Source organism: Cryptomeria japonica, chromosome 6 (assembly GCF_030272615.1).
Source record: "Cryptomeria japonica chromosome 6, Sugi_1.0, whole genome shotgun sequence".
In the NCBI taxonomy this organism is placed as follows: domain Eukaryota; kingdom Viridiplantae; phylum Streptophyta; class Pinopsida; order Cupressales; family Cupressaceae; genus Cryptomeria; species Cryptomeria japonica.
In genome coordinates this window covers 428,921,715-428,993,803 of record NC_081410.1, presented here as the reverse complement: position 1 = coordinate 428,993,803, position 72,089 = coordinate 428,921,715, and positions in this window count along the sequence as shown.

Here is a 72,089-nt window from a genome sequence, read left to right as displayed (position 1 = left end):
CTTGCATCTGAGCTTCTAAATGAGTGCAAGTCACTTGATCATGTAACTGTGCAATGATCTACATAGCTTGCAACATCAGATTCATGTATCAACCAAAAATATTAGAAATAGTAGAATTACCTTGATTACCTAGTCCCATTGTCGAGTTACACCATTGCACAATGGTTGTTGCATCTATTAAATTAGCACCACCTTCATACTTTAGTTCTTCTCTAGTAAGATCTCTTTTTACACATGCATCGGCACCATCCTGCTCTCCCTTTCTATGTCCAACCTCAGTAAAATTCTAAAACAATTGTACACCAGTCCTCATGGATCCTACTCAGCCAATAGAACATTCTTGCATTTGTGAATTGTGATGTGCAGTTATGTGACCATATGATATGTTGGTTGTATCTAATATTCCTTTCCCTTAAGTTCTTATAGTATAGTTGAAAGCATCATTGCACAAACTCTGTCAAATGACTATGATCATTTCTTATGTAGAAGTGATATTCTCTTACTATATTTATGTCCAACTCCGTGCTATCATGTGCATGCATGAATGCTATGTGTACAAAAATAGTTACCTATTGAGAGTGGTAATATTGGGTTTCACTTCATTCTGAGGTTGTAGTGTTTAATTCTTTGCAAAATCTACAATATAGACGATGGTACCCAGAGGAAATGTATCCTTACATATCTTGAATTTCTCATCCAACCACTGCGCTCCATGTGTATGCATTACGTAGTCATAAACTAGTTTCTCCTAGAAAATACTCATAAACTGTGCTACAGGTATATCTTGACTCACAAACTCACATCTCTTCAACTCTTTTCCATCTATAACCCCATATGTGATTGATCTGTATTTTCTATAAGAAACTAACTTGTCTTTCCAATTTCACGTGCACTCTCTAAATGTATACATTTTTGTAACTTTTGCAAAACACCACATGTAGAACATGAGCCTTTCAAACACATAATCTTATAAAAGGTGCAGCCATCATATCTTTGACATAATACATGAAATAAATTTGCTTGATGACTTTAGAGGTGCTTGTATACTACATTCCTGCAAAACATCGTTAGTGTGTAAAGTACAACATATATGATGATATATATCATAATGCATGGAGAATTCAATATACATTCTACAACAACACGTAGTGCGTGCATGATTTATCTTAACATAAAATGGTTTTTCCATTTGAAAAAACCTTTGGCTAATTCTTATTTGAGGATATGTTTGAATGAATTTCTTGAAAAAATGTGTTTTCATATCCAAAAAGTGCTTCAGATGTGGCTCATGTTTTCTTGACTTGATTCTCCTTCCAACAACATATTTTTGATTGGGTGAAACTCTTGTGTGGGCATGCCAAAAAGTTTCAATAAATTGTCTTAATGCATCAAAAACAACTTTCTCTTTTCATGAAAGTCTACCCAAAAATGCCCAAAGAGAATTATTGTATGGATCCTCAAATTTGTCACGCCTCCCTAAGGCATGGTGTAGTGTTGTTCTACTTATCTTTAATGACTTACTTGTTTTCCTTATTAAATGAGACTTTTTAGTTTGGTTTCTCATTATGGTTGACGTAAGAACACGTCGAGTAACATTTGCATCTTTAGAACATGATGTTGAACCAATTGCTCAATATGCATCAATATATTTCTTACTTTAGTTTTTTCACCATCATTTTTAGATGATCTTAAGCCAATCATTTTCATTGTCTCTCTAAAATTCATATTTATTATCATTTCAACAATTAATTGGCATCTTGAGGTTTGATTTAAGCTCTCAAAATATTTTTTTCATATTTTTTTAGCCATTCTTTGACAAGTGTGTTGGGAAATTTTATCAAGCATTGGCTTCAAAATATTTTCATCAATGTCAATTATAAACTTTGGTTTTCTATGAATAATTATAGGAGGTGTTAATATTATTGCATGTTCTTGGCTTGCATTAAGAACATTTATTTGATCATTGATTAGAACTTCTTGGTTTGCATTCAATTCATTTAATCCATGTAATTGAGTTGGTGTAGATGGTGTACCTTCTCCTCCCAATTTTCTCATTTCACAGTCTTTTCATGCTCCCCCTCCACGTTTCCTTTACTTCCTCTTGTTATTCGATGGTTCCTCACTTGTTACTACCCATTGTGATTATGGATTGTTCTAGATAACATCATATATGTTAATAAATATAATCCAAATTAAACAAACAAAAAATTTCATTAAACTATGGAAATCAATGAATTTGGCAATCAAAAGCATAAATGAAATTTATAAAATTTAAAAATATAAAACTAATAATTCATTTCAATCATTTAAGATCACATGAAATAAAATAAATCATACACTATCCGAGAATGTCGCAGGTGAAGGCAGTTTTAGTGGATCCTTCCTAGAAATTATTTTTTTGGCCATTATGAAACCACCTATAGTGTCAAAAACATGTTCGCATTCTTATTATAAAAAAACCTATATAGGTTATTGAAAATATAAATAAAAGGAGGGGGAGCATTGCAACAACTATAGTGCCAATAACCTGTACATGGTTTTTTCACTAGAGAATAGAGTGTATTGTGAAAGAAGCTCGTATGAGATATTGTCACTATAGATGAAGGGAGGGGGAATGTTGCAACACCTATAATGGAAATAACCTATATGTGGTTTAGACACTATAGACATAATTCTATAGTGAAAGAAACCTATATGGGGTATTGACACTATAGAAGAAGAGAGAGTAGTGCAACATCTTTAGTCACAAAAACCCATATGGGTTATTGACCCTATACATAGAGAGAAAAGAGAGAAAGAGGGGGAAGGGAGGTTGGAGAGAGAGAAGATCATAGAGAGAGAGCGGGGGGGATGAGGGTGAGAGATAGAGAAAGAGGTGGAAGGGAGGTTGAAAGAGAGATGGAGAAAAAGAGAGAGAGAGGGAGGTAGATAGAGAAAGAGGGAGAGAGGGAGAGTGAGGAAGAGAGATAGATAAAGAGGGGGAGGAGGAGATACAAAAAGAGAGAGGGAGAATGAGTAAAAGAGAGAGAGAGAGAGAGAGAGAGAGAGAGAGAGAGAGAGAGAGAGAGAGAGAGGGGGGGGGGGGAAGAAGGTTGAAAGAGGGGGAAGGAAGGGTGGAAAAAGAGTGGGAAGGGAGGGTGTGAGAGAGAAGTGGGGGAGAGAGATAAATAAATAGGGAGAAAGGGAGACTGAGGGATAGAGATAGAGAAAGAGCAGGAAGGGAGGTTGAGAAAAGACCGATAGAGAAAGAGGGAGAGAGGGAGAGGGAGAGGCAGAGGGAGAGTGAGGAAGAGAGATAGAGAAAGAGGGAGAGAAGGATATAGAGAAAGAGGGGGAGAAGGATCATAGATAATGAGGGAGAGAGGGAGAGAGAGATAGAGATAGAGGGAGAGATGGAGAAAGATGGAGAGAGAGGAAGTAAGAGAAAGATGGAGAGAGAGAGAGACAGAGGGAGAGAGATAGAGAAATAGGGAGAGAGGGAGACTGGGTGAGACTGATAGAGAAAGAGGGGGAAGGGAGAGTGAGAGAGAGAGAGAGGAAGGGAGGTTGAGAGAGAGGGGGAGAGAGAAAGAGAGAGAGGGAGAGAGAAAGAGGGGGAAGGGAGGTTGAGAGAGATAGAGAAAGAGGGAGAGTGAGGAAGAGAGAAAGAGGGAGAGAAGGAGATAGAGAATGAGGGAGAAAGGGAGAGAGATAGAGAATGAGGGAGAAAGGGAGAGAGATAGAGAAAGAGGGAGAGAGGGAGAGAGAGGATGAGAGAGAGAGAGAGAGAGAGAGGATGAGAGAGGGAGAGAGAGAGAGAGAGAGAGAGAGAGGGGGAAGGGAGGTTGAGAGAGCTGTTGGCAACAATAATGAAGGAAAACTAAGAGGGGGGGTGAATCAGTTTTCACCAGATTAAACAATTAACCACAATCACCACTCTCTGATAATGCACACACAACCATCGACACCTAAAATACATGAATATAACACCTATTTATACAAATCATCAACCTTGACTACAAGGTTGACCAAACCCTCAACCCTTAATTACAAAATTACATCACATGATACATAAATAAACCACAAGACTAATACAATGATATAAGAAATATAACATAGACCTAAATAAACTCCTTGAACATGCAACACCATTAGAAATCTCACAAAGATCAACCACAACATGCTACACCACCAAAAACACTGCATAACATGAAGAATATCACCAGACCCATAAGATCTTGAAGAATGCACACAATGATCAATGTGGACCACCAAAACAAATAGGAAACAATCAAGAAACACCAAAAATTCATGTTAGGACCATCTGCAATAGTTGCACCAACACCACTTAATCAAATCTTCATCGATCAACACGCTAACACTCAAGAACACTTAACAACGTCAATTCAGACTAGAAAGATAGCTTGCAGAGCACCAAATCACGAACCATTTGAAATGAAGATACACATGAACATCCCAAACACTCTCCCAAATCTATAACCAAAGATATAGTCATACTGGAGCACAATGGATCAAATACCTAACTCTGCCAACCACAGAATAGAGGAACAGTATTCATACCGAAATCCACAACTCGATCAAATCACCGAATAGCATCATGGAATCAATAAATAATGAAGTAGAGATACTAGAGATAATTCATTACTGAACCACAAAATATCATCAGCAAACCAAACCAAATCAATTCTTTGCAATCATTAGAACACCACAACAAGTCTCTACAACACCAAGACACATGAATATGTTGACATCAATGACAACAACATATCCTACCAGCAGGAATATCCAACAAGAGAGAGATAGAGAAAGAGGGAGAGAGGGAGAGAGGGAGAGGGGAATGTTGGTATTTTGGTATGGTTTTGTCATTGATGTCAACACCTACTAAAACTCTAGCACTTCGGAGATCCAGCAACATTCACCGGCAAGCAAATGGCTTTTGCACAGTCACCAGTATATGGTACACTGGCAGGATATAATGATCACCGACACTTGGAATGGCATGGAAAACACTTTGTAATGTCAAATACATTGTTTGGACATCTTATCTTGGAGAATTGTTTATTGGTATATTCATATTTGCATATTTGTTGTCACTGGCAAATAGGTTCAGTGTATACACCGATAGGTTTATCTTTTTCAGATCAGCATGGAACGCTATGGAGATGACTTATTATTGTTGTAAATGCATGAAACTGACATGTTGAATCAGTTATTGCATCAGACATCAATTTATTTGTAAATTGATTTTATTGTAATATCTTGTAGAGCTGACCTACTAAAATTGTTCTTAGGTTATGATATAAATGTAAGATCTTATTTGTAAGATTGGGTGTGGAATGTGAAAAGGAATTGTAAGAAGGTATATGCGATATGAAGAAGAGCTATACATGCAAACATCATTTGAAGGTGAAGCTAGGTTTTTGTGAAAGCATATCAGAACTACACCAGTACTGAATCTAGCATATGAAGATGCTATTTTGAGTAGTACATTCTTATTGGATTTAACCATCCAATTGTTGTCAGTGTGACTCCCATTTGTGATTGAGCAGTGAGCTCTAGGTGCTTGGCCTTTCTACATGTGCAGACCCCATTTATGTACACTTACTATCTATAGTAGTATCATTTGATTGTGGGTAAGGTTTCCCATCATGGTTTTTCTCCTTACAGGGTTTCCAAGTACAAATATTGGTGTTATGTGTTGTGGATGACTATGTCTTTTTGTTTCATGCATTAATCTTTACCGGTATTGCAATTATCTATTAAAACTATCTACCGGTATAACAGATTGGTTCACCAATATTAAGCAGTAAATTGGTTAAGTAGTTTTGGTTTAAATTTATTAGACAACTGGTTCACCCCACCCCCTCTCAGTTGTCTCCGGGACCTAACAATTGGTATCAGAGCATAGTCCTCTTTTGCAGAAGTTTAACAGCTTGAGGAAATCCAATGTCTACTAACTATTTCAGGAATGACAGTGCTAAACTTGGTGGAACCAACTATGGCATATGGAAGATCAGAATGGAGACACATCTAAATTGCATTGGAAAGGACATCTGGGAAGTGACAAAGAATGGCTATACTGCTCCTACTTCCAGTCAGCCTAATCCACCTAATTTGACTAAAGATGAAGAAAATGAGCAATTTTGAGCGCATTATTAGATCAAAAAATCATGGGACTATCAGATAGGTCTACTACTAAAGCTATTTGGGATCATTTGGAAACATTGAATGAAGGGGATTCCATAGTCAAAATTGCAAAACTTGAAAGCTTCCGGGTCAGGTATGAACATCTAAAAATGGAAGAAGATGAAAGGATTTCTTCCTTTATGGAAAGAGTAAATGAAATTGTTTTGAGTATTAAATGTTGTGGAGGAACCTTAAGTGAGGATGAAATTGTTTCAAAAGTTTTAAGAGGATTGCCACTGGCATATAAAATGAAAGTCACTAATATAAATGAGTTAAGAACAATGCCTAATACATCAGTAACTAGCGATACATTGATTGGAAAACTTTCAGCTTTTGAAATTGAAGAATTTGGTCCTATTGCTACTATAAAGATAGATTTAGCTTTCAAAGCATCTACATCATCTACACCATCATTTGACAAGTCTGATTGGAAAGCCTTTTATGCAAGAGAACTTGAAGAAAGAAGGAAAGAAAATGAAGAACTTGAAGAACTTGAAGCATTGTTTGCAAGAAAAATGCCTAAAGGTCCAGTTGGAAATAAGTATGAAGGTAAAGCACCCTTTAAATGTTTTAACTGCAATAAGATTGGTCATATGGCTTCAAGATGCCCTGATAGACATGCTAGACTAAGAGAAGAAGCTAGAAGGACATACAAGCCTAACCCTGAATATCAAAGATATAGATTTAAGAAGAATAAAGACAAATCTTGTTATGTTGCTGATGAAGGAGTGACTGATGATTCTGATGAGGATCCGATAGATAATGGATAGGTTTTTGTTGCTATAATAGAAGATCAACCAGCACCTACAGTCCAACCGGTAGAGCAGGCCTTGGTAGCTAAAATTGAAGTAAAGCATGAATGGATCATTGATTCTGGATGCTCACATCATATGATAGGAGATAAAGGTAAATTCTTGAACTTTCAAAAATATAATGGAGGCTTAGTGAGATTTGGAGATGATAAAGCTTGCCTAATCAAAGGTAAGGGTTCAATATCTCTTGATGGTAAGCATAATACTGACAATGTTTACTATGTTGAGGGGTTAAAGCATAATCTTTTGAGTGTTAGTCAATTAGTTGAGAAAGGATTTCAGTTACAATTCAAAAATGGAAAAGGAAAAATCATGAGTAGAACTGGTTTAGAAATTGCAATCGGTAATCAGACTAGAGGTAATATCTTGCATTTGAATAACAGTAAAAATACATGTTTGATTGCACACATTGATGAAAGTTGGCTATGGCATAAAAGACTCTATCATGTAAACTTTGATTGCATGGTAAAAATCAGTACTACTAAGGTAGTTAGAGATTTACCTAAAATTGTCAAACCTCACAGTATATTATGTAAGGAATGTGTTAGTTGTGTTTAGAGTCGCCATATTATTTCAAAGGTCCCCCCTTTAAAAACCCCACCTATCTTATTCGAGGTCTCCTCTTTATCATTTAAGTATCTATCGTCTTTTGAATAAAGTTGGTCAAGGTCGCAAGTTTCCACGGTCATTGCTCCCCTCCCTTTGAATCACTTCGAATCATTTCGAACCTCGGTTCGAAGTAGTTCAAAGTAATTCGACCAAATTTTTCATACTAACACTCTTTCTTTGGCAGGAAGTATCTTTATCACGGCGGTCCTTTTTGAAATACTTTGAACCGTTTTGAATCTTGGTTCAAACCTATTCAAAGTAGTTTTTGGCAAGTACCGACGTCAGGAGTTTATTTTTGGAGTACGTTGCGCCACCTTTCTCTCAGAGCAATCAATGGTCCTGTCGGCATGTCAAATCAAAAGATTTTATTTCTTTTTCAAGGAAAAGGGCATCATTGTTATGAGTGTGAGTAGACCTTCGTTTCATGCAAGACTGGATATCGCACGAAATAAATTATTATTAACTCATGCGGAAGGGTAAATCATTAATCGAGGCATTTATGCATCAACGCCTCGAGCATGTCAATCCTGATGTGAGCCGATAAACTATCATTATCTAATCTTCTCATGTATAACATTCCCCTGTGATAAATTTTCATTCAGTTGCCTGGTAAGTTATCCGAAAACAAAGAAAAAGGATAAAGGAGAGGGGGTCTGATTTCGGAGAGAAGGAGCTGTTAGGGAAGCTAGAGGAGATTATTTGCTTTTCAATGGAAAACAGGTGAGAGTTTGGTAACCTTTGTTCTGTTCTGCAAAACTGTTATTTTCAAAGGTTTGTCTGAAAGAAGTCTTGCTTGTTTAAGTTAAGAATGAAGTCGGTTATGCATTTTCTCGGTAATGTTTCTAGCCTTGAATGTAAAAGACCAGTGATTTGTGATATCAATTTAGAAGGGGTAAATGTGGAAAATCTTCAAGCAAGTTTTCTTGCGAATACGGAAGAGGTTAAGGGATGTATGGAAATATTAACGAGTGGGTTAATTGAAGCCGCTGCGTTTCCCCCTGCCTTCGTACACCCTGAACTCTTACAACTCTGCATTGACCATTATGATGTAAGAAGCAAGAGCATAGTAAGCAAAAATGGTAATGTCATACTTTCTGTCTCCAGAGAAACCATTTCTTCTGTTTTGAAATTAACAACAAGTACCTTTGCCGCTTTCTCACCCATTCAAGCTGAAGCTGAGTATCGGGAAAACCCTAGTGTGTACCGAAACACTCTTGCCAGGAAATGGACCAAGGTTAACTATGGAGGTGGGTCTAGACTTCCCAAGGTCATTACTAGAAGCCACATAAAACCCCACATACACGACCTGGTGGTATTATTACACAGGGTGAAAGGTTCAGCTGATGTATGTTTGTTCGAAGAATGGATGTATAGGTACATTGAAATTATCTTAAAAGGTGAAGAATGGATAGATTGGGCGGAGATTATTGCCACTTCCCTGAGAAGCCAGCTCAAACACGCCAAAGAATCTAGAGAATATTTCCGTATGGCCTCATATTTGACTTATTGTATTGCCTGCACCTGTGATCTCGCCGCTCTTCCACATGAGGTATGGAATGAGGAAATGACCATTTTCCAATATTGCCCGTTGTTGCAAAAGGACAGAGTCCTGGAGGATTTCCGTAAAGTGCATGATATATTGTTTGAAAACATTTATTTGGCTCTAGAAGGTTTTCAGATGCCACGACTCTCTTCTGAATCCCTGAAGCTGGTTCAACATTATGGGAGTTCTTTTATTCAGTTCCCTAGGTTCACATATTTGAGAATCGGAGGGTTTGAGGAAGAACCTGTGAGGTTGCCTCGATATGCCCTTGATTGTTTCATTTTAGCTGAATTGTGCAGGCAACTTTCTGCTATTATTAAGGATAACCTCCCTCAGGATAAATGGGAAACGGTCTTCCCTATTAAGCTACACTCTCTGGTGTGTAATAACATGAATGACGCTTCCATCATCAGAAGCAATTTGCTGGGATTTAATCTTGGTTTCTACCGTAGCAGGAGAAATTTCGATAGTAAAGGATATGCAGCTCTAACCCTCGGCCTTGAAATCAACTCAACAGTTGCTCCGCAGCTAGAAGATTTATGGGAAGATTGTGAAAATGAAGAAGAAGTCTTGAAAAAGGACCATTCTAGACTCACCCTGCAGCAAATTAATTCTTTCAATTTGAAGTTCAAAACACAAGGGATCGTTGAGGATGGTTCATGTCTAGTTGAACCCGAATGGGAAGAATCAAATGAAACAAAATTCTTGACAGTTGATTGGAGCAAGGAGGAAGACGATGATATTAATTGGAGAGCCAGATCCATATTAACTTATACGGATGATTGGCTGCAGAGGAAAAAGACTGGAAACGTCACTGAGTCTTCTACTAAGGTGATTTCTCTCTCGGAACCGCTTCAATCTGACATTCCACTTTCTCATGTTGCAGGTGATACATTGGCCTCAGATAAGAAAATAAAGTTCCCTTCCCAAGTCACGGCTCCTAGAATGAGATCCCATTCCAGGAACAAAGCTTTGAAGCAGCCTAGTTCCCAGAAGCAGAAAATGACATCACCAGAGCGGGATTCAAGTGACAAGTCTCCTTTTCGAGATGAAGCAGACGATGAAGTCCAATTCATTGAAACACCAAAAGCAGATCAACCCAAGTTCTTGACTCCAACTAAAGATACTCAGATGGTATCAACCACTCCCACTGTTCCTTTGTGGTTGTCAAATTCAATCAATAAGAAACGGAGTTTACAACCAGTGGCCTCGCCAGTAAAGAACATTGTCACTAGGTATGCGGCTAGAGGGTCTAAAGCAAAGAAAATGAAAACGGATGCTTGTCTCACTAAGGATCCGGTGACGGGAAAAATCATAGCGGAAGTGGCTACTTATAAGCAGAAAAGGGAGTCAGGGGAAATTGATGAGGAAGGATTCAAAGTCACTTCTATTGAACTAGGTACCCTTAACAGGAATACTGGCAATAATTTCTTTAAGTTTTCTGTTGACCACATGCTCACTCAATTAGAAAAAGATTCTAAGGAGAAGAAAGAATTGAAAACAATGGTGGTGACGATGGCCACATACATCAATTCGCTAACTAATTTAGGGCCTAACTCAATAATCCAGCTGCCTCAGCCATTCGACCCAAATTCTGCCGAAAGCCAGAAATTGATGAAACAGACGCAGAGGGGAAAATTGTTGTCTGACGCTGTGGTTAGTTGGGTAAATAACATATTAGAGAAAGGGAGTAAGTTTATTTCAGAAATTACTAGTATCTATTCCGAGGGTGAAGCATTGCTTGAAGAGATTCAAACTTTGATACCAGTATGGGAGACAGAATTGTCACGGTGTCAAACCATAGTTTCCCGGGTAATTGAGGTTGAAAAGTTTGGAGTTCTCAAATTCTTAGGTGAAAACTCCATGAAGGCCGTGGACCCGTGCACCTTATTTATCCTGAAAAGTAATATGAGCTGAAAGGAGTCCATCTACCAAGAAGCCATCAAAGAAGTCCAGGGCATCAAGAATCAAATCACAGACATACATAAGGAACTGGTTAAGGACATGAAGACTGTCAACCCCACAGGCATCCTACAATTGGATGAAGGCAGCATGGACATTGAAGTGTTAACTAAAAGTTTCACCGAAGCAGTCGAGCGGATTAGGGACAAAGAAACGCCCAAGGTCGATGATTTCACTTCATTGGCAGGTATAGAATCCATGCTGCGCCTCAATGAGAAGCTGATGCCATTTCAGAGCCTAAAGATGAAGGAATACAGGTGGTAGAAGGATGCATGTAGAGCTCGGCTGATGAGTTTAAAGAACCCGCACTCACAGGCCACGCAAGAATTCATGTCTTCTTTCCAGAGCTGGAAGCTGGTACGTCAGACCGTCGGAAATGAAGAAGAAGCCGGCGAATATAGCGGAAATTGAATCGTCACCTGCTGGCGTTCTATCTTTTTGATAACTGCTTTTTAGTTTTATAACGGTTTCTTGTATTAACCCGATAGGGCTGAGTTTTACGGGAGGCCCTTCGGGATTTCAAAAATAACTATAAATGCTGGGGCATTAAACTGTTTTGGGATTATATTTTTTTTTTTTTAGCAGATAGGATAGGAAAGAAGAGGGAGTTAAATATAGTTTTTTATATATAGATTTTTTCGAAGAACAGGGATGAAGGATAGTATATGCATGTTTTAGCTTCCAAAGACTTTGTGCATTGAAGTTGGATATACATATATGAAAGATTTCGAGTTATGCTTTGAAACTTTGTGTTCTGAGTGTTGAATTATTATCACTTTGTGGAGATAATTCAGCGATTCAAAATTTCCTTATTGCTGTTGGTTAGTTGTAAGTTCATCTATTTCCTGTCTTGATATATGTGGAAAATCTAGCAGAAAATCCATTCTTTGAAATAGATTTTGTTGATTATATGTATGTGAATTTTTCTATCTGCGATCTGTATTTTGTAATTACCTCACTACCTAGGAGTAGTTGAGAGAACCTTACGCACTTTCAGGAAAAAGTGTGATCGTATAAAAAAACTGAATTCATTGTAAATCAGATAAGGGAGCTGTACCTTTAGAAAAATTCAGAGAGGAAGTTAAAATGAAACTAATACTTTCTCAACTGTAGTGAAAGATTCTATTCTCTTCATAACATTGGGCATAGAGTAAATTAGGAGAAATTAAGTAAGAGGACAATTTGTTCACTAACAGATTTTTGGCGACTCTGCTGGGATAATCGAGTCCTTTGAAGGAAACTTAATCTTTAATGTAATGTATAACTATGGTCCTTCAACATAACGAGATCTTTCCTGTATTACAACCCAATCTTCGATTTGAAGATACTCAAGAAGACATAATTTCAGACCTAGCGGCAACTGCTTGGCGAGAACGTAGAAGTGGTCAACACTATCAGCAAATATTAGTGGTCCTGGAAATAGAGGAAGAAAGAGCCGAGTTCTTGAGAGGAGTGCCGGAAGTTCAGGAGGCGGGTGTTGTGAATAGACTAGCCCAGGTACCTGCAAGACCTTGAACACATCAGTAGTTTAGAAACTGGCTACTCGTAGATACACAAGAGGGGAAAGAAAAAAGGGGATTCTTGATGAAAACTTTGAGTTGTTAAAAAACCTAAAACTTTTGCCAGATTTTAGCAACCCTAAAAAGAAGCACATCAAATCCCAAAGCAGGCCAAACTCACCACCAAAGCCTTCTCCCTTCTCACCTCTGGTTCAATCCTTGCTTCCATTGAGCGCCCTTGTCCCAGCCTGTATATCAGTTCCACCCTTGCAAGTTGTACCAGCCAACATGGCTGTTAATCAACCTTGGGGACATAACATAGGTCCACTGAATTTAGGCGTGAATCTTGCACCACTTCCTAAAGGAGCTACTGAAGTTTTACCCAAGTTTAGTGGAGATGGCAAAGTCTCAACAGATGACCACTTAAGCGCTTTTCATTCTGCCTGTGCTGTTATAAGCGTCCCTACACAGGAAGTTGCTGTGAGATTGTTTGTGCGAACCTTGACTAATGCTGCTGCTGATTGGTTCAATCATTTGCCCCATCTTTCTATTACTAGTTGGGATGATATGAAAAATACCTTTGAAAATAGATTTAAAACCCCTGAAAATGAATGTTCTCTATTTGCCCAACTCAGTCAAATGAAGAAAGATATGTATGAACCTATGAGAGAGTTTGTGGCCAAGTTCAATAGACTGGTTCAAAGAATTCCCACAACGTCAAGACCTAGTGAAGAAAATCAGAAATCATTTTTTATTAATGTCATTCCAGCAGATATAAGTTTTCATCTTATTAAAGATGCTTGTGCTGATTTAGGCGCTGCTCAGAGGTTGGCCATTCAACTAGAGGATGCATTCATTAATGCCGGTAAATGGAAAAGAGAGGTACATACTCCCGGGACCGTTTCATCTGCTACACCCACAGACCCAGTCTTACAAAAATTGATGAATGACATAGCAATGATGAAGAGGCAGCAGAATAAAACACATAATCAGTATCCTCCCCCTTATCAAGACATTCAAAGATGGCAGCAGTCTCAAAATTTTGGGAGAACTCCCCTATTAACTGCTCCTCAGCCGAGACTACAAATCGAAGAAGCGCCTAAAGAAACAATGTGTTCTTTCCACATGACTTCAGATCATGATGAATGAGAATGTCCTGACTGGCTAAATTGTGTTCAGCTAGCAAAGAACGCTCTTATGGCAGAAGCGATAATTGAAAAAAAGGATATAGAAAAAGATGAGTCCAGTAGTTACTTCCTAGAATATGAATCTGATTCAGAGAGAGGAGGTGATGTTTTTACAACACTTCAAGAACCTGCCTGCACAGTCATGACTAGAGGCCAAAGGAATCAAAAATTCTATCCTGGAAACACCCCAAACATATCAAATTCTAAAGGTAAGGAGCATGTTCAGGCTGATACCATGGAACCTAAGATTTTGTTCAGGGCTGAAACGAAAGCTAGTGCCTCAGCTTTTGATATTGTAGAATTCTGTAAAACTTCTTCCATATCCATTTCACCAGCTGAATATTTAAAGCTTAATCCTAAGGAGTTAGATAAGTTGGTTCAATACGTGAAGGGAAGTTCAGTCACTAGCGCACATGTTACAGATAATGTTTTTGAGGATGTAGGAGCTGCTGATGAACTCACTTTCGTATCCGAGAGATGCTCAAAGAACATTGAAGCCACTGCTAATTCAGTTCAGAAAGAAACAGAGGAGAAAAAGCCCAATCCGTTTTATATATCTTTGTTGTTAAACGGTCAAAGGCTTAGTAATTGTATTATTGATTCCGGGGCATCAGACAATATTATGCCACAGCTAGTTGCAAAAGCCCTTGGTTTGGAGCTCACAAAAACTTTTGGGTGTTGCTATGCTATGGATGGGAAGCAGTTACCCTTGGTTGGCCAAGTGAAAGATGTACAAGCTGTCCTTTACACTTGTCCTGAAAAGAGAGTGAAGCTTACTATTCTGGTAGCTGATATTCCAGCTAGCTATGGGATGCTACTTAGCAGAACTTTTTGCAAGGATATAGGTGGAGAAATTAAAATGGACTGGTCTGAAGTATATATTCCTGTGGGAAAGAAGAAAATAAAGTTAGAACCTGAGCTGAAAAACAAATATACTGTGGTACCTTCTAACAATCCCAAAGCACAGATATTATATGAGGAGTGTCAATTCAGGAATTATATCATCTTACCCGAGAAGTCATGTGAAGAGAACACGGTAAGTGCTGAAGAAACCTTGTGGACTTTAGAATTTGATGGAAGCTGCTCGAACTCAGGCTCAGGTGCTGGTGTAGTACTCATATCACCTTCTGGAGAAATTTTCCCTTTCTCTTTCAAGCTGGATTTCCATAATACAAATAATACAGCAGAATACGAAGCGTTACTTCTAGGTTTACAAGAAGCAAAGGAAAAGGGGATAAGGCAGCTAAAAGCAAAGGGGGATGCTGAACTCATTGTTAAGCAGGTAAGAAAACAATTCTCTGTAAAAAATGATCGACTGAGGCATTATAGAAATCTGGTTTGGGATGAAATTGAGTCATTTGAAGCCTTTTCTATTGAATTCATCCCTCGCGCTCAAAATACCAAGGCTGATTCTTTAGCTGTCTCTGCATCTTTATTATTGCCCCATCCCGAATTCAAAAATAATGCTTACAGAATTGAGGTGTTATACAGACCGAGAGTCCCAGATAATATTAATCATTGGCAGGTCTTTAATGATGATGAACAATTAAAAGAATTCATGGCTTGCGCGGGAGATTTCGCTGAAATCCTTTTTGAAGGATCTGAACATGGGGGAAAACCAATCGATGAAGAATCAACGGAAACAGGGGAAGTGATCCAACTTCAAGGAAACAGGATTCCCAAAGGCTTGGTTTCTTTGGAACATCTTTTTGGTAGAAAAGATGACAGTACTTTAAGGAAAGATGATGGTTCTAATGAAAATAAAGGGGAACACGAGAAGATCAACATTGGAGCGAAGAGGATCCTAAGCTGATCTCTATAGGCAAAACTTGTTCTGCAAGGGAAAAGAAAAACTTATCCGAGCTTTTAATCCAATATCGAGATGTTTTTGCATGGGGTTATGGCGACTTAAAAAATTTCAGAAATGGTGAATTCGTGCATCACATACCATTGAAACCAGGGGCCACCACCTTCAGACAAAAGCTTAGAAATTATAACCCTAAAGTCTCAGAAGCCATTTTTAGAGAGGTGGAAAAGATGTTGAAGGCTCGTATAATTTACCCAATACATCATTCAACATGGGTGGCAAATATTGTTCCGGTGAGGAAAAAGAACGGCGAAATAAGGATTTGTGTAGACTTTAGGAATCTGAATCAAGCAAGCCTTAAAGATAACTACGCACTTCCTACTATGGATCATGTCTTACAGTCAGTAGCTGGATCTGAAGTAATGTCGATGCTGGATGGTTACTCAGGATATAATCAGATTAGTGTCGCCCCAGAAGATCAGCATAAAACAGCCTTCATCACTCCCTGGGGTACTTTTGCTTACAACCGGATGCCTTTCGGTCTAATTAATGCTGGAGCTACTTTTCAGCGAGCAATGAATTCCTCTTTCAAAGACCCGCGAGATAAGATAATTGTTATATATCTTGATGATTTAACTGTCTATTCTAAAAGAAGGAAACATCATTTGAAGGACTTAGAGAGAGTGCTGGAAAGATGTAGACAGCATGGTATATCTTTGAACCTGAAGAAGTCTATTTTCTTCGTTGAAGAAGGTAAATTGCTCGGGCATATTGTTTCTAAAGAAGGTGTAAAAATCGATCCAGAGAGGGTAAAAGCAATACAGAAGCTGGTTCTGCCTATAAATAGAAGTGATTTGAAATCTTTCTTTGGTCAAATCAATTTCCTGAGAAGTTTTGTACCTGAATTTTCTGAAAAAGTGAGATACATGCTAGACATGATGAGCGAGAAACGTCCTTTCAGATGGCAAGAGGAGGGTAAGAAAGCTTTTGAAGACATCAAAATAGCTATTGCAAGTGCTCCAATGCTAGTAAGCCCTAATTTTGAGAGAGACTTCATTATTTATTGTTACGCTTCTGAGCATTCTCTATCTAGTATTCTAACCCAACCCAATGATGAAGGAAAAGAAGCTCCAATCGCCTTCATGAGTGTTCCATTGAAGAAGCATGAATTAAATTATAGTCCAACAGAAAAACATGCCTTTGCTGTAGTAAGGGCATTGAAACAATTCAGGTATTACATACTGCACTCTCATTCTGTTGTATATGTGCCCGAGACCGCAGTCAAAAGTATCTTGACTCAACAAGAAGTAGGAATGAATAAACGAGCGACTTGGGTAGCTAAAGTGCAAGAATATGATTTAACAATCAAACCTACTTCTCTGATAAGGGGGCGTGGTTTGTGCAAAATGATAGCTGAGAATAGGGATGTATCTCCTGGTAAATCCGATGGAGCTCATACGGTTTTGCTGGTAGTCTAACAGATCCTTGGTTCTCTGACATTGCATATTTTCTTTCATACGGTGAATGCCCATCAAATATGAATTATAAAGAAAGACGGAATCTCAGACTGAAAGCCGCCAAATATGTAATTTCAGATGGTGTTCTATATAAGAGGGGAATTGATGGAACATTCTTAAGGTGCGTGGACACAGAGCAACAAGGAAAATTGTTAAAGGCGTACCATTCTGAGGCTTGTGGAGGACACTTTTCATCCACTGTTACTGCCTTTAAAATTCTCAGGAGTTGTTTTTACTGGCTAGGTATGTTCAAAGATGCTTATAAGTTTGTGAAAAACTGTGAGAAATGTCAACTTTTTACTGGATGTCCTCAATTAGCAGCATTACCTCTCAAACCTGTAGTAATTGATGAACCTTTTCAACAATGGGGCATTGACTTTATTGGGCCTATAAATCCTCCATCAAGCGCTGGACATATCTACATTCTAATAGCAACAGATTAGTTCACTAAATGGGTGGAGGCGATTCCAACGAAGAAATCTAACTCTCAAGTGGTATGTGAATTTCTGATGGAGCAAATTTTTGTTAGATTTGGTGTACCTCAGAAAGTGGTTTCAGATAATGCCACTTATTTCTCATCAGAGGAAATATCACTTTTCTGTTATGAGCATGGGGTATCATTAGCACATTCATCAGATTATTTCCCATAGGGAAATGGACAGGCAGAGTCTAGCAATAAGAATCTAGTGGCCATGATAAAAAAATTGGTATCTGATAATTCCCAAGATTGGCACAAAAGGCTCTATGAAGAATTGTGGGCAGACCGAATCACACCAAAAAGAGCTATTGGGATGGCTCCGTTTGAATTAGTATATGGGATTGGAGCTCAGGTATCTTTACCCCTGGAGTTATCGGTAGCTAAATTGCAATCGGTCATCGAGGATCAATTCTTTAAAAATTCATTGGAGAAGAGAGTCATGTACCTGCACAAGCTGGAAAATGAGAGGAACAGATTAGTCGATCACATCACGGAACACCAGATGAATGTAAAGCGCATTTTTCACAGGAAAGCTCGATCAAGAAATTTCCTTAATAATGATGAAGTGCTCCTGTGGGATAAGAGGAAAGAACCGAAAGGAACACACGGAAAATTTGAATCTCTTTGGAAAGGACCATTCTTCATTTCAGAAGTGGTTGGTCCTAACACTTTCCGTTTGAAGTACCCAGATGGAACAATTCTACCTTTTACATACAACGGGCAGGATTTGAAGCTGGTCAAATTCTAAGTTTTGATGTCCCCTGCTGTGTACATAGTATTTTGTTGTGTCTAGTTTTCTCGTTCTTGTTGTTTTCTTTCCTGTCTGTTGTTTTGAGTTCTATCTCCTGTTTCTGAGTTCTCTGTGTATTCCGCATACACAGCCCCCAGTCAGAACCCCTGTTAGTTGTGTTTAGAGTCACCATATTATTTCAAAGGTCCCCCCTTTAAAAACCCCACCTATCTTATTCGAGGTCTCCTCTTTATCATCTAAGTATCTATCGTCTTTTGAATAAAGTTGGTCAAGGTCGCAAGTTTCCACGGTCATTGCTCCCCTCCCTTTGAATCGCTTCGAATCATTTCGAACCTCGGTTCGAAGTAGTTCAAAGTAATTCGACCAAATTTTTCATACTAACACTCTTTCTTTGGCAGGAAGTATCTTTATCGCGGCGGTCCTTTTTGAAATACTTTGAACCGTTTTGAAGCTTGGTTCAAACCTATTCAAAGTAGTTTTTGGCAAGTACCGACGTCAGGAGTTTATTTTTGGAGAACGTTGCACCGCCTTTCTCTCAGAGCAATCAATGGTCCCGTCGGCATGTCAAATCAAAAGATTTTATTTCTTTTTCAACGAAAAGGGCATCATTGTTATGTGTGTGAGTAGACCTTCATTTCATGCAAGACTGGATATCGCACGAAATAAATTATTATTAACTCATGCGGAAGGGTAAATCATTAATCGAGGCATTTATGCATCAACGCCTCGAGCATGTCAATCCTGATGTGAGCCGATAAACTATCATTATCTGATCTTCTCATGTATAAAATTCCCCTGTGATAAATTTTCATTCAGTTGCCTGGTAAGTTATCCGAAAACAAAGAAAAAGGATAAAGGAGAGGGGGTCTGATTTCAGAGAGAAGGAGCTGTTAGGGAAGCTAGAGGAGATTATTTGCTTTTCAATGGAAAACAGGTGAGAGTTTGGTAACCTTTGTTCTGTTCTGCAAAACTGTTATTTTCAAAGGTTTGTCTGAAAGAAGTCTTGCTTGTTTAAGTTAAGAATGAAGTCGGTTATGCATTTTCTCGGTAATGTTTCTAGCCTTGAATGTAAAAGACCAGTGATTTGTGATATCAATTTAGAAGGGGTAAATGTGGAAAATCTTCAAGCAAGTTTTCATGCGAATACGGAAGAGGTTAAGGGATGTATGGAAATATTAACGAGCGGGTTAATTGAAGCCGCTGCGTTTCCCCCTGCCTTCGTACACCCTGAACTCTTACAACTCTGCATTGACCATTATGATGTAAGAAGCAAGAGCATAGTAAGCAAAAATGGTAATGTCATACTTTCTGTCTCCAGAGAAACCATTTCTTCTGTTTTGAAATTAACAACAAGTACCTTTGCCGCTTTCTCACCCATTCAAGCTGAAGCTGAGTATCGGGAAAACCCTAGTGTGTACCGAAACACTCTTGCCAGGAAATGGACCAAGGTTAACTATGGAGGTGGGTCTAGACTTCCCAAGGTCATTACTAGAAGCCACATGAAACCCCACATACACGACCTGGTGGTATTATTACACAGGGTGAAAGGTTCAGCTGATGTATGTTTGTTCGAAGAATGGATGTATAGGTACATTGAAATTATCTTAAAAGGTGAACAATGGATAGATTGGACGGAGATTATTGCCACTTCCCTGAGAAGCCAGCTCAAACGCGCCAAAGAATCTAGAGAAGATTTCCGTATGGCCTCATATTTGACTTATTGTATTGCCTGCACCTGTGATCTCGCCGCTCTTCCACATGAGGTATGGAATGAGGAAATGACCATTTTCCAATATTGCCCGTTGTTGCAAAAAGACAGAGTCTTGGAGGATTTCCGTAAAGTGCATGATATATTGTTTGAAAACATTTATTTGGCTCTAGAAGGTTTTCAGATGCCACGACTCTCTTCTGAATCACTGAAGCTGGTTCAACATTATGGGAGTTCTTTTATTCAGTTCCCCAGGTTCACATATTTGAGAATCGGAGGGTTTGAGGAAGAACCTGTGAGGTTGCCTCGATATGCCCTTGATTGTTTCATTTTAGCTTAATTGTGCAGGCAACTTTCTGCTATTATTAAGGATAACCTCCCTCAGGATAAATGGGAAACGGTCTTCCCTATTAAGCTGCACTCTCTGGTGTGTAATAACATGAATGACGCTTCCATCATCGGAAGCAATTTGCTGGGATTTAATCTTGGTTTCTACCGCAGCAGGAGAAACTTCGATAGTAAAGGATATGCAGGTCTAACCCTCGGCCTTGAAATCAACTCAATAGTTGCTCCACAGCTAGAAGATTTATGGGAAGATTGTGAAAATGAAGAAGAAGTCTTGAAAAAGGACCATTCTAGACTCACCCTGCAGCAAATTAATTCTTTCAATTTGAAGTTCAAAACACAAGGGATCGTTGAGGATGGTTCATGTCTAGTTGAGCCCGAATGGGAAGAATCAAATGAAACAAAATTCTTGACAGTTGATTGGAGCAAGGAGGAAGATGATGATATTAATTGGAGAGCCAGATCCATATTAACTTATACGGATGATTGGCTACAGAGGAAAAAGACTGGAAACGTCACTGAGTCTTCTACTAAGGTGATTTCTCTCTCGGAACCGCTTCAATCTGACATTCCACTTTCTCATGTTGCAGGTGATACATTGGCCTCAGATAAGAAAATAAAGTTCCCTTCCCAAGTCACGGCTCCTAGAACGAGATCCCATTCCAGGAACAAAGCTTTGAAGCAGCCTAGTTCCCAGAAGCAGAAAATGACATCACCAGAGCGGGATTCAAGTGACAAGTCTCCTTTTCGAGATGAAGCAGACGATGAAGTCCAATTCATTGAAACACCAAAAGCAGATCAACCCAAGTTCTTGACTCAGACTAAAGATACTCAGATGGTATCAACCACTCCCACTGTTCCTTTGTGGTTGTCAATTCAATCAATAAGAAACGGAGTTTACAACTAGTGGCCTCGCCAGTAAAGGACATTGTCACTAGGTATGCGGCTAGAGGGTCTAAAGCAAAGAAAATGAAAACGGATGCTTGTCTCACTAAGGATCCGGTGATGGGAAAAATCATAGCGGAAGTGGCTACTTATAAGCAGAAAAGGGAGTCAGGGGAAATTGATGAGGAAGGATTCAAAGTCACTTCTATTGAACTAGGTACCCTTAACAGGAATACTGGCAATAATTTCTTTAAGTTTTCTGTTGACCACATGCTCACTCAATTAGAAAAAGATTCTAAGGAGAAGAAAGAATTGAAAACAATGGTGGTGACGATGGCCACATACATCAATTCGCTGACTAATTGAGGGCCTAACTCAATAATCCAGCTGCCTCAGCCATTCGACCCAAATTCTGCCGAAAGCCAGAAATTGATGAAACAGACGCAGAGGGGAAAATTGTTGTCTGACGCTGTGGTTAGTTGGGTAAATAACATATTAGAGCAAGGGAGTAAGTTTATTTCAGAAATTACTAGTATCTATTCCGAGGGTGAAGCATTGCTTGAAGAGATTCAAACTTTGATACCAGTATGGGAGACAGAATTGTCACGGTGTCAAACCATAGTTTCCCGGGTAATTGAGGTTGAAAAGTTTGGAGTTCTCAAATTCTTAGGTGAAAACTCCATGAAGGCCGTGGACCCGTGCACCTTATTTATCCTGAAAAGTAATATGAGCTGAAAGGAGTCCATCTACCAAGAAGCCATCAAAGAAGTCCAGGGCATCAAGAATCAAATCACAGACATACATAAGGAACTGGTTAAGGACATGAAGACTGTCAACCCCACAGGCATCCTACAATTGGATGAAGGCAGCATGGACATTGAAGTGTTAACTAAAAGTTTCACCGAAGCAGTCGAGCGGATTAGGGACAAAGAAATGCCCAAGGTCGATGATTTCACTTCATTGGCAGGTATAGAATCCATGCTGCGCCTCAATGAGAAGCTGATGCCATGTCAGAGCCTAAAGATGAAGGAATACAGGTGGCAGAAGGATGCATGTAGAGCCCGGCTGATGAGTTTAAAGAACCCGCACTCACAGGCCACGCAAGAATTCATGTCTTCTTTCCAGAACTGGAAGCTGGTACGTCAGACCGTCGGAAATGAAGAAGAAGCCGGCGAATATAGCGGAAATTGAATCGTCACCTGCTGGCGTTCTATCTTTTTGATAACTGCTTTTTAGTTTTATAACGGTTTCTTGTATTAACCCGATAGGGCTGAGTTTTACGGGAGGCCCTTCGAGATTTCAAAAATAACTATAAATGCTGGGGCATTAAACTGTTTTGGGATTATATTTTTTTTTTTTTAGCAGATAGGATAGGAAAGAAGAGGGAGATAAATATAGTTTTTTATATATAGATTTTTCCGAAGAACAGGGATGAAGGATAGTATATGCATGTTTTAGCTTCCAAAGACTTTGTGCATTGAAGTTGGATATACATATATGAAAGATTTTGAGTTATGCTTTGAAACTTTGTGTTCTGAGTGTTGAATTATTATCACTTTGTGGAGATAATTCAGCGATTCGAAATTTCCTTATTGCTGTTGGTTAGTTGTAAGTTCATCTATTTCCTGTCTTGATATATGTGGAAAATCTAGCAGAAAATCCATTCTTTGAAATAGATTTTGTTGATTATATGTATGTGAATTTTTCTATCTGCGATCTGTATTTTGTAATTACCTCACTACCTAGGAGTAGTTGAGAGAACCTTACGCACTTTCAGGAAAAAGTGTGATCGTATAAAAAAACTGAATTCATTGTAAATCAGATAAGGGAGCTGTACCTTTAGAAAAATTCAGAGAGGAAGTTAAAATGAAACTAATACTTTCTCAACTGTAGTGAAAGATTCTGTTCTCTTCATAACATTGGGCATAGAGTAAATTAAGAGAAATTAAGTAAGAGGACAATCTGTTCACTAACAGAATGTCAATTTGGAAAACAAGTTAGAGGTAGTTTCAAAAGTATTCCAGAAAAATCCACTAATGCTCTTGATTTAATTCATACTGATTTATGTGGTCCAGCTAGAACTAAAAGCTTACAAGGTGATAGGTATTTCATGCTAATCATTGATGACTATCCTAGAATGTGTTGGGTTACTTTTCTCAGAGAAAAATCAGAAGCACTTGGAAAGTTTAAATTGTTCAAAGCAATGGTTGAAAATGAAACCGGTAAGAAAATCAAATGTCTAAGATCAGATCAAGGAGGTAAATTTACATCTAAGGAATTTAATGCATTATGTGAAGTAAATGGAATCAGAAGGCAGTTATCAGCACCTTGGACACCACAACAGAATGGAGTTGTTGAAAGGAAAAACATAACTATCTTGGATGCAACTAGAAGTATATTATCAAAAGCAAACCTACCACATGTATATTGGAGAGAGGTAGTAAGTACAACAATCTATACATTCAACAAAGTTCACATCAAAGGTGAAATCGGTAAGACCCCTCATGAATTATGGTTTGGTATTACTCCTATTCTTAAATATTTCAGAATATTTGGAAGCAAATGTTATATTAGAAGAGATGAGTATATTGGGAAATTTGATCCTAGAAGTGATGAAGGAATATTTTTTGGTTATTCATCTAAGAGTAAAGCATATAGATGTTTTAACAAGAGATTGTAGAAAATTGTTGAGAGTACAAATGTAAAGATTGATGAACAATTCAGAGGAACTTCAAAGTACATAGATTCTGAACTGGGAAAAGAAATTCTAACAAATGAACCTACACTGAACCCACTGGTATAGAGTGAAGATCCAGTTACACCGGTATCATCTGAAAATTCCACTATGACCGAGGAACAACAACAAACAAAGACACCCCGGTATGTAAGATTGAATCATTTTGAAGATCAGATAATTGGAAATAAACATAAAGGAGTTATGACAAGAGGAAGATTGGCAAATGAAGAGGTATGTATTATTTCTTAAATTTAACCATCATCAGTTAATGAGGCATGTGAAGATAAATATTGGACTAAAGCTATGGAAGAAGAATTAGAACAAATTGAGAAGAATAACACTTGGACATTAGTTTCCTGGCCTAAAGATAAAAATGTAATTAGAACCAAATGGGTATTCAGAAACAAACTTAATGAAGATGGTAAGGTTATCAGAAATAAAGCAAGACTAGTGTGTAAGGGATATTCTCGGAAAGAAGGAATTAATTATAATGAAACCTTTGCACCAGTAGCTAGAATTGAGGCAGTCAGATTATTTTTGGCTTTTGCAACACATAAGAACTACAAAGTATATCAAATGGATATTAAATGTGCATTTATGAATGAAGATCTTGAAGAAGAAGTTTACATTGAACAACCTGATGGATTTTCTTTGAAAAATAAAGATATGGTTTGCAGGTTAAGGAAAGCTTTGTATGGATTAAAGCAAGCTCCAAGAACTTGGTATGCAAGATTGGATAAGTATCTTTTGAAAATTGGTCTTTCTAAAGGTAATGCTGACAGTGACTTATACTATAAAGTGACTAATGATGACATCTTGGCTATAGAAGTTTTTGTTGATGATATAATCTTTGGAGGAGAAGATGGATTGTGTAAAGACTTTTCTATTAAAATGCAACAAGAATTTGAAATGTCTATGATTGGTGAAATAAGATTCTTTTTAGGATTGCAGATTTCACAAATTGATAAAGGTATATTCTTGAGTCAATCCAAATACTTAAAAGAGTTACTAAAGAAATTTGGGATGGAAAACTCTAAACCGGTAAGCACACCTATGACTACAAATGACAAACTATCTTTAAGGGATGAATCTACACCTGTTAATCCAACAAGGTACAAATCTATGATAGGAGGTTTACTATATTTGACACAACCCAGACCTGATATCATGAATGTAGGATGTATTGTTTCAAGATTTCAGAGTAATCTTAGAGAAAATCATAAATCAACAGTAAAAAGGATCTTTCGGTACCTACAAGGCACTACAAATCTTGGATTATGGTATCCTAGAGATGAAAACTTTGAATTATGTGCATATACAAATGCAAATTGAGTAGGAGATGTGGATGATAGAAAAAGCACCACCAACGGAGCATTTTTTCTTGGAAGCAAACTAGTTTCTTGGTTGAGTAAGAAATAAAGTTGTACATATTTATCAACAACAGAATCAGAATATGTTGTAGCAACAACTAACTATACATAGGTACTATGGCTTAAACAAATGTTGAAAGATTTAAAGGTAAAATGCAAGGAACCTATAACTATCTATTGTGATAACACAACAACAATTGATATATCTAAGAATCTGGTATTACATTCTAAAACAAAACATGTTTCCATCAAACTAAATTTTCTAAGGGAAAATGTTGAAGCAAAAGAAATAAAACTGGTTTATGTGAATACTAAAGAGCGGCTTGCAGATATTTTCACTAAACCTCTACCTAAGGAGACTTTTCAATATCTTAGAGAACAGCTTGGGGTCATACCCCCACCGGTAGAAACTTAGAAAGTTGATGTTTGTCAACAACCGACAGAATTAACAAAGAAATCTTTTTACTCCAGCTTTGATGAGGAAGCTACTTCTCAGGGGGAGTAGTTGGTATATTGAATTGGTTGGTATTTTGTATATGAACTTGGTTTTGTTGTAACTTTGGTATTTGATGTCAAAGGGAGAGTGATATCTATTGAAAAACACATTATCTTTTGGGGAGAGATTGGTATAGAAAAACATAAGGAAACTCATGTTACTCTCAAGAGGAGAGATTGTTACTTTTAGGGAGATTGTTGGTTTTGTGTTTGGCATTTCTGTTTTGGCACTTTGATGGTTTTTCCATCTTGTGTTGCCATCAATGCCAAAGGGGTAAATTGTTGGTATTTTGGTATGGTTTTGTCATTGATGTCAACACCTACTAAAACTCTAGCACTTTGGAGATCCAGCAACATTCACCAACAAGCAAGTGACTTTTGCACAGTCACCGGTATATGGTACACCGACAGGATATAATGATCATTGACACTTGGAATGGCATGGAAAACATATTCTAATGTCAAAGACATTGTTTGGACATCTTATCTTGGAGAATTGTTTATTGGTATATTCATATTTGTATATTTGTTGTCACCGGCAAATAGGTCCAGGGTATACACCGGCAGGTTTATCTTTTTCAGATCAGCATGCCACGCTATGGAGATGACTTATTATTGTTGTAAATGCATGCAACCGACATGTTGAATCAATTATTGCATTGGGCATTAATTTATTTGTAAATTGATTTTATTGTAATATCTTGTAGAGCCGACCTACTAAAATTGGTCTTAGGTTATGATATAAATGTAAGATCTTATTTGTAAGATCGGGTGTGGAATGTGAAAAGGAATTGTAAGAAGGTATATGCGAGATTAAGCAAAGCTATACACACAGACATCATTTGAAGGTGAAGCTAGGTTTTTGTGAAAGCATATCAGAACTACACCGGTACTGAATCCAACATATGAAGATGCTATTTTGAGCAGTGCATTCTTATTGGATTTAACCATCCAATTGTAGTCAGTGTGACTCCCATTTGTGATTGAGCAGCGAGCTCTAGGCATTTGTCCTTTCTGCATGTACATAACCCATTTATGTACACTTACTATCTGCAGTAGTATCATCTGATTGTGGGTAAGGTTTCCCACTGTGGTTTTTCCCCTTACAGGGTTTCCACGTACAAATATTGGTGTTATGTGTTGTGGATGACTTTGTCTTTTTGTTTCATGCATTAATCTTTACTGGTATTGTAATTATCTGTTAAAACTGTCTACCAGTATAACAGACTGGTTCACCGGTATTAAGCAGTAAATTGGTTAAGTAGTTTTGGTTTAAATTTATTAGACAACTGATTCATGCCCCCCTGCCCCCCATCTCAGTTGTCTCCGGGTGCTAACATGGAAAGGGAGATTGAGAGAGAGAGAGAGAGAGAGAGAGAAAGAGTAAGAGAGATAGAGAAAGAGGGAGAGAAGGAGATAGAGAAAGAGGGAGAGAAGGAGATAGATAAAAAGGGGGAGAGGGAGAGACATAAATAAAAAGGGAGGGATGGAGAGTGAGGAAGAGAGATATACAAAGAGGGGGAAGGGAGGTTGAGAGAGATAGATAGACAAAGAGGGAGAGAGGGAGAGGGATAGAGAAAGAGGAAGAGAGGGAGAACAAGGAAGAGAGATAGAGAAAGAGGGAGAGAAGGAGATAGATAAAAAGTGAGAGAGGGAGAGATGTAAATAAAGAGGGAGGGAGGTAGAGTGAGGAAGATAGATATACAAAGAAGGGGAAGGGAGGTTGAGAGAGAGAGAGAGATGGAGAAAGAGGGAGAGAGGGAGATAGATAGAGAAAGAGGGAGAGAGAGAGAGTGAGGAAGAGAGATAGAGAAAGAGGGAGAGGAGGAGATAGAGAAAGAAGGAGAGAGATAGATGTTGATGAGGAGATGGAGAGAGAGGAAGAGAGATAAAGAAAGACAAAGAGAGAGAGGGAGAGAGATCTCTTTCTCTCAACCTCCCTTCCCCTCTTTTCTCTATTTATCTCCCTCACTCTCCCTCTCTCCCTCTTTCTCTATCTCTCCCTCTTTCTTTGTCCCTCTCTCCTCCTCCCTCCCTCTTTTTCTATCTCCCTCTCTCTCTCTTCCTCTCTGTCCCTCTTTCTATATCCCCTTCTTTCTCTCTCTCTCTCTCCCTTTCCCTCTCTCTCTCTCACTCTGTCTCTCTATCTCTCTCTATCTCCATCTTTCTCTCCCTCCCCTCTTTTTCTATCTATCTCTCTCCTTCACTCTCCTTCCTTGCACACCTCCCTCCCTCTCTCTCTCTCTCTCTCTCTCACTCTCTCTCTCTCTCTCTCTCTCCCCCCCTCTTTCTCTATCTCTCTCCCTATTTGTCTATCTAGATATATGAATATATTTCATTGTACTTATGTGAAATTATATATGAATATATTTTATGTTAACATATGTGAATTTTATAGAACATAATCCATACGCGTTATTTGGATATTAAAAACCCATACGTGTTTTTCTTTGTAATTAGCCTTGGATAACAAGGCTAGGTCTTGGGAGCCTTATTTACCTCCCTTTTAAGTATTTTCTTCTTCCAATTTGGTTTGTCAAATTCATCGCCATCAAGTTTACACATTATCAAGTGGGTATTTATGAAATTTCCACCATAATTTCACCCATCTTTTGACCATTATAGCCATATAATTTTTTAAAAAATTGAACAATGTTAACACATTAATCTTGAATTTCTTTTACCAGTGTCTCCAGAGTTCTCAAAGACAAACTTGTACCATTTTTTTAATAAAATTTGAAGTACTTGTCCAAATTTGAAAAAATATATATATTATTGTTCTATACTTCATTCTTTACACTTTAAAAAAAAATTAATTTTCTTATTATTTTGGTGCAAGTTATGTGACGCGCATGAACAAGTGCTTGATTTTCAGGGTGTGTTCACTTTGAAAAATCATTAAAAAAATAATCAACAAAAAATTAAAAAAAAATACACAACTTCTAGTGCTCCCTCTTAACTATCTTTCTACCAAAGGGTTTTTTAAAATACTAAATGCAAATATAGCTTTTTTGATGCCCAAGTAAGACACTATGTTATGTTTTGCTAAAAAATAGGAACACTTTTGTTTCCACGGAAGATTTTACCCACTTAATCTATCCAATTTTAAAAAAACTTAGGAGTTTGGAAACTAGATTCAGAGTACTACAATCTTTGTTGTTTAGGTGTCTTCAAATTTTGAGTGGATGAGATTCAAATTGCTCCTCCAAGTTTAGGTTTAGCTGATTTCAGAAGAAAAAAAGATGTCCACTTATACCCCCCTTTTTGTTCACCATCTTGGTGCACTTACCCAGATATTGACCCCTTAAGCCTTCCTATTTGAGGATGGTCCTTGATATTTCTAGGCTTAAGATTTTATACTTGACATGTAAGTTTAATATTCAGACATATATAAGTTTGATCATGACCCCTTAATCTCTTTCATACTTAACAAATATTCATGACTAGGGCCTCTAGTTGAACTAGGACCCCTTAATTGGTATTCTCAATCACATGACCCATTATTTAAGATTTCATTTATATCTAATCATGTTTAACTCCCCTTACTTTCCATCTGATCATGTACTTGACATTAAAGATCTTAGGACCTCTCTAAGTTGAAATAGGACCCCTTAAGACATCCTCAATCATATCTCAGGAGATATAGATCTAAGTAGAGAGGGTAGGGGGGATAAATGTAAAGAGAGATTGAGAGCTAGAGTAGTTAGGGAGAGAGAGAGAGAGAGAGAGAGAGAGAGAGAGAGAGAGAGAGAGAGAGAGAGGGGTAAGGCGAGAGGGATAGAGGGAGAGATAGGTAAAGGGGGGGTCAATAGAGAAAAGTAGAGAAAGAAGGGGGAGATAAAGAGGTAAGGTGGGAGAGATAGAGTAAGACATAGGTAGAGATAGGGTGATGGGGGATAGATATCTAAGTAGAGAGAGAGAGAGATTATTTTGGGATAGATGGAGGGAGATATAGAGGGGTAGCTAGAGATAGATGAGTAGAGACAGATAGAGGAAGAGGTGGGTAGATATAGATGTAAGGTGGGAGGAATAAAGGAAAATGTAGGTAGGGAGAGGTAGGGTGAGGGGAGATAGAGAGAAGTAGAGAGGGAAGGGGAGAGAAAGAAAGGTAAGATGGGAGGGATAGAGTGAGAGATAGGTAGAAAGAGAGTGTGAAAATATAGAGATATAAGTAGAGAGGAAAGGGGAGAGAGAGGGTGAGTAGTGAGGGAAGGAGGGAAAGAGGTAGGGAGATAGATAGAGGGGTAGGTAGAGAGAGAGGTAGGGAGATAAAGGAAGAGGTGGGGAGAGGGATAAAGGGAGAGGTAGGTAGAGAGGGAGGGTGAGGTGAGATAGAGAGAAGTAAAGAGGGAATTGGAGAGAGAGAGAGAGAGAGAGAGAGAGAGAGAGAGAGAGAGAGAGAGAGAGAGAGAGAGAGAGAGAGAGAGAGAGAGAGAGAGAGGTAGATAGAGGGGGCAGATAAAGAGATACTATGTGATTGGAGATAGAAGGAATCAGAGAGGTATTATGAAAGAGGTAGAGAGGAAAGATAGATTAAAGATGGGTTGAGATAAAGATGAAGAGGGAAGATAGATAGAATTAGAGAGGGAGGGAGGGGTGGAGTAAGAGTAGGAAAAGAGATATTGAGAGGAAAAAGAGAGAGAGAGGGAGGGAGAGAGATAAAGTGGTAGATAGAGAGAGGTAGGATCAAAGGGATAGATAGAGATGGGAGAGAGAGAAATAGAGAGAGATGGAGTGAGGGAGAGAGCTTGAAAGAGATAGAGGAGGAAGGAGGGATAAATAAGGGGAGGGAGAGATAGGTAATAAGGGATGAAGGGAGATGAGAGATAGAGAGAAGTAGAGAAGGATGAGGAGAGGGTCAGAGAGGTAGATAAAAAGAGAGTTAGGGTGGGATGAATGGGTAAGTTCACCAAGATGGTGTGCAAAAAGGGGGGTATAAGTGGACACTCTTTTTCTAAAATCAGGTAAACCTAATCTTGAAGGAAAAATTTAAGAGTCGTCCACTCAAGATATAAATATCCTCAAAGAACAAATATTGTAGTACTCTAAATCTAGTTTCCAAAATACTATTTGTTTTCAAAATTGGATAAGATTAAGGGGGTCAAATCCTTGATGCATGAAAAAAATATCCTGATTTTTAAAAAAAACATAACATAGTGTCTGACATGAACATCAAAAAAGTCATAGTTAGATTTCATATTTTGACAAATACTTTGGTAGAAAGATAGTTAAGAGTGAGCACTAGAAGTTGTGTATATTTTTGTAATTTTCTTCTTAGTATTTGTTTTAATGATTTTTCAAATCAAGCACATCCTAAAAATCAGGTACATGTTCGTGCACAAAGCATAACTTGCACCAAAACAATCAAAAATGCAATTTTAAAAAAAAATTATAAATAATCAAGTGCACTACAATAATATATATTATTTTTAAAATTTGGATAAGTATATCAAAATTTATTAAAAAAATGGTACACATATGTCTCTGAGAACTATGGAGACACTGGTAAAAGAAATTCAAGAATAATATGTTATTGTTGTTCAAATTTTTAAAAAAATATATGGCTAGAAATATCAAAAGATGGGTGAAAATATGGTGAAAATTTTAGAAATACCCAGTTGATGAAGTGTAAACTTGATGATGACAAAGTCGAGAAACCAAGTTGATAAAACAAAACACATCAAAAAGGAGGGAAATGGAGGGAAATCAAACTTCCAACCCGCAGCATTGTCATCCAAGCCTATTCACAAGCCTAAATAAACTAAAGCATGTACGGGTTATTTTGAATATAAAGTACGTATGGGGTTTAAATAAACAAAATTGTGCACGAGGTTTTATGAAGACATACCTCATATAGGTTATGTACACATAAAGACAACCTAACACACAAAAAATGCATATGTATGTTTAAAATGTGTTTGTGTATGCATACATTTGTATATTTATAATATGTATATATATATATATATGTGTATGCATGTATGTATACATATATGTATATAAAATATATGCATATATATTGTCTTTTGATATCTTATTACATTGTATTCCTACCCTCTCTCTCTCTCTCTCTCTCTCTCTCTCTCTCTACCCCACATAACACCTAATGACATCATGTAAGGTCCCTTAGCACACATATTACCCCTTAAGACCATATGATGTTCTAAGGGGTCATATGATCTTTTAACACATGTGTGGCCCCATTAGGACCCCACATGACTGCTAATGATGCCACATGACCCCTTCAAACCATGTATGATATCCTAAGGGGTAAAATGGTGTCTTAAGGGGTCATATGGTGTTTTAACACATACATGGCTCAATTAGGACCCCATGTGACCCCTAACGACATCATGTGACATCTCTTCCTCTCCCCCTCCATCCCTCCATTTTATATTCCTCCCTCTCTCTCTCTCACCCCTTCTCTCTCCCTCACTCCCTCCCTCCCTTCCTCCCCCCACTTTCCTTCCCCCCACTCTATCTCCTTTCCTCCACCCACTCTTTATCTCTCTCTCTCTCTCTCTCTCTCTCTCTCTCTCTCTCTCTCTCTCCCACATCTCCCTCTCTCCCCCTTCTCCCTCCCCCCTTTCCCATCCTATCCCTCTCTCCCCCTTCTCCCTCCCTCTCCCTCTCCCTCTCCCTCCCTCTCATTATCTCTCTCCCTCCCTCGCTCCCCACTCTCTCTCTCTCTCTCTCTCTCTCTCTCTCTCTCTCTCTCTCTCTCTCTCTCTCTCTCTCTCCCTTAGGACCCCACATAGAACCTAATGACATCATGTGACCCCTTAACACACCACATGACCCCTTATGATCATATGATGTCATGAGAAGTCATATAGTATCCTAATGGGTCATATGGTGTTGTAATACATGTGTGGCACCACTAGGACCCCACATGACCCCTAACAACACCATAAGGCCCCTTAGCACAATGCATGACCCCTTAGAACCATACAATTTCCTAAGGCATTGTATGGTGTCCTAAGGAGTCATATGATGTCCTAAGAGGTCATACAGTGTCCTAAGGGGGCAATGTGAACCATTATTACCATATAAAACCTCTTAGGACCCCACACAACCCCTTAGGACCCCACACGACCCCTTAGGACACCATATGACCCCTTAGCACATTATACAACTCCAAGTAGGACCATATGATATCCTAAAGGGTTGTATGGTGTCCTAAGGGGTCATATGTTGTCCTAAGGTGGAAAGATGAACCATTATTACAATATAAAAAGCAGTACCAATACTGCTTACAAAAATAAAAAACCAACATGCTCCCCCCCTCTCCCTTCCTCCATACGCTATCCCTTTCTCTCTCTTCTTCTCTCCCTCTCCATTCATTCTCTCTCCATCCCCCCTCTATCTCCTTTCCTTTCCCATCCTCTCTCTCTCTCTATCTCCCCCCCTCTCTCTCCCTTAGGACCCCACATAACACTAAATGGCATCATGTGGCCCCTTAGCACACCACATGACCTTTTAGGAGCCTATGATTCCCTAAGGGGTCACATGGTGTCCTAAGAAGAGATTATTTTAGTGGCAAATATTCGCCAATGGAAAAAATTTCATGTTGGCGACCTAGGAAATGGCAAATATTTTGTATCGACTGGGGGTGGCCATGTCGCCAGAATATTATCAATTTCCGTTAAATTCACGGCTCAATCGCCATATGTTTTATGTAATTAAATGTTTCTATGCGAGGATTTCACCAATACAATATACGTTGGACACACGGTAAATTTAATTTTTTCGCCTAAACTCTCTGAGGTTGCCTTAATAGATGACCATAATTTGCCTATAGGCATGTGAAGATTTGTTCACTAGGAGGACCCAATTCGCCTGGCATTTTGTTGATGCCTATCTCCATTCACCCCAACTTTCACCAACTATATTGTATTTGCCAATTATTTGGATGACCCATAATCACCTCGAAAATTACATAAGTCGTGTTATAGTTACGCGAGATTCGCCAAATATTTGTATACTATATAAAATTCCATGGAATTTGTCATGTAAGGATTGATATAAATACATGCAAAGATTAGATCTATCTCTACATGATATGGTGGGTTCTAGGCTCTGAATTCTGATCAATAGTGAAGTTTCAGACTAAGGAAATTCATTGTTGTTGACTGCATTGGTGACTGCTAGTGACCTAAAGGTGAGCAATCATATTTTTGAAGTGTTATAATGCTATTTTGAATTTATCTATATTTGTTTTCACTGTTGAGTTCATTTTTATTCAGTGGTGACCTGTCAGTGCCAAGTGGTTAGTAGGGACATTCAGACCTAAGACATCTATATTGTAGGTCGTAGGGCTAATGAAACATATATTATACTTTATAGTCTATTATTGCTTCTTCAACAAATTGATATTTTTTTGGTGGCCTTTATTTCGTTGGAGATGTCGAATAGGAAGAAGGGTAGGAAATTTGAATGTGGGGAAGACCATGAAAGGCCAACAAAAGAAGAACGTCATCTTCGTACTTTGGCTTTGGAAAAGAGTGTGGTGAAAATTAGGAAGGTACATCATCACAAGTACAAGTACAAAATTTGCAACCTACATCGCATGTTGAAGACGACGACGAACCTGATATCTCAGATTAGGATGATCTCAAAGAAGATTATCTGGTAAATGCCCAAGTTAGCCAGAATGATATAATCGACTTGGGTGATGATGCCATTGATGATAATGCATAAAAGGGTATTAAAAAAAGCCAGATCAAAAAGGGATGAACCACAATCAAAAAAGGATCGGGAGTGGGATATGTCAGTGAGGAATTTTGAAATTAATTGGGCATCAAATTATCCATTCATTTAACAAGTGGAGAATCCAATTGAAGGTGAGCCTCTAATAGAATGTAGGTGTAATATTTTCACTTGGAAATATAACAAGGAAATTAGGTTGTAGCTAAAATTTGACACCATAGAAAAACATATGGGTAAAGTTTATGAAAAACAAATGATAGACGGGGTTGAAAAATCAGTGATAAGATGGAAAACAAAGGATGAATGTAAGCATGTGAGGAATATTGAAGAGTATTATTTTCATGAGAAAATAAGGATGAATCATGCTGAAGTTAAAGGTTCTATTGAAGCTAGTTTTGGAAAATCAATGCAAATAGAACAACTGGAAAAAGTTGTTCAGTTAAGCGTTGTTTTTTATATTTTGAGCAGAGGGCATGGTATGACAGATTTCCTGTCAATTAGTGGTTTATTACACTTTTTCAAAGTTCCTAACTATCCTAATAGACATTGGTCAATAAACAATGGATGGGAATGGGCAAGTTGTCTTGTTGAGGTTGAAAAAGAAGATGTAAAGGAAAAAATAAGAGTCAAACTTTATTGCATTTTCTTTAGGCAAAGTTACGGCAGTAGACAATACTTCATGGGTATGCATGTATGTTTATACTTTAGAGAATCATACCCGCCAACCTCATCTACTATCTGTTGCTAAAATGAAGGAGAGTGCGACAGCGGAAAATTTATTTCAACTAGTAAAGAGAAGTTTAATTTAATATGAAGGTATGGATGATATGACGGTAGTTGAAAAATTGGTTTGTGTTGGAGTAGATGGAGCTTCAGTAATGCAAGGTCATAGGAATTGTCTTTGTACAAAGATTGAAACTTCATTTGCACCATACATTACTGCAATTCACTACATGGCTAACATAATGAATCTAGCTTTTGGAATTGTGAGCAAGTTTGCTTCGGTTTAAAAAATTGAAATTTTAATTAGAGAGCTCTACTCACACTTCTGTCAAAGTCCCAAGTGATTTATGGAATTTCAACACTTTGTTGATAGAATAACTGATGGGAACAAGCTTCTCAAGGATACTGATACCAAATGGATCTCTTTGGATGGTCCAATGCATCAAGTTTTTTCAGAATAGCCATCCTTGATTGGACTATTTTACACAACTCGCAATGAATCAGATCAACCAAAATTTCCTGACCTTCTTCGAAGGTTAAGTAATTTAGAGACTCTTAACTTTAGTAGCTCTTCTTCCCATGCTAGAGGAAATGAGGAATATTATGAAGTCTACCCAAAAAAGAGCTTTGTATATTTCAGAATATGCTACGCTGTGTAAGATGACATGCATGACCCTCGATAATCTCTATCGAAATAAATCAACACTATTTGATGAAAAATTTGTTAAGTGGTGGACACTCACAGATTTGAACAATCTTGATATATTTTTACAAATTGGTGCAGACAAGGTGGTATGTGCCAATGTATGGGGAGTTGAGATACCAATGTGCACTTCTATGCCACGGTCAACCATGAGGAAATAGGAAAGCACCCCAAGAAGCAACGAGCAAGAGTTACAAGGGAAGATTTCGACAAGATTTTTGAGACTGTAACTACTTCTATGAAGAAAATTGTGTATGATCTTTCCTCACAAATTAGAAGCAGATTCCCTCTTGACAACCTACTCGAAGCCATGTCTGTTGTGTTTCCTCATTATTGGAGCCTTGACATTATAGCTGATTTTTGAAGTAAGCTACTAATTTTGATAAAATAATTTTGCATATCCAGATAATTGAATGGAGTAACTATAAATGGAATATTAGACAAAAATTGTCTTCGAGAGCAATCATCTCATTTTGCATACACTATGAGAGAACAACATGGAAAAATGGAGAACCCTTGTGAAGAGGGATCAGTAACAAGGCTTTGGAAAAATATAGCTGAGAATGTAGCATTGCGTGATTCAATGCCAGAATATTTGAAGCTTGTTGATTTATGTCTTACCATGATATTGGGTTCGGTGGAATATGAGAGAGTTTTCAATGCTTTGGGGTTCCTAAAATCAAAGCTAAGAAACAAACTAGACAAAAATTTAGAAAATTGCTTGACGCTCTATACATCTAGGTATGATGTCCACACTTTTCCTTATGATAGAGCACTGCAAATCTAGAGGTCCAAATGTGAAAGAAGAGGTTTGGGAAACACTTCAAACCAAAGTGCCAGTGGGACTATTAACTCATGTACTAGACCTACTGGTAGCATTGAGATGCAGTTCAATGAAGGTATACAGACTCAAAGTGAAGAAACCACATACAAGAATCAAGAAAGCTCTGAATTTGATGAGGATGAATGGCAACTGTAAGAGATTGGTATTTATTAATCTTATTACTATATCTCATCATTCATATTACAAAAGCATATTACTTTTTACAATTAGAATTTAATATTGATTTGTAATTGTATTTTTCAACTTTCTATTTCCAGATTTAAATAGCATAATAAAAGACCCTAATGTGTTTATTGATACAAAGATGTTTATTGTTTATTTAGACATGTTTGAGTCTCAAATCTATGTGATACATTTAAAAACCATATGATACAATTCATTCAATAGTAATACACATATCGAGAACTTAGATTTTCATTAATTCTTTCAAAATATAGCCATATGATACAATTCATTCAATAGTAATACACCAATCTATGTGATTCTTCATGCAAAACCAACCTCCCTTGATACAATTCATTCAATAGTAATACATTTCAGAACCATGTCTGGTAATGTAACATGTTGAGAACTTAGATTTTCATGTATTCTTTCAAAATATAGCCACATGATACAATTCATTCAATAGTAATACACCAATCTATGTGATTCTCCATGCAAAAGTCAATACAAAGTTTCAGAACCCTTTGCAAATGACCCCGAATTCCCTTTTATAGAAACAAGGGAGCAACAACAGCTTCAGGTCGGATTGCAACATGTGAAGACTCAACATCAAAATCACAAACTTAGCACAGATTTACATGGTCATTACAGGTCGGATTAGCAATTTAACAACTGCTACATGTCTGATGTCTCCTCACTAATACATTTAGCCTAAAATTCTGATGGAGGTTTCTGACAGAGAAGGTATATTGTATCAAACTTGGTTTTTTTTTGAAAAAATGCCCGATTTCGTCGGAATTCCGACAATAATGCAACATTTGGTTTCGACGGAGAAGGAATTGGCAATGACATTTGGGTTTTTTTAGAAAAAGTGCCCACGTTTGTTGAAATTCTGATGACCGCGTGCATTACAAAAAAAAAAAAAAGACCAAGTCATTTCATAAATCCCACCTCTTTACAAAATCCCACCTCTCATTCGTCCCGCCTCTGTAGCGAACCTGTGGGTTTAATCGTGGCGGGGAAGATCATTGGTGTGAAACCAGCTGGTTTTGCAGCTCAGGTTGGAAGTGGCGATGGAGTATGATTCAGTGGAAGTGGAGGTGGACACTCACTATCGAATCTCTATCCATCTTCGCTGGCTTCAACCACAACTATTCGCGTAAGCGTCCCTTCCCAGTCGAGCGAACGAGTGCCTACCTAACGGCCCTCCCAAGGTATCTTAGTTCACGTTGTCTCAGGGCATATTAGGGGATCACAATAGGGAACATGTAGGTAGGGTCCATCCCCCGATGAACATGAAGGAGGGAGGTGGACATAGTTCCCTGTGGGTTTAATCGCTACAGGAAAAAGGTAGGGTATAATCAAAAAATTCATTGTTATACATATTCAAATATTTAGATTCAAATTTTATTATATATTTATCAAATTAATTGGCAATAGTAGAGATGGTGAGAGGTTTCTGTAATATGATATGATCGATTTAAAAGAAGAATTTCTTACAAGACCTAAACCATTGACCAATCCTACAATCATGTATTATTTAAACACTACATTTTAAATAATGAACAATATAGTTAGCCTGAAACATATTAACACTACTTTCCATATTTAAAATATATCCTAATTAAGGGGATGGATGACCTAAATCTGCGTGATCGAGTGCCATTATGTAAAATATATCCTAATTATGGATGCTGGTATATATGGTAGTGACAGAAAATCCCTACTGCAGAACCATGAGAGCAATGTGTAGTGATCGAGTGCTATTTTTTCTCGATGTTTTGGAGGGGAGCATAAGTGTACCATTAGGAAGGTGGTATAAAATGGAAGCTGAGAGGTATAAGGTTATGAGGTGTGGGTTAGGATAAGATTCAGATGTAAGTGATGAAGGATGTAATGGTAAAAGAGTAAGTTAGGATATGTTAGGGGTTTGGAAGGTAGGAAAGTGAATGGGGGGAAATAAAAGGATGTGAAGGATGGAATGGGGTTAGGTAGGTGAAGTAAAAGTAAGTGTGTATGAGGTTAAGGTGTAGGATATGATGTAGGAAAGTGGAGGAGGTTAAGATAGGGGATATGAAAGGTAGATGGAAGGTAATAATGATAGGAAGTGAGGTAAAGGTTATGAGGTGTGGCTTAGAAAATAGGGTGTAGGAAATGGAAGGAAGGGTCATATCACTTTGAGAGTTTTCACCAAGATGAGTAGCCTGAGTATGGACCTCAAATCTTACAAGCCATGAGGATCCACTTGTAGTAGAGGAGCATATACTTGCATCTTGGGAGCTTATTAGGAGTTCACCTTGAATTTGGGAAATACATATAGAGGAGATAGAATATTGATCAATACACATTACCTAGCCTCATCATGCATAAATACAAGAGGTATAGACTATAGCAAGCACATATCATGAGCCAAAGGATCATATTCGAGAGTTGCTTCATCTCCAATCCTCTACATTTTTAAGATCCACAAATGGGGTTGAGGATAAGTCTTGTTTACTAATTAGCTTGGACTTATGCTTTGGGTTGCATCTATATGTGAGCAACCTAAAGGCATAATTTTCAATGCAATTTTTGAAAGGACTTGCTTCCACCTTGTGGTACTAGGAGGATAAAATGCACCAACTCACATTAGAAACCCTCTCCAGATACCATTTTAGAGTGCTTCAAAGTGTGTTCCATTTCAAAATATTTTTGACAGAGATGCATAGATGAGTTTCACAATGTACATAATAAGGTTTCATAGTGGTTCAACATGAGAGTTAGTTTTTGGAGTTCTTGTAGTTTTTAGATTACATTCAAGACAAGTTACTTGTCAATTATTTCATTAGGGGTGGAAAGCCCAAAATTTTAGTTTTCCTACACATGGCCAATCCAAATGACTTTAGGGTTGCTATGGCAAAGTCTCTTATGGAAAAGGAGGTACATGGGAGGACACAAGAGGCATGAGAGAAGTTTGTAACCTTGATTAAGGGACTAAAGTGTCCATAGGCCTCCCCATCCTTCAAAGGATAATTTAGACTTACTATATGATTTACAAATAAAAACCCAATAATATCAATATTAGGGACAAAGGTCTACTAGAGCATAGTAGGGGCCATAGGGTAGTCACATTTGACCATCATAGACACAAGGATATTTTATGTATGAGAGACTATAGGGCTATCAAGCTAGGCCTTCTATGACTCAACAACCTTTTAGGGGAGAATCTAGTGTTTTTAGTAATTAGGATCTTCTAATTATGGTGGGGCCTAGCCAACATAGGGTTATATGAGAGGCACATGTTATGTATATGTTAGTATTAGACAAAGAGTGCCCACAAGGTTTTAGAGTAGGTGGACACCATGCTAGGATGTCAAAGTAGATAGTTGATATGTGGGTCTTTACCCTCCCAACCACTCAACATATACCACCATGGGTCTTTACCCTCCCAAACACACAAAGGTCAAAGGAAGATTCACTACTGCAACACTCACCTTTTGTGACAGTCTCAAGCACTTAGGACAGTCACTCCTTTCGTGGCCATTCTTCTTCACACAACACTCTCTAACATTAATTATGATGATAGTTTACCTCCTTAAACCTTCCACCAACACCTAACTCAATACCAAACTCTTTCCCAATCTCGCTAATGGACTAATTAACTCAATTCACTATGAAATTGTGATGGTCAATGCAAGGTTTAGGACAATAGTAATTAGGATCTTCTAATTATTGTGGGGCCTAGCCAACATAGGGTTATATGAGATAGGGGTAAGTTCAATAGTGATTTCTCCTCTACAACCTTTGCTAGTCTGTGCGAAAATGAGAGCTTGACAGCATTCTTTCGCTTTTAGCTAGCTAAATTTTTCAAGAATTTTATCTCTAGATTTAATATTTCTTTTCTTGCATGAATCTATTAATTTTGAGATAATAGACCTTGCCTTCATGAATTGATCCTATTTTATCCCTTTAACCCTGATTAATTTATTTAGAGTGTTTAGTTCCATTTTAATCCTTTCTTTTATAATTAAATATTATTAAAAAATTGTATTATTGTTCCAAATTTTGTGGATATTTAGGAGACACAAATAAAATATAAATGTAATCATTCCATATTTTTGTAGGAGATATTGGAATGAGACTAATAGGAAGAGTAGTAAACATGAGTCACAATGAGCAATTTAGAATAAATCTAAACATTATAAGGAAGAGTAGCTTGGAAAAATAGAAGCGTAATTTATTTTCCAATATGCAAGATTATTACTTGGGAAAGAATCTTGAAAGAGGATTGAAAATATTCCTTGAGCTAACATTGTCTCACTTATCCAAAATTATGAGGAAGGATTCATTAATGAAATGGTCATTAACAAGATGGAGAGAATAATAATTAGGAAGAGATAGATTTCACATGCTACTAGGTGACTAGATTGGAGAGAAACTAGAGGCAAATCATTTAGCTTGGCCATGACACAAAGTCTTAGAATAGATGCCAACCTTGGTGAATGGAATGAAAATCCCAAACAATTAATGAGTGGTGAGACAAGTAGACGCATCTATAAATTTTGTTTTCAATAAAATAAAGAAAAAATGGGACTAAAACCAAGGGAAATGCACATGGAAAGGATATGATGAAAATCAAAATAAATAGTTTGAAGATAATATTAGTTACCTAAAGGATATTCCACTTGATTATTTGGTATATCATAACTACTTTGACAAATTTTGAAACCATTAGAGGTACCTTTTGCTTTTGTAGATGAGGCATTCATTCATGTTGAAGTTGTGATAGCTTATTTGCCTCTTTATAGACAACAAATTATCCATACGAAATATCATATATACTTGTAACCTCCATCCCAAACCACCTATTTCACTCTTCTTCCTTTGTGTACCTCTTTTATTCTTCCATTACCTCTTCGCTTACCTAAATTCAATCCAAAACATAGTGTATATAGCATCAAAAAAATTCCATATTTGATTAATATTATCCACAACATATCGAAAAGACAAATACCACACTTACTGTGTCATCAACCAAAAATAATTTACTTACATATTCAAAGAGTTCAATAATGGAGAAACATCCATGTGGTGCTCTACACATGTCCTTGAAGGTTAAAGAAATACTTATCCTCTATTGGTCCAAACTTTAAATCACTTTCCATGCATGAAAATAATTGCAACCATACACAATTTCCCTCCCAATAGATTCTCTCAAACTAGTTTACTATCTTAACATAGGGTCAAGGAAAAGTGGGCCAAAATAGGAATCCAAGTATCTTAAAATCATTCAAGACCATAGTGGTGAGGATTGAATTTCTTTCTTTAGTGGTATCTTTCTCTAGATTAATTAGTTGGGGATTCTATTAGGACCTTTTCCTAATTAATAAAAAAATATAAAGATTACATCCCTAAATATTGCATTCATAATAGAATAAATTTCTGCAATATTGAGACTAAATTCATAATAGATTTATAGTGATGAATAAATAAATATTTAAGATTATCAAAAAATTGATGTTTTCTTTCTCCCAACCGTCATTGGATATTGGGTGATCTTTGAGGCATTATGTCAAATAGTTCATGTGCCTTATCTAAGCTTACATATTTTGCATGCATGTGTACCTGGGCAGTTGCACTACAACATCTATACTCACTAATCACATTTGGTTGGAAGTTTCTAAATCCATTTCAAACACATCTTGTGCATATCCTGCAATCATAGCATTCCATTAGATCGCATTTCTTTGATGCATCTCACTAAACAGTTCATGTGCTTTCCTATCTATACTTCCACATTTTCCAAACATGTCAAAGAGAGCATTTCCAACCGTAAGCATCTGATATTAATTGCCCTTACCTTCTACTTTGATGGAAGCCCATACTCTGTTCCAAAGCTCCCATTTTGGCACAGGTAGAGAGTACATTGGCAAATAAAACTGATCGAAATGGAAATCTATTTGTTGCATTGATTGCATTGTGAGGACGCTTATGTATTCCATTGACAGCATAAAGAAAGAAAGGACATGAGAATATCTCCTCAGGGAGGTATTCTATGACAACTGCGAGGTAGATGAGAGTTTCTTATGCCATTTGCTTTGTTCTATGCAGTCAAATGCGAGAACACTGTTTGAATTCAAATGCTAATGGTGATTGTCTTTTTAACGGAAACAGATGGGAAGGGACGTCAAGGGAAGGAATGGGCCCACAACACACCTAAGCAGTCAAAGCTTAGTGTTTTTTTTTTAAGGCTGCCCCCTCAAGACATCATAATTGATTGGCTCTTCAGTCCTAAGACCTTCAAAAGTCTTTAATGGCTTCATTGAGTCCTTTTGTCTTCCAAATGCACCTACACCAACTTGAATTCTCCTTTAATGCTTGATTGCCTGTTCACTTGGAATTGAATTGATTTTATAACTAAGAGATCAATTGAATTGTAGGTAGACCCCTTCAAATGACAGGGTAGGCTTCCTTTTATACCTTATATATGTCTTGAAAGCATTTTATCCTGATGGCTTTAAATTAAAGTACTTTCTCTTCTATCTGATATTGGTGGAGCAGAGGTTGCCTTGCATCCTCCTAAGATACATATTTCTGCAGATACAACACAAGTTAAATGTAGCCCAGGTTGATGCAAAGCAACCTCTGCTCTAGAGATCACCAAAAAATAGAGAAAGAACTTTAATTTAATGCCATCAGGATAAAAGTCTTTAATCAAGACAGATAAATGGTATGCAATTGGATCTATTTGGAATGCATTACCCAAACACCGCAATCGATCAGTCACCTTTGAAAAGAAAGTGGTATAATGAAATATTTAGACATAAAATAGATGAAATGCACTCCATACTACTGCTGCACAATATTTTGGTTGATGATATTTTTAAAATAGTAAAGGAAGGTGTATGGAACAACCAAATTCTGATCATTATAAACAATGAATATTTTAAGATCCTTTTATGATATGTAAGTTTAGAATATTTTATGAAAGGTCCCTAAATGAATACACTTTAAATTGATTTTAATATGCCTTGAAGTGTGCAATATGGAAGGTTTGTATTCTTAATCTCTTGCCCATTTCTTAATTTAAAAGATGATATCTTTATTAAATATCTTTATTAACTTGATTTCTCCTTCAATTCTTGATGAATGCTTGATTGCATGTTCACTTGGAATTGAATTGATTTTAAAATTAAGAGATCACTTGAATTGTAGGTAAACCCCTTCAAATGACAGGGTAGGCTTCCTTTTATACCTAATATATGTCTTGAAAGCATTTTATCGTGATGGCTTTAAATTAAAGTACTTTCTCTTCTATTTGGTATTGGTGGAGCAGAGGTTGCATTGCATCATCCTAGGATACATATTTCCGCACATACAACACAAGTTAAATGTATCCCAGGTCGATGCAAAGCAACCTCTGCTCCAAAGATCACCAAAAAATAGAGAAAGAACTTTAATTTAATGCCATAAGGATAAAATTCTTTAATCAAGATAGATCAAATTTGAGTTTGATTGTCATCATTTACTTTGCCAAATTCTTCACACGTAACTCCTGAATCAATTTCCTACTCACAAGAATTTTATTATGTCTCAAATATAGGGAAACAGAAGGCTTCAAATAGAAAACTTGAACATGCAACTAAATCCATTGACTAACCAAAAGAACAAAATTAAGAAACGGTTTGATCATCTGAGAGATGTTGTAGACTTGCAACTCACCAGCTAAGTTTTTGCGGGTAAGAATTTTTTTGTTTTGGTTATGGTTGTGGTGTTTATAGGGAGACATTTACAAATTTATATCTATTTTCACTATTTAATGGTTTATGGGTTTGTAATGGTAGTTTAATGTTCTTTCATATTTTTGTATATATTCTTTATAATAGCCTATTATATTGATTTGTTCTATTATGCATAATGGTGTGGGTCAAACAGCTTTAACATCGGTGAATGAAAGCATTGAACGAGTTCTATTTTTAAAAATTGCATTAAACATTTTAATTTATTTGACTCAGTGTTATTTGCAAAAAATGATTATCAATGATGTTTACTTTCTCCAAGAATTGTCTAGGATCTTTCCGTCAGATAATATGTAACATCGAATGACTAAATTTTTTCTTTACAAATGCTTATTTAATTTAATTATTACCTGAGTGTGAATTAAAATTTATATCTATATGGAAGCAGGACATACAAGCTTTAGAGTCATGTGCAAGAAAATTTCCTAAAAGAAAGCAAGTAGGCATTATCTTGAATGACATAGAAACAAGCTCATCAGCTGCCTAGAAGAGAGCAATTGGAGAAAAGAAGAGGAAAGTGTTAAAGGGTGATAAATAGATAGAGAGTATGCAATACAAACAAACAATGTCTGGAGTGTCTGATGTGACGTCTCTAATTTATATCCAAAGGAACTAACTAGTTTTGGAGTTCCTACAAAACCTATTGGGTCACGCTTTGGAGGAAATCAATGTGTTCATGTGAGGAGCACCTTTTTTTTTATTATGAGAATGATGGTTTTGCATCAAAGGATATTTGGAAGTCAATATCCAAAAATTTGGATAGTGTGGAACAAGAGTTGGCGGACTCGAAGTATAATTGTCAGCTTTCAGAAGACCAAGAGGTTATGTACACAATCTCCCAATAGAAGAGTGATTTCAAGAATTACCTCTCCCCCCCATGACTATTCAGGAAGAACTTCCTCAAACAAAGGACTATTGGCCTCCATGGGATCAAAGAAAAAAATTGAAGCGTAGACTCTAGACGATGTGGTGGTCTCCTTCATGAAGAACTCTACACTATAATTGAAAATTCATGAGGGAAACTACAAGATAGTGAAGAGAAATACAATATTGAAAAGTAGGAAGAATGGATCTTGGTTTGGGTGGGGCCAAGTCAGGTGGCTCCTCTAGAGGTTGACGAGATAGAAATCATATTAGGATTTGAAAAAGATCACACTCGCGGAACTTCGTGTGCGAGTGATCGATTGTGGTGTTTGGGTAATGCATTCCAAATAGATACAGTTGCATTCTAAATGGGTAATGTCTTGATTAAAGACTTTTATCTTGATGGAATGCAATTGTATCTATTTGGAATGCATTACCCAAACACTGCAATCGATCACTTGTACATGAAGTTCCACGAGTGTGATCTTTTTCAAATCCTAATATGATTTCTATCTTGTCAACCTCTAGAGGAGCCACCTGACTTGGCCCCACCCAAACCAAGATCCATTCTTCCCACTTTTCAAGATTGTATTTCTCTTCACTATCTTGTAGTTTCCCTCATGAATTTTCAATTATAGTGTAGAGTTCTTCATGAAGGACACCACCACATCGTCTAGAGTCTATGCTTCAATTTTTTTCTTTGATCCCATGGAGGCCAATAGTCCTTTGCTTGAGGAAGTGCTTCCTGAATAGTCATGGGGGGGAGAGGTAATTCTTGAAATCACTCTTCTATTGGGAGATTGTGTACATAACCTCTTGGTCTTTTGAAAGCTGACAATTATACTTCGAGTCCGCCAACTCTTGTTCCACACTATAGAGCTCACGAACATCCTGATTTTTGAATGGAATCTTGTTATCTATGATGATGGACATGGGTACACCATACTAGCGAATGATGTAATTAAGGATGAATGAGGCGATTTTCTTACTGGTGACTTGGGTAAGTGGAACAAATTCGATCCACTTTGTGAAGTATTCGGTGGTGGTAATAATGAATTTGTGGTCGTTGGATGGATTTTACCCACAAGGTCAAGTCCTGATTGACAAAAAGGACATGGTGTTGTGATTGGTTGTGATTCCTGTGCTGGTACATGTATCAGATTTCCATGAACTTGGCATTTCTTGCATTTTCTGACAAAATAGTAGGGGTCTTTTTCCATTGATGGCCAATAGTATCCAGTGCACAAGAGTTTCTTGGCTAGTGACGGACCGCTTGCATGAGTTCCATAAATTGCTTCATGTACCTCTTCCAAGGCCTTTGTTATCTCATCATGTTTTGAACATTGAAGGAGAGTACCATCAGGACTGCATCGATATAGGGTTTCAACAATAATGTTATATCGAGCAGTTCGGAGAATAAAGGTTTTATGTTGGTTATTCAATTGGTTAGGAGGAAGCATGTGATCACAGAGGTAGGTGTAGAAATCACCGTACCATGGGGATTCAAAACCGATAAGGCGACATATCATCTCAGATTTGGGGATATCATAAGCAAGAATCCAAAGCTGTTCAACCAAGAACTTGTAGCATGTTGAATTCTGTGGAAGATCTAGGAGAGATGCAATGGTAGCCATAGCGTCAGCAGCTCGATTCTAATCTTTGGGTATCTTCTCAAAGGTGATAGTAGTGAAGGATGTTTTTAAGTTATCCACCATTTGTTTGTATGGCATGAGTTTTTCATCCTTGGTCTGATATTCATTTGTTGCTTATCGAATGACCAGTTGGGAGTCGCCATATACTTGTAGTTCTTGTAACTTCCATTGTATGGCTAGCCTAAGTCCTATGATCAAGGCCTCATATTCAACTATGTTGTTTGTGCATGGAAATGTGAGCCTGTAAGACTTTAGAATGCTATCACCTTGAGGTGTGATAAACAGAATGCCTACCCCCGAGCCATGTCTAGTGTATGAACCATCAAAGTATAGTTTCCACGGTTGTGTTGTTGTGATCATGAACATCTCTTCATATGGAAAATTGGAAATGAGAGGATGATCGCCTATGAGTGGTGCATCGACCAACTGATCTGTAATAACTTAACCCTTGATAGCCTTACGGTCTACATACTCGATGTCAAATTCACTTAGAATCATCACCCATTTGGCCAAGTGGCTTGCCAATGCTGCTTTGTTGACTAAGTACTTTAGTGGATCAATCTTTGCAATGAGCTATACTTTATGTGTCAATAGATAGTGCCTTAGTTTAGTGGCTACCAAGATTACTGGTAGGAAAGCTCTCTCAATAGGTGTGTAATTGAGTTCATAGCCAACTAGTGTGTGAGAGATGTAGTAAACAACACACTATTTCCCTTCTGCATTGTGTTGTGCCAATAGTACACCCAATGATGTACTTGTTTCTAATATATAGAGTAATAAAGGCCTACTTGGATCTAGTGGAATCAGCAATGGTGTATTCATGAGATAGTCTTTAAGCATCTGGAATGCTTGTTGGCATCTGGTATCCCATTGAAAGCGGATGTTCTTGTGTAACAGGTGGGTAAATGGGTGACACTTATCTGCCAGTTGTGCAATGAATCTTTGGATGGATTGAAAGTGCCCTTGTAATGTCCTTAGCTGACTGATGTTCTTTGGTGGTGGCATGTCCATGATTGCTTTGACCTTTGTGGGGTCGACCTCAATGCCTTTACTTGAGACAATGTATCCTAGAAGCTTCCCTGAGGTTACTCCAAAGACACATTTCTTTGGGTTGAGTCGAACATGATATTGTTCTAATCTATCAAATATTTTCTCTAATATGTCCAAATGACTTCTCTTGTGAGTGATTTTGCTAGCAAGTCATCAACATAATCTTCCATTATAATATGCATCATGTCATGGAAGATGGTGGTCATTGCTCATTGATAGGTCGCTCCTGCATTCTTTAGACCAAAAGGCATTATATTCCAGCAGTATGCTCCCCATGTACATGTGAAGGCCGTCTCATGTTGATCCTCTGGTGCGATCTTTATCTGATTGTACCCTGAAAAGCCATCCATGAGTGAAAACATGGCATGTCTGATAGTTCTGATACTTAATATAAGTATAGATCCAATAGCCAACAAGATGAGAATGGGGGGGGGAATCATACAAACTTAATTACCCATAAAAACATCAGATTCAACCTCGGTAACATATATCAGTCATATAATAAAAAACTGTCAAACATGCAAACTTAAAAGCATATGAACAATATAAACCTCATAACACCAGATTTAATGTGGAAACCCAAATAGGGAAAAACCATTGTGGGATTTCGGACCCGCTAAGAAATATACTCTTCTAGAGTATGCTCGGTTAAAAGCAAATCCTATTAAAGATTACAAAACACATTGCTAGATGTGACCTGGTTAAGGGATTTCCCTCAGATCTGTTAGGATCTTCACTTTGTTAAAAGTGACCTTATTAAAGGATTTCAAACACTCAATCAGAATGTCACCTTGTTAGAGGATTTACATATAAGACTGTTAAGTCCACTCGGTTAAGAGATTTCCTGTCACTTTCACAAAATAACAGTAATAAAATCTATCTGCAACTTCACATCTAAAATGCTAAAGCAGATTCCTATTTGTTCAATACAATCTAGACATAGAACTCATATTGTCTATCTGCTGGACATCAATACTCTGTTATTCTAACAGGTCTTCAAGCTTCTGTGCTCGGTAATCACTATGTAGCATCCCCTGTGCATACACTTGCCCGCATACATTGTTTATCAATAGTTCCTTATTTATAAACAATCTTCTATCCACTTAATCTCCTTGATCATATTTCCCATGATCAATCATAGCCATCAGATCTTCAATCTTGTCCAGGTTCATTGTATCTTTTCGATCTAAAAACGTTTTACCTCGCCTCGGAACTTGCACATTCACCTTGGAACTTGTGTTAGGGTAATGCGGTTTAATCTGAGCTGTAGGTCTTCTTGCCGACTTTCCATTGCCTTAGATTTGTTAACAAACTTCTTTCATGGCTTGCCAATCATTGATCTGCTCCAGCTCATCAAAATCTTTCATTAAATATCACATGTAAACATTTAATGCATTATGTTATAGCTCGATTACAACTCAGTGAATACTAAACTTTACTCGATAGACATTCTGTCTTCATTAACCAATTGCGATAACCTTAGGGTTTACCGACTAGGTTCTTTGCTTGATAACATAGTATAGTATTAACCTTTACGTTTTACAACATATGTATGATGTTAAAACAATCTAAAACATCAAGATCTCATCATTGTCTGACTCAGTAGAGTTGCCCATTGAATAACTTATCCCCTTATTCATCATATTCTTTCCTGTGTCTTTACCGACTTCTTTATAATCTTCATATCATATTTCTTAAGATATGGCAACATCATACTGAATTAGAAAATCAATTTCTTGACATCAATGACAAAATAATAATATCAAGATAGTAAAACATCTTTCATCAGTTATGTCCATAATCATCAACAACCTTCTCAATATCCTTGTAATATTGCCAACAATCTCCCCCTTTGGCATTGATGGCAAAACCACTTGATTTGACCTTTTAAAAAAAATGCGGATTGTTGTGATTCTGAAATGTTGCAATGCTCTCCCCCATACATCAATCTTCTCTTCTATTTTCAGTCTTTACTTCAATTTGTAGTCTTTTCTCAGTTTTCTCCCCCTGGGTAGGTCTTCTCCTTGGTCTTCTCCCCCTTTGACAACAATGCCAAAAAGAATAGAATTAAAACATAATTTCTTGCTCTAAGAAGTTATTTCCTACTGTTGTGTATCAACTGAGTCTTGGTTAGAGCATTTGTTTACAATTCATGGTCCCTGTATCATTTTCTGTATTATCCCAGTATTATTCCAGTACACTTTCAGAAAAACATTCTAAAGTGTATCACTCCAACATCAGCTCCCCAAAAGATATTCAATAGAGTCATCAAAGTGATGCTTTCACCGAACTTCGTCAGTGAGTAAAAGATAGGGGTAGGACCCCTAACTTACTTCTAAGATATTCAAAAGTGTCCTTTAGTAGTGGCTTGGTGAAGATAACAGCTATTTGTTCCTTTGTGTTAACATATTCCAACACCACTTTGTTCTCTTGAGCTTCTTCTCTAAGATAATGATATTTGATAGATATGTGCTTTGTCTTAGAGTGCATAATAGGGTTCTTTGAAATATTAATGGCACAAGTATTGTCACAGAATATAGTTACTAGCTCGGTAACTTTCTCATTTATACCTTCCAACAATTGTTTGATCCATGCAATGTTGGTACAATTCAGTGCTGCAGCAACATATTCAGCTTCGGTTGTTGACTGAGAAACACATCCTTGTTTCTTGCTAAGCCAACTCACTAGTCTTTCTCCTAAGAAGAAATCTCCTCCACTTGTTCTTTTTCTGTCATCAATGTTGCCTACCCAATCAGCATCAGTATAAACTTTTAAATCAAAATCATTTCCTTTCTGATATACTAAGCCATAATCTTCAGTGCCTTTCAAGTATCTAAAAATTCTTTTGATTGCTGTCATGTGTATTTCCTTAGGATCTGCAGAGAATCTTGCAACAATACCTACTGCATGTGCTATATCTGGCCTGCCATGAACAACATATTGTAGTTTTCCAATCATGGATTGGTAGAGTGTCTCATCAACAGATGTAGATTCATCATTCTTTGATAGTTTGCAGTTTGTAGTCATAGGAGTACTTACTGGCTTTGAATCCTCCATTCCAAATTTCTTCAAGATTTCCTTTATGTATTTGGATTGAGTAATGAAAATCTCATTTTTCATTTGCAGTATCTATAAGCCTATAAAATACTTTATCTCACCGATTAATGACATCTCAAATTCTTTGCTCATTTCATTTCCAAAGTTCTTGCATAAAGAGTCATTTCCACAAAATATAATATCATCAACAAATATGGCTGAGATTAGTATTCCATTTTCATCATTCTTCATGTACATGTTGCTATTCTCATTTGTCCTTATAAAACCAATCTTAATCAAATAAGAGTGCAATCTTTCATACCATGCTCTAGGTGCTTGTTTTAGACCATATAAAGCTTTGTTCAATTTACATACCCAATCTTCATTATTGTCTTCAACAAATCCTTCAGGTTGTTCAATGAAAACTTCTTCTTCTAATATTCCATTCAGAAATGCAGATTTGACATCCATTTGATATACCTTGAAGTTTTTGAAAGCAGCATATGCCAACAATGTTCTAACTCCTTCAAGTCTAGCAATAGGTGCAAAAGTCTCACCATAATCAATTCCTTCTTCTTGGGCATAACCTTTGCAAACCAATCTTGCTTTGTTCCGAATGACCTCACCTTTCTCATTTAGCTTGTTTCTGAAGATCCACTTTGTACCGATTACATTTTTGTCCTTCGGTCTTGGGACCAGTGTCCATGTGTCATTCTTCTTGATTTGATCAATCTCTTCAGTCATAGCATTTATCCAATCTTCACTGTTGAATGCCTCTTTCACTATTCTTGGTTCAAATTCAGATATCAAACATGCGTTCTGTCTCAGTTTGTTCCTTGTCATCACTGGATCATCCTTATCTCCTATAATCTAACTTGGTGCATGGTGCCTTCTGACATATTTGGCTAATATAAGCTCGGTAGGCTCTGTATGATCTTCTTCATCACTCGATAACTGGATATCTTCCTCATTTCCTTCAATAGTTATCTCAGTAGGACTTCTCAGTTGCACATAGACAAATTCATCATAGTCTTCTGGTTCTTTGGAATTCCTTTCATCAGTTCTTTCTGCAATTTTATCAATTTTCACATTTGCACTTTCTACTATTTTGTTAGATGATTTCATCAAACATTTAAATGCTTTGCTTCTAGAAGAATATCCTAGAAATGTTCCTTCTTCTCTTTTCTAATCAAACTTGCCATTTCTATCATCTTTATGAACATAGCATTTACTTCCAAAGATCTTAAAATAACTTACATTAGGTTTCTTGCCATACCAGATTTCATAAGGTGTCTTCAAAGTACCTTTCTTCGATTGAACTTAGTTCAAGGTGTAAACAGCTGTGCTTATTGCTTCTCTCCAAAATGTTTGTGGAACCTTCTTCTCAATCATCAGTGTTCTAGCACAATCCACAATAAATATGTTTCTTCTTTCAGCTATTCCATTCTGCTGTGGAGTTCTTGGTGCAGAGACTTGTCTTTTAATACCATGATCATTACAAAATAGGTTGAACTCATCAGATGTGAACTCTCCTCCTCTATCTAATCTAAGACATTTCAGTTGTCTTCCTATTTCATTTTCAACTCTAGCCTTGTACCACTTGAACATTTGAAAAGCTTCTGATTTTTCTTTTAAAAACATTACTGACATCATCCTTGAATAATCATCCACAAATAATAAGAAATACTTATCACCATAATAACTTTGAACTTTCATAGGACCACAAAGATCAGTGTGCACAAGATCTAAAATTCCCTTAGAAGTGTAGGACTTACTTGTAAAGCTGGATCTTGTCATCTTACCCATCTGGCATTCTCGGCACATAGCATTCTCAGGTTTTTCAAGACTTGGTAGACCTCTTAGTCTGTGCTTCTTACTTATCTTGATCAGATTATCAAAATTAACATGACAAAACCTTTTATGCCATAACCAGGTGTTATCAATCTTTGCATGCAAACACTTGTTGTGAGTAGAGTCAAGGTGAAATGTATTACCTTTTGTTTGTGTCCCGGTAGCAGCTAACTTTCCATTCTTGTCATGAACTTTGACAATTCCTTTCTAAAATTCTATTCGGTAACCTGTGTTGTTTAGCTGTGCTACACTCAACAAATTATATTTCAAACCTTCAACCCAATAAACATCATTGCATCTTGCTTTATCAAGAAGTGTTATGGATCCTTTACCTCTTACCGGACATGGTGCATCATTACCAAATCTAACATAGCCTCCATCATAATCTTCTAACATAACAAACTTGTGTTTATCTCCTGTCATATGATGTGAGCATACACTATCTATAATCCAAGAATCATTAGTGTTTATGTTAGATATTAGGGCTTTTTCTTCATACCTTTCTTCATCTGATCCGTCCTTGATGGCCACATAAACAACTTCCTCTGTATCAGTCTCATCTGATTTATCATCTTCAGATTCCTCATCAACAATTAAGCATGTCTTTCTATCTCTTCTTCTGAAGTCTCGGTGTCCTCTGTAATGATTATCTTTTTGTCTGTCATCTTGGTAATCTCTCTTTTCAGTGAAATCTTTGTCAGGACAGTTAGAAGCCATATGTCCAATCTTATCACAATTGAAACATTTCAAAGGTAGTTTTCCTTTATACTTACCTTTGCCTCTCGGTAACCTTTTGGCCAATAGTTCTTCAAACTCTTCTTGCTTTCTGATTTCTTCATACAGTTTATGTACCTCCTCCATGTTCTTTCGAAATCTTTCACTTGCTCCACTATGATCTCCTTCAGAGTACTTATGCTTTCTCTCATTGTAATCATTAGATTCATTCAGATGAAAAGAACTAAATGCAGATTCAACTTTATTTACCGATGACCCACTGTTATCAAAATTACTTAACTCAAATGCATGTAGCTTACCAATAGTAGCATCCAAGGAAACTGGCATACTAGGTTCAGACCTTAATTCATTGATTGCAGAGACTCAGATTGCATAGGCAGGTAGAAGGGTTCTTAACAATTTACTTGTCACATCCTTTTCTTCAATAGTTCCTCTTGCTCCTTCGATTTGATTTACAATCTCCTTTAGTCTTGTACTGTACTGGGTTATGTTCTCACCTTCATTCATCCTCATAGATTCAAGTTGTCCTCTTAGACTATCAACTTTTTCTCTTTGAACATGTTCATCTCCTCCATATACAAATATGAGCTTAGTCCACATTGCCTTTGCATCATTGCAGCCTTCTAGATCATTAAACTCAGAATCGGTCAATGTGGATGTTATTTCAATCATTACTTGAATATGTTCTTGCTTCGCCTTTATCTCTTCCATAGTCAATGGATAGGTGCTCGGTGCAACAAAATCATTCTCCAGATAGTATAAAGCATATTCTCCAACTCCTAATAGATGTAGCTTCATCCTTTTTTTGCCATGTAGAAAAACTTGACTTATTCAGCTTGGGTGCATCCCTCTTATACATCTTTGGATCTTTAACTCAAGTGCCTTTAAACTTTCCTTTCGGAGTCTAAAGCTCTAATACCAATTGATAGTTCTGATACTTAATATAAGTACAGATCCAATAGACAACAAGATGAGAGGGGGGGGGGTGAATCATACAAACTTAATTACCCATAAAAACATCAGATTCAACCTCGGTAACATATATCAGTCATATAATCAAAAACTATCAAACATGCCAACTCAAAAGCATATGAACAATATAAACCTCATAACACCATATTTAACGTGGAAACCCAAATAGGGAAAAACCACTGTGGGATTTTGGATCCACTAAGAAATATACTCTTCTAGAGTATGCTCGGTTAAAAGCAAATCCTGTTAAAGATTATAAAACACATTGCTAGATGTGACCCGGTTAAGGGATTTCCCTCAGATCTGCTAGGATCTTCACTTTGTTAGAAGTGACCTTATCAAAAGATTTCAAACACTCAATCAGAATGTCACCTTGTTAGAGGATTTACATATAAGACTGTTAAGTCCACTCGGTTAAGAGATTTCCTGTCACTTTCACAAAATAACAGTAATAAAATCTATCTGCAACTTCACATCTAAAATGCTAAAGCAGATTCCTATTTGTTCTATACAATATAGACATATAACTAATCTTGTCTATCTGCTGGGCATCAATACTCTGTTATTCTAACAGGTCTTCAAGCTTTTGTGCTCGGTAATCACTATGTAGCATCCCCTGTGCATACACTTGCCCGCATACATTGATAGCCATCAGATCTTCAATCTTGTCCAGGTTCATTGTATCTTTTCGATCTGAAAACATTTTACCCCACCTCAAAACTTGCACATTCACCTTGGAACTTGTGTTAGGGTAATGCGGTTTAATTTGAGCTGTAAATCTTCTTGCTGACTTTCCATTGCCTTAGATTTGTTAAAAAACTTCTTTCATGGCTTGCCAATCATTGATCCGCTCTAGCTCATCAACATCTTTCATTAAATATCACATGTAAACATTTAATGCATTCTGTTATAGCTCAGTTACAACTCGGTGAATACTAAACTTTACTCGATAGACATTCTGTCTTCATTAACTGACTGCAATAACCTTAGGGTTTACCGACTAGGTTCTTTGCTTGATAACATAGTATAGTATTAACCTTTACATTTTACAACATATGTATGATGTTAAAACAATCTAAAACATCAAGATCTCATCATTGTCTGACTTGGTAGAGTTGCCCATTGAATAACTTATCCCCTTATTCATCATATTATTTCCTGTGTTTTTACCGACTTCTTTATAATCTTCATATCATATTTCTTAAGATATGGCAACATTATACTGAATTAGAAAATCAATTTCTTGACATCAATGACAAAATAATAATATCAAGATAGTAAAACATCTTTAATCAGTTATGTCCATAATCATCAACAACCTTCTCAATATCCTTGTAATATTGCCAACAATGTCCTGCTATTAGGTCTACTATTATGTCGATGTTTGGTAGGGGGAAGTCATCTTTAGGATATGCCTTGTTCAGATCTCTAAAGTCGGTACGTATACAGATGCCCCCATGTGGTTTGCCGATAGGAACGATATTGGATATCCAATCTGCATAATCAATTGGTCTAATAAAACCAACATCTAGGAGTTTCTGGAGTTCTGCTTTGACTAGCACTGCAATCTGGGGATGCATCTTGCGAAGTTTCTGCTTGATAGGTTTGGCTCCTTCTACTACAGTGAGGTGATGCATGACTAAATCTGGATCAAGACCAGGCATATCTGCATATGACCATGCAAAGTTGATCTGACACTTCTGGAAGAATTCAACAAACTTAGGTTGTTCCTCTGGAGTTAAAAGAGATGCTATATGTATGTGGTGAGGAGTTTCAGGAGTCCCCACATTCTATTCTTTTATTTCCGCAATGAAAATTTTTGATCGTTCCTCTTGTGTACTAGAAGGGAGGATGTCAAACCTTTCATCCTGAGGCACCTCAAAGAGGTTTTCACCATTGGATACGCTCTTTCTGTTTACTTTTGTGAGATCAAACAGTGCCACAGTGTGGTTTTCATTGGAAGATTCATGTTTTATTGTTATATTTTTGCAGCTGAAAGGTTTGGCATCTGCCCCAAAGTATGTTGCGTTGTTAATTTCTATGGCAAATCCAGCTTTGTGATCCCCGCTTGGTATGTTATCCCGTAGTTCCAAAAAGTCAATGATCACCTCATCATTTTAGAAATGGTCAAGACATGGGGGATTAGGTTGGTTCCATTCGATGAGTTCAGGATGGATAATGGGCATTACCTCATCGATTAGGTTAAGTTTGTTAGATGTATCAGTGGGGGTTAAGACGTCATGGTGAAGGTCGTTGATGGTACTCTCCCTGTCAGAATTAGGATGTGACATAGGGTCTATGGAAGAATTTTCGAGCTCAGGAACCCAAGAGATTTTTATCTGTGCTTCTCCGTAAACAGGGATGTCTTTGTGAGGTGGAGGTGGTGATGTGTCTTCTTCATCTAAAGTATTGAGCTGTATGGAATCAAATTCCCACTCATGTGAGTTAGTCTCTAAATCACTTTCCAGTAGCCGATTACTATACCATATGGGGATATCCTTTGAGTTAAAGACTGCAAGTGTGATTGTTTGATGTACCTTTGGAGGTGAAATGATTGGTGTTGTAGGAAGGATTATGGTGATCAACGAATTTGATACGGGGAGTATCAGTAGTGTTGACGAGCTGCTTCTGCTGGAATTGCCAGTGTTATTGATATTGTTGTTGGTTCTGATACAATTGATGCTGCTAATGGTGCTATTGAAGTTATTGTTGTTGCTGATGGGGTTATTGGTTTGATTGGTGGGATGATGGGTGTTGTAGATGGTTTTGCTAGGATTTTTAGCCTCAATGGGGCAGTTGCTATGGTGTTTGACACTACTTTTATAACCAACGGTGACCTCTTTGTAATAGGCTAATATAGTGGTTTGTTGGGTTTCCCTTTTAATTTGAGCTTAGGAAGAATCTCCTTTTGAAAGTCTAGGCCAGTGTTATGTTTGGACTTTAATTCTGGCTACAACGGTTCATGTTGTCCTTACTTCCAAGGACCTAGAGCTCTTTGACCATCATAACCCATTCTTTGCATAATGAGAAGGCCTTTGCCATACTGATTTGTGGGAAGCTTAGCTTGCGAAATATCGGTGGTGATGGGATCTTTATAGATCCATTTTGCTAAGTCTTCATCTCTAGTTTTCTTCTTGAATCTTTCCAAGGATGAATGGCATCAAAGTACATGTTGGTTTGACCAGTGGCATTTGAAGTAACCGTTGAGGCTTTCCATGTGTCCTAGGAGAAGTAGGCATTTGTCCCACACAAAAGAGTTGGCTCAAATTGTACTCCCCAAGACCTTCCTTTTCTATTTTCATTTTGAGATTTTCTTGCTTGGGTATAGTGGTGTTTGAAATGGAAAGAGAGGTTGGACTTACGTATGATGTGGAGGAGATGGCTTCTCTATTGTTGGGAATGGTAATCTCTAGTTGATGACTTATATTATGACAATATGCAAAGGGGTTTGCATCGCCCAAGATTGTAATTTCTACACCATTATGTGGTAACTTGATACACTGATGGTAGGTGGATGGAATGGCTTGCATGGCATGTATCCAAGGTCTTCCTAACAATAAATTGTATGGCAGAGGAAGGTCTAGAATTTGATAGATGATGTGTTTCACCACAGGGCCCACTCAGATTGGTAGTACAATAGCTCCTTTGGATGAACGCTCTACATCATCATGGGCTTTGATTCTGATCTTCTTGCAAGGATCCACTAATTTAATTACATATCCCAAAGTTATGACTAATTGTAGAGTACAGATATTCAGGCCTACTCCATTATCAATCATGACTCACTTGATCCTATGTTGGTTGATAAACCCTTCAATGTGTAGTGAGGCATTGTGAAGTTGCTGGAAGGATGAGTTGTCACTTTCAGAGAAAGTGAGACAAGGTGATGACCTTAGGTCTCCAACCATGGCTTGGAACTAATCTGTATTTAGGTTCATAGGGACTAACGCCTCTTGGAGAGCTTGATCCAAGATTGTTTTATGGGATGGAGATAGGCGCAATAGCTCTAAGATAGATATCAATGTGGGTGTTTTATCTAATTGTTCCACAAGGTTATACTGCTTTGGGATAGATGGGGTGCCTTATGGAGCTGCTTTTATGGTAATCTTGTTGCGACGTGTAACAACATTGCAAGTGGAGCTGGGATTTTTGATGGTTATAGTTGCAATCTGTTCACTGGCATCATATAGGTGATTCACAATGTAATTATACGTGGCTTGCATATAATCAGTAGTATCTGTGTTTCTCCCTGAAGTGGAAGGACCCCTTTGATCTTGTAATGGAAGTGGATTTTTAAACATGAGATGATCATTGTTTGTTGTCTTTGGGTCATGTCCTTCAATTTCTATTTCACCTCGGTCAATAAGATCCTGAATAAGATCTTTCAGTCTGTGATAATTGCTTCTCTTATGCCCTGTCCCTTGATGGAAATCGCAATGTTCAGTATCCCTACACCATGAAGGTTTGACTTGAGGTTCATAATTTGATGTTTTGGGTAAGGTAACCATATTTTGAGAAACCAACTGACGTAATACTATTTCGATGGGTTCTCCTAAGGGAGTGTATGTTCATTTTGGTTTAAAATTTTGTTAACGTTGTCTGCATTCCTCTTGAGCTGTGTTGCGTCCTTGATTTGGAGGAGAAACTATGTTATTCTTGGGTGGGGGGTTCTATCTTGCAAATCGAACCACAGGTTGTGCACTTTTGATAGTTCTTGCATCCACAACCCCGTCATTGACAATGTTTTTGTTTTTGTTCGAGAAGTTAGGATTGTCACTATTGAAGCATGAGCGAGGGGCATCCTTTGGTTCATTATATATTTTGATAAGCCCTTTTTTGATGAGAGCCCACTCACATTTTAAGCCTTTGGTGATCATGTCATTGAAAGATTCTATGTCTTTTACATCTAGGTGAAATTCCATTTCATCATTTAAGGTGGAAATAAATATTTCCACTAGTTCTTGTTCAGGTAACTAAAGAGAACATCTGCTAGACATTTGATGCCATCGTTGTAGAAAGACTGAAAATAGCTCACCTGGTTTTTGTTTAGTGTTACATAGATCAGCCATTGTGATATCACATTCAATGTTGTGTGAATAATGTGCCAAGAATTTTTGGATGAGTTCTTCAAATGTCCTAATGCCACCTGGTAATCGGGAAAACCATGTGGTTGTTCCCCCCAAGCTTTGGGGAAAAAGTCATATTAGGTAAGTATCCTCGTATGCTACTTCAAAGCAAGCTGAATAGAATTCTCTAACATGATCATGAGGATCTCCTTTTCCTCTATACTTTTCAAACTTGGTTGTTTCAAACCCTCACGAAAAAGGTGGCATATGAAGTTTCCTATCAAAGGGATAGGGACAAATGTCATTAAGTGAAATTTGATTGGTTTTTACACCACTATGAAGTTGTTGGGCGAGATTTTTGACTTGTTGCCGCAACATGTCTATTTCATTTGGAGGAGGAGGAGGTGGGGGATTACCTTGATGAAGGTTATATCTGATGTGATCTCGACCTCTTTCATCTTCATTACGATTTTGGCATTCTGATGTTTGTCTTAGTTGTGCAATGTCAAAGTCAGAGGGTACTTTAGCCCCCTCTTGAGCAAGTCTTAAAAAGTGAGCATCAGCATTACTCCTAAGTATTTCATCAAAAATTCTATTAAAGAGAGGATTGTGTTGTGCCCTTTCTATTTCTGCAGGAGTAGGATTACTTGGGTTGTCATCATTTACGTTTCCTCCAAAGGCTTCTTGGAATTCATTGATATTTTCCTCCTCTTCCTCTCCAATTTCTTGTTGTCTAGACCTGGACCTGGTGTGAGCCATTTTGTTTGTAAGTTTTTGTTGAAGTTTGATGAAAATGATGATGAGTTGGTGATGGAATGAAAGATTTATGTTTGGTGAAGTGTTTTGCATACGGATCTCTTAGCACTAAAGGTAGATGCTACCAAAGTTCTTTCTTGAATTGCTTGTTGTATTGGATTGACAAAGTTTGATGTGATAAGGTTTAGAGAGAGATCTGAGATGTGTTACAGACTCAACTACCTAGTAATGAGAGGATTCACTCATAGACTAGTTTTAACTTGCATAGAAATGTTTCTTATGATGAGTTTATCCTAGATGTAGAGACACTCTAAAAAGTGATGTGTTTGTGTTTGATTCAAGCAATATCGAAATAGAACTTTAGGACAAAAACCTCTTGATGTTTTGAGAGTTGGAAGTGGATTTGATGATGTGCATATGATAATGGATGAAATGTGAACTTCCATAAAAGCTTTGTGTCACATATGGGACAAATTCTTCTTCTTATCTTTCGGGAGTTGGTGGTTCTTCCCGAGCTACGTTATATGTGATGCAAATGTTGGGAAAGAAGTCAGGATTGATTTTGCCTCCTTTGTTCTTGTGATAACTCAAAGCTCGATATTACATAAAAGCTCTGTGGTTTAATGACTCTTGATCAAATTCATTTGATTTCCATTGAAGATATAGACACACGCGACATAGGAAGGTTCTATGAGAGACAAAGATTTGTCTATTAAGATAGAAGAGCTTCCTCCTTTTGATAAGAGCCTTTGAGCTCAATGGTCTTTTCTTCAAGTTGATGTGTTGATGAACATTCTTCTTTCTCAAGATGTGAAGAATGGTCATATAGTTTGATATATATATATATATATATATAATTTTTATTTTTATTTTTTGTTGTTGCTCTTTGTTTTTGATCTTTTGTGTCTTTGAAAATGTTTGTGTTGGATGAATACTTGTTTTGATTTGGGTTTATTATGTTTCTTTGACAAGAAAACAAAGCAAGCATACAAACACAAGAATGTTTCCTCAAAAGGCACAAGTAAGTATGGGTCTAGATCAACCCAATCTTTGGACTTTTTATGACCCTTTCCTCCAAATTTATTTTAGGTGTTTCCAAAGCCTGAAGTCAGCTCAATTTGCACTAGTCTTGACTCCAAAAATGAAAATACTTCAAAGACTTTTTATCCCTAAGGTCAAATGGCTAGTTGCGATAATTTCAGCCCACATCTTGATATTTCTTCGACTTTGGTACTACATACCTTATGAATCCTCTCGTGGCAGGTAAGGATGTGATATACTAAGTCTTGCGCGAGCATAACAAATAGATGATCCCTATGATGGGGGAGTCACCACTTTTATTGGGCTACAAGTAACCTTTCAAAAAGCTATGTTTCTACTCAAGGAAATATGTATGGTGAGTATCTTGGGAGAAAAACCATCTATGCTCTTGCACTAAATTTATCACAAATATCCTCAACCAATAGAACGGGTGGGCTACTACTTAAAAGTGTTTAGTAATTTTTTATGTTTTTGGACATAAGTTCATTCTGCAGTGACTCACTTAAGAGCCTTGTAACTTGTGGTGGGGCCCATTTGTCCTTTAGGCAAGTTAAACTGTAGGAACAACTATAACCAATGCTACAACTTTCGCTCTCACCTGATTTCTATAGCGGCTCGAAGGATTTACCACGCGAGGTCATTCCCAAGAGTGATTTGTCTCTTGGTAGACCTCTCTTAAAAAGATAAAACTTGAGTGTTACTAACACTTTTCTCTTGCACCTAGGACCACGAAAGCCAAGGGAGAGGATAGTGTGTGTTAGAAGTAGGACCACTCAACCAATTCTTTTGCACAAGTGTGCCAAACACAAAATACACTTGTTCTTTTTAACTTGTCATTGCAATGATGGTCTATCTAATTGGAGATGTTGCTCCATCAACCATGATGTTCTTTTTAACTTCAAAGGCAAAATGTTGAGTAAACTAGAATTTGAAATCCTGGTCAAATTAATGAAAAACACGTTTGCATGAAGTAAAATCGTTTTGCAAAAAATGAGACAAGTTGATTGTTCTATTTATTTGCCCCAAAATTGAAGTGTGGATTGTGATTTTTCTTAAATTTGATGCAAGAAATGAGATTTGTCTTGTCTTGTCTTAAGCACCAACTAAAAGTTACTCCTAACTTGCAAGAAATAAAGTTTGTTTGTAAGTTTTTAGAGCACCAAAATGAAGTGGATCCTAACTTGCAAAGAAATGAAATTTATTTGTAAGTTTTAGAGCATCAAAATGAAGTGTTTTTGATTGTTAGTAACAAAAAAAGGGATAGTTTAAAACTTGCACATGAAATGAATAGTTAGAAAAATCTGAAAACATGGTGGGCTTCCACAAGCCTAAAAAATAATAATATCGGTTACAAGGCCTTTCTTTTACAACGTTTTGTTACAATAGCACTACTCTGTGTGAAAACAGAAGCGCTACTTAACACAAACACGCTAAAGTATAAACAAAGGCACTAAACTCCAATATGTAAACAGTAATAAAAGAGCGCTAAAGTATGGACAAAAGTGCTAGTTACTAAGCAAAAGCACTATAATATGATCAATAATGCCAATTTTGAGACAATAGCGCCATTGTAAGAACAATAGCACTAAAATATCAAATTGCAATAGCACTAAAGCGCGGGCAAAAGCGCCAAAGTGTGACCTATGTGTTAAACTAAACAATCAAAAAGTTAGTTTTGTAAAAATAAAAAAAAATGTTGTTGTTTGTTGGATTCACGTCGGGTTCACCAAATGATGCTCTGCAAAATGGGGCAAGGTTAGACTAAAACCTATGGTCGTATAACACACAAAAACACAAGAAACAAAGGCAAACATTAGTGTTAATCAACCAAAAACTAGTCTAAGCAGGCATATCAAAAGAGACACCAAAAACATGATAAGATATTTAACTATGGAAGCAAATACAACAAGGCATCTCCAAATGCCTTCTAACATACTCTTAGCTCCTTCTCCCTTGTTCCTCTCCTCTCCAAGTTACAAATTAGTGTAGCTCCCAACAACTTTTTGCACTATGGATACTTATGGAGGTTCAAGATTGTAGATGATTATGAAAAGTATGCAAATGCAAGCTTAATAACCAAATAAGGATGAGTTATCTAAATGATATTTGTTAATTTTAACCAAAAGAGTGAATATGAGTAAGATATGCTAAATGCTCTCTAAAATTCTCTATAACTTAGATGCATACAATTTTTCAGGATCTAGATTATGAAGAAATGGGCTGTATTTATAGAGAAAATGGAGCAATGGATGGTTGAGATTGAGTAATCTCAACAAGGGTCAGGATTGAATGATATTCAATCCATGTGATGGCTTTCAACCCAATCCCAGGATGACAAGTGTCAATATGAGATAGGTTGAGAGGAGAGGGAATAAGGATTAAATGCTTGATATGACTTGAAGGTTAACTTGGGAGTTAAGGTCAAGATTGGGTTGAGTGAATAAATTCTTTATTCAAAGAATAAAGCTTTTATCCAATGGATAAACTCTTGTGCAAAGGTAAAAAGGGATAACCATGGTCAAAGCAATAAATGTTTGAGGAGACACATGAGTCACATGAGGGTTGAGTTAGGGGTTAACCATAAATGGTCATGTAAGAGCCATAAGTGGTTTAGAAGACTTTAGAGGTTAATTTGTTGAACACACAAAGCATTTAATGCTTTTCAAAGACTTTGAAGTCTTTGAGAAGTGACTCCAAGTTGCTTAGGAATGTGACAATAATTAGGGGATGGATTAGGTTAATTAGGAAGGGTTTAGAAGAATCTAGAAGAGGGTTTAGGAGTGCAAGTGGATTTGGTGGGTGAAGGAAAATATGATTTTAATTGAAATAAAGTTTATTTATTTCAACTTGTGGTTGCAACTTGCATTTGTAGGAAAATGCAAATGGGGAGGATTTAATGATTTAAATAAATGTTTTATTTAATTTATTTAAAAGAGGAAAGAGGATTAAATTGAATAAATAGAATTTATTAATTTAATTAATTGTGAATTTGGTTTAATGAATGAATTAAAATAAATAGAATAATTTATTTAATTAATGGGAGAATGTTTGAAGATGAATTAATTAAATATTCATTTAATTAACTGATGGCCAGTGGATTTTTAATTAAATAAATAGCAAATATTCATTTAATTAAAATGGACAGATTTATGTGACTACAATTACTCTTGGAGATTGAGCCATGAGAGGGTAAGGTCGAGAGGGCTCTCCAAACCCTGGTAATCCTATTATCCCAATGCGAGAAAGAAGATTGATTTACCAAGTTCTTATAGATATAAGACAAAGCAACCTCTGAAATAGAGGCTTCTTTTTTGCTGAACATCTGATACAATGGAACAACCTTCTTAAAAATCCTATTATTTCCATTCAAGCCAAATATTCCAGATGACAATTGATGGAGAGATAACCCAAAGACATGCATAAAAAGAAGAGGCAAACATGAGAGGCCAAGAATAAAAGTGAGAGGCAAGGTCCTTGCCAATAACAAAAGATAAGCCCAATTTACTTAGCAACCAATTCCAACAATCATAAACAAAATCACAATGGAGAAATAGATGTGAGGAAGACTCAAGGTTCTTATTACAAAGAACACAAGGAAAAGCCACAGTAATGCCTAATCTATCCAACCTCATGCTTGTTAGAAATCTATCCTGGACGACCAGCCAAGCAAAATTTCCAGCTTTGGGTAAACAAGCCGAGTGCCAGAACAACTTATAAGGCCAATAAGAGCCAGAAGTTGTAGGTAAAAGGGAGATATAGCCTCCCTTAACAGAGTATTTACTAGAAGCATTCCCAAACCAAATAAATTCATCTTCAGAGTCTGAGAGAGTAATAAACCTTTCACTCATAATCTTATCAAACTCTTCTTTCAAATGTAGATCCACATTAAGGAAATCAATCAACTTCCATTTGGTTAATTTCAGAGGGCCATCCTGAACAATATCAAAATAATCTACCACTAACACACCCTAAAGAGAGGTGAGGGACCAATCAAGGGAGACCAATCCCTAATACTAATCAAAGAGCAATGACCATTCCATGATTCATCCCATAACCTAGCCTTCCTTCCATTATGAACAACCCATGAGAGGCGGGGAATAATAACTGATCTACATTGACATGAGAAATTCCAAATGATAGAACCAGAAGGTAAATTTGAAAATTTGAAAATACTCTTTTTAGGACCATTGTTTAGATATTTGGCAAACATAATCTGAGCCCAAAGAGAGTTTGGCTTCTCATACAATCTCCAAACCAACTTGGCCCCTAAGGATAAATTTTGATTCTCCAAATTATGAACACTAGTACCACCTGAATCTTGAGGAAGGCAGATTTTATTTTAGGCAACCAAAGGCAGCCTCTTTTTGCCATCTTTATTGTTATCCCAAAGAAATGATCAAAGGGTATCTTGCAAATTTATAATAACAGATTTGGGAGACTTTAAAACCGACATTAAATAAAGAGGAACAAAACTCAGAACAAATTTAATGTGTCAATTTTCAAGCTAAAGTCAACCATTTATGATTCCAAGAAAAAAATCATTTTGAAATGGCCAAAGTTACCTTATCCCAAAAACCAAGCTTATCGTGCTTAACAAAGAAGGGAATCCCAAGATAGGAGCAGGGCAAGTTACCAATCTGAAAACCCTAGGAGGAATGCAACCTCTGCTGCACCAACAGTGAAGTATTAAGAAAGAAGATTTTAGACTTATCAATATTGAATTTCTGACCTGAAAATGAGGCATATTCTTGAATAACACCTAAAATAATCTTAGCCTCTGACAAAGAAGCATGCCCAAACAACAGAGTATCATCAACAAAGAGGCAACGAGAAATAGCTTGCGAAAAATTCCAAATCTTAATGCCTCACCACAAACCCTCTGATCTAGCAACCCTGGTTGCCCAGCTAAAGGATTCAACAAGAAGAATAAACAAACAAGGAGAAAGGGTATCTCCTTGTCTCAAACCTCTAGAAGAGGAGAAGAAACCACAGGGAGAACCATTGAGGATTACTGAAAAATCTTGCCAAAGATATACAAGAGCGAATCCATTTTACCCAAGCGTACGAAAAACCCAAACTCAACAAAACTTTACACAAAGCATGCCATTATACCCTATCATAGGCCTTCATCATATCAAGCTTAAGTATCATAGCCAAAGACTTATGGGAGGGAGATATAATGCAACACCTCATGTGCTACAATTACTCCCTCCATAATTTCCCTCCCTGGAACAAAACCCCCTTGCTCCAAGGAAATGAGCTTAGGTAAAATCTTTGCTAACCTTAAAGAGATAGCCTTGGTGAATGTCTTGTATAAGGTATTACACAAAGAAATAGGCCAGAAATCCACAAAAGACTTAACATCCCCCTTCTTAGGAATAATAGAAATCAAAGTAGTATTCAATTCTTTCAAAATAGACCTATTCCGCCTAGCCTCTTCAAGAGCCAAAAGAACATCATTACCCACAAAATCCCAACATTTCTGAAAAAACAATGGTGTATAACCATCAGGACCAGGAGCCTTATCAGGGTTCATGGAAAAATAGCCTGGTTGACTTCTTCTAGAGAAAAAGGTGTCATTAACATCTTATTATCTTCCATGGATACCAGAGAAGGGACATGAGAGTCAAAATTGCTAAAATTTGTTACTTCTGAAGACAAAAGGGTTTTAAAGAACCTTACTATCTCCTTAACAATATCATCCCGCTTAGTCAATAATTGTCCTTGCTGATCTTGAATACAAGTGATTCTATTCCTACTCCTCTTCAACTTGGTGGAGGAATGAAAGAATTTTGAATTCCTATCCCCCTCCAAAAGCCATAACTCCCTAGACTTTTGTCTCCAATAAATTTCTTCCCTAGCCAAAATCTCATCAAGATGAGATTTGACAGACTTTAATTCATCAAAAACTGAAGGAACCATGCCATGCTGAATCACATGGTTATTCAAACTTACTATCATATCCTAAATTCTCTATTTTTCTTCAAAAATGTTTTTAAAATGAACCAAGTTCCAATCTCGAATTTTCTATTTTAAAAAACTGAGCTTTCTAACAACTTGAAACATTTTAGAACCCAAGACAAAAGGAGAAGATTCCCACCATTTTTTAAGCAACAAAAGAAAAGAGGGATCTCTGAACCACATTGGCTCAAACTTAAAATGAGATTTATGAAGAGGTCTGTCTTCTAGAATGGAGAAGGAGATTGGAAAGTGATCGGAGCCCATATTGGGAAGAATAGAAGAAGAGAAATCAACATCCAAATCAATTCAATTCTCAGATAATAAGAACCTATCTAACCTCTCAACTATTTGAGAAAATCCCCTCCTCATATTAGTCCATGTAAAAACTCCACTCTGAGACTTACAATCAAAAAGACCCACACCTACTATGAAGGACCTAAAATCATCTATAATCCTATTATTCAGAAGAATACCACCACTCTTTTCCTCTAAATCAGTAATAGCATTAAAATCTCCCCCAAACACAACAAAGGAACCTCACTTCAAAGGAGAAGAGATCCTTCCAAGCTCCCTCCATAATTTACTTTTACCTTGAATGTCTGGGGGAACATAAACATATAAAATCCAAAATTTGACACTAGAGACCTTACTCTTGACAAAGGACAACATCCAATTAGTATCAAAAGCCATAAGATTTAGCTCAATATTATAACTATTCCACAAAAGAGCCAAACCCCGTGAGGCCCCTGAGGAAGAAACATAAACATGATTCCACCTTTTCCAAGAAGAAAAAACCCTATTTGTAGACTCTAAAGACAACTTAGTTTCCTGGAGCAAAAAGACATCACACTTAACTAAGTCAATATGAGACTTAACTAAGCATTGCTTGTTAGGGGCGTTTAAGCCCCTAACATTCCAAGAAACGATCTACATTGTCCTCGAGGGGAGGCAGAAGCTCCCCTCTTCCCAAATGATGGAGAAATTTTACCATCTCCAAAAGAAGACTGTAAATTCCTCTTTACAACCATCGACCGAGTAACTGGAGGGCTAGAGACTGAATTCTTAGCCCTTTTTGCCAATGATTCAGAAAAAAAGACCTAACTTTTTAGGTCTACCCATAGAAGAAGAAAGCTTCCCTAACCTATCAATAGGAGATGGTGATAGGGTCTTTTGAATACCTGCATTAATCTCCATTTGGGTTTTACGGTTCTTCGGAGGTCTCCCCCTACGAGGAGAAACTACTGGGGATGTCAAAGTCATATTTGATTGGATAATTGGCAAATTGTTACCTGAATTAGGCAGCACCATTTCTCCTGCAAACTCCTTAGAATCTTTAGAAGCTAGCACCTCAAAAGGATTCACAGAAGTAGATAAAGGAAGGGTCTGATTAATTTTATCCAAATCACATTCAATTGAATTAACCACTTGCTCAATAACATGCTCATCAAGGTGAAGATCCTGAGAATTCAAAAGCTCATTAACCTGAAGGACTGCATTAGCATCCGGGATAATAACCGAATCATCTGAAGACAAATCATTGCCCCTCCTACCCTTGTATTTTACTAAGTCTTGAATCTGATGAATCAAGACATCCTCATTTGGAAGATTCATAAAAATGTTTGAGAATGGTGCCTTATACTCATTTGCAAACCTAAGACCTAAACCCAGATTATCATTATTCATATTAGGGTTGTTATCTAGAAGCTCAACAAAGTTAACATCATTGAAATTAATAGGGGACACCACATCATTGAGATTCAGAGACCTAGGAGGATCTAACATGTTGACATCAAGCTCAGGGACAGAAGGAGATAAAATTTTAGTATTTAATAAATGTTCACTAGTTTTAGGCCCAACATCTTTGGTCATAGCAAAATGATTTACCACTGTATCTGAATTAATAGACATGCCTATCTTAAAATCCATGAACAAAGGAGCATCCACAATTAAAAAACCCAAAGGGATCTCATTAGGAAACTTATCAATTGGTTGCCGCCATATTCCATCATTGGATTTAAGATTGCAAGTCCTAGGGCAGACAAAATCGGGACTGATCAAAACACAAATTTTTACCAGAACCACCCCATCCACCATATCTGATTTAGAAGTTAAAAAAGAGCCAAACTTATCACCAATCATTTGTAACACCTCTAGATCCATGAATTCAAAAGGAAAATTAGGCAAACCAAACCAAACTAGATAGACCTTAGGTTTCCACCAAGTAGGCACATAACACGGTTTCCAAGCCAAAACAAAAATCACATTATTCCCAAACCAATGATATTCAGTTTTAAGAACTTGGTCTCTAGCTGAAAGAGAATCGAAAACAATGATGAACAAATTTGCAAATAATAGCTAAAAATAACACATACCCAACCAATGTTTTTTCAATTTATGAAGCAATTTAGATAAACATGTTTGTTGTCCCAAAAAAAACCTAGAGATGGCAATCGAATGCAAGCTACTTTCTTTCTTAGCAATAAAAGATCCAACAAGATCCAAAAAAGGAATAGGAGCCCAAACCTGAGGAGAGGAACCATCAGCCGGATTAGAATCAGTGGTATTTTCACATACCTTATCCCCCTACGGATCAAAAGGAACCACTGGAAGAACCTTATCGGCCTTTTTTGGTAGCATTTCTTCTACATTTTTTGAGGATTTAAAAATCTCAGCAAAAGAAGCTTGACCCCCCATCACCGCAGTCCTCATCCCTATTCAACCTAGAAAATGGGTTTGAAAATGCCTGCGGTTAAAATCCTTCCCATCATAATAGTGAAAATGCCCACAAAACCCTTGCCGAGAGTGGATGCGAAAACCATGAGTACCACCATGACTATTAGAGTCCCAAGCTCCCCACCGACGAAAACCAAAGCCCTCTGGTTTCTTCCAAAAGCCCTAAAATACCTAGAAGATGGCCTGAAAAAATTTGCATTATCTCTCCGACCAGCCGATACTGCCATGTCTACCCAGTTGCCCTTATTGAAAACCCATTGCAGAACATGTGGCAGGTCCTCCCAAAGCACATCTGCCCATGTACCAACACCTCCCTTACCACCCATGGAGAGCCAAAATTTGCAGAGCTATATAAAAGTTATCTAAAATTAACTATTAATTAATAATACCATATTTCTACATTAATAAGTTTAGTTGATCCAAAATTTTAAGTATTGAAGCAACCTTCAGCCACTTACACATGATAATCAAGTTGCAGTGTAATATAAATTTTAATTTAATTTAATTTAATAAATAAATAAAGACTAAATATATATTATATATATATAAGTTCAACATAAATTTAGTTTAATATAAATTTTAATTTAATATAATTTTATTGATAAATAATGTGGTGAATCTTATTGATAAACCTGCACCTCCTAAGGACCTATGCAATATGCATTACCTTTGATCCTAGAGTCCTAGTGAGACTATTGAAATTTGAAACACTTGATGGCCCACTATAAGTCTATATATCACTTGCAAAGATCAAAGACATACTCTCACGGGGGGTTCTCATTGATGATTGATCCAACATGTATGGTGAATGTAATAAGTTAAGAATATCTTTATACTTTACAATTGTATGAAGTAAAATATTGATATGATAAATTTGATTTAGCGGTTAAGATCTTGGATGGTTTCTCTTATCCTACTATAGGTTCTATTACTCTTCTCGTTAAGGTTAGTACTAAGTGCTTAGATGTCATTTTTGCTATCATTCCTAAAACCTACTTCAGATCAATTTTGTGTGAAGTGGGGACATCCTTTCCCTTGGTTCTCTTCCATGAAAGCAATCCCATCTACCCTTCATAAATGTCTAAAATTTCTTCATTATGACAAAATCTTAACTATAAATCATAGCATGTACCCAGTACCAACCCACACATGCACTAGTTCAAAACTTCAACAACAAGTAAGTTGGTCTTTTAGTTCTAATTCACTTGTTTTTCGCGAGATAAAATTTTGTTTTATATATATTTATAAAATTATAATCAATGTACAAATAATTAATGGAGCGAACTGAATTTTTTTTATATATTAAATATAGAGGAAGAAGCATTACATAAAAAGGATCCCAATATTAAATTTATTTTCATTGTTTAACAAAATATTGAAAATACGTAGCTCATGAGTCATAGACAAAAAGAATTTGAAAAACTTTCATTAATAAAAATGAAATAGATTTATAGAAAGCATTTTTATATCCATAAGACTCTAAGAGGCAAACTAAAACAAATTGGAATTTGAAAAATTATTATTAATATTTATGCTTTGGAAATTTACAATTTTTACATTTG